Source organism: Argopecten irradians, chromosome 4, assembly GCF_041381155.1.
Source record: "Argopecten irradians isolate NY chromosome 4, Ai_NY, whole genome shotgun sequence".
Lineage (NCBI taxonomy): Eukaryota > Metazoa > Mollusca > Bivalvia > Pectinida > Pectinidae > Argopecten > Argopecten irradians.
This window is the reverse complement of record NC_091137.1, coordinates 44,526,789-44,585,210: the sequence shown is the minus strand read 5'-3', so window position 1 is coordinate 44,585,210 and position 58,422 is coordinate 44,526,789. Positions and strand designations below refer to the sequence as shown.

At 34.7% G+C, this 58,422-nt stretch overlaps 1 protein-coding gene across 4 annotated transcripts; it reads right to left on the bottom strand.

The window, feature by feature from the left end:
• Positions 1 to 12,314: 12,314 nt before the first annotated feature.
• LOC138321809 (LIM/homeobox protein LMX-1.2-like) lies at positions 12,315 to 46,975 on the bottom strand. Of its 4 annotated transcripts, none has more exons than XM_069265787.1 (7): positions 46,529 to 46,975; positions 28,589 to 28,778; positions 24,024 to 24,241; positions 17,898 to 18,043; positions 17,624 to 17,701; positions 14,880 to 15,024; positions 12,315 to 14,560 (listed from the first exon to the last, which is right to left on the bottom strand). In XM_069265787.1, the coding sequence occupies exons 2-7, from the start codon at positions 28,771 to 28,773 to the stop codon at positions 14,373 to 14,375; spliced, it is 960 nt and encodes a 319-aa protein (XP_069121888.1). In that variant the 5' UTR covers positions 28,774 to 28,778; positions 46,529 to 46,975; the 3' UTR covers positions 12,315 to 14,372. The 4 variants fall into 4 exon arrangements, with proteins under 4 accessions (XP_069121888.1, XP_069121887.1, XP_069121889.1 ...); XM_069265786.1 differs by lacking the exon at positions 46,529 to 46,975 and adding an exon at positions 41,851 to 41,893; XM_069265788.1 differs by lacking the exon at positions 46,529 to 46,975 and adding an exon at positions 29,245 to 29,441.
• Between the last annotated feature and the right edge of the window lie 11,447 nt (positions 46,976 to 58,422).

The following is a 58,422-nucleotide window of genomic DNA, read 5'->3' as shown; positions in this document are numbered from 1 at the left end:
GTGTTGTTAAGGTCATGGTGAAAAAGGTTTGTGTTGTTAAGGTCATGGTGTAAAAAGGTTGTGTTGTTAAGGGCATGGTGCAAAAAGGTTGTGTTGTTAAGGTCATTGTGTCAAAAAAGGTTGTGTTGTTAAGGTCATGGTGCAAAAAGGTTGTGTTTTAAGGCCATGGTGTAAAAAGGTTGTGTTGTTAAGGTCAAGGTGTAAAAAGGTTGTGTTGTTAAGTTCATGGTTCAAAAAGGTTGTGTTGTTAAGGTCAATGTGCAAAAAGGTTGTGTTGTTAAGGTCATGGTGTAAAAAGGTTGTGGTGTTAAGGCCATGGTGTAAAAAAGGTTGTGTTGTTAAGGCCATGGTGTAAAAAGGTTGTGTTGTTAAGGCCATGGTGTAAAAAGGTTGTGTTGTTAAGGCCATGGTGTAAAATGGTTGTGTTGTTGAGGCCATGGTGTAAAAAGGTTGTGTCGTTAAGGCCATGGTGTAAAAAGGTTGTGTTGTTGAAGGTCATGGTGCAAAAAGGTTGTGTTGTTAAGGTCATGGTGCAAAAAGGTTGTGTTCTAAGGTCATGGTGTAAAAAGGTTGTGGTGTTAAGGTCAAGGTGTAAAAAGGTTGTGTGTTAAGGTCATGTGTAAAAAGGTTGTGTTGTTAAGGTCCATGGTGTAAAAAAGGTTGTGTTGTTAAGGTTATGGTGCAAAAAAGGTTGTGTTGTTAAGGTCATGGTGTAAAAAGGTTGTGTTGTTAAGGTCATGGTGTAAAAAGGTTGTGTGTGTTAAGGTCAAGGTGTAAAATGGTTGTGGTGTTAGGCCATGGTGTAAAAAGGTGTGTCGTTAAGGCCATGTGTAAAAAGGTTGTGTCGTTAAGGCCATGGTGTAAAAAGGTTGTGTTGTTGACGTTGTGGTGCAAAAAAAGTTATGTTGTTATGGTTAATGGTCAAAAAGATTTTCTTGTAAAGGTCAGGTGCAAAAACGAATTGATTGGACCATTGTCAAAAAGGTTTTGTTGGTGAAAACGGCGCTCACCAGGAGAAATGGCCTCCGAGACGCATTCTTTTAGAAATGCGCATATGTATCATAAAAGTAAGTTACAATTTGCTATACCAGGGATATAATCCAACGTGTTTGCATTGGAGACTCTTTAAAGGTAGAGTTTGGTCGGAAAATATGGTAAAATAATTGTCGCTTGATAAGATTACAGGACCATTGCTTTCGCCTACAAATTTACTCTAACATTTTTTGCACATATCAAAAAATATTCGTTTTTATTGGTATCTCTGATAAATTAATAAAACACTAAAAATCGAACCATGTAAATTTTAAATCTTTCACCGCGAGCTATCGTCGTTGTGTTTGTTATGCTCTTAAGGTACGCTTTAGCTTTCAAGGACCACGGCATTCCCCGGACAACTCGATTTAAGCAGTAGTATTTTTTCCATTCCAATGACAAGAGAAATACCATAGAGGTTGTACAAAGTGTATCGGGTGAATGAGCCCAGAACCCTAACCGGAACACCTCGGTACTAATGATACAGCCAATGTGTCCTGTACTCTGTAATCAGGAGTTCTAAGTACAACCGATGGTAGGCTCGTCGTCGTGAAGAGACGGAAAACACATTTAGAGGTTTATCGGATGGTTTTAATTTCCCTCGATGCTTGTTTCGTGTGAGGTACTACAGCGGTTCCGAGGGGAGGGGTGCGGTACTTTGTACCCCGGGGGAGGGGCGAGTGTTGATGTGACAGACTGATAACGATGCACTGATTGGCGGAGATTCCGTATCTTCTTAATAAGGTTGTGGTCACGTATTGCGGTGACGCTGACACGCATGTCACGAAAAGTTGGACGAGATTTATTGTGAAATATTAATATTTTTATTAATTTCTATTACACAGTCACACTATTTTCAAATCGTCTCAATATGAATTTCCAAGTCGATGAACCCGAACAGCGTCTGATGTACAACCGCACCAGTAAAAAACGAAGTTTGCTATCTTAAAATATCAGGTGTTATGTCAGATTCGCAATCTTGACCTTGTTTTCGTGATATGAGATACATGATTCTTTATGTATCTTAGAGCCATGTTGAAAAACGTTTCTATTTTTCTTGTGTCATTTACAAAATTTTGGCCCATAAATTAGTGAGGTATATTAACCTTTTATTAAGCAATGATTAGATTGATGAAATCCAAATATCGAGTATATCCCTCATACAATAACAATCATAGCCGTTTATCTTTGCAGCTGCAGTTTCTATGGTAACCATCCTGAACATGCATAAATAATGCAAATGTTGAAAATTTTTGTCAATATTGGCTTTTTTATTTATTTTTTTGCTCAATTTTCATTTAGAAGTCATAGAGCGCATCTTTGAACAAACTTTATATTAATAATAAGTTGTACCATAGGAGCCTACATATTCACAATAAATTTCAGTTTATTCAAGATTGCGCTTTTTTTTTCTTTGACAAAAACAATCAGAACAAAATGGCCAAAATGACAATATTTTTAAATTCGCTTAATTTATGCTTATTTCGGATGGTTACCATGACTAAAGCGTCAGATATGAAAGTAAAATTAAATGTACCGAAATATATTTCTTATTTTCATTTGTTTATTTATTTTTTTTTTTTTGTGCGATTTTTTTTTCAAAAATGTGATTTTTCCCTGGGCTTCGAAATATATTCCGATTCATAACCTTACTCATCTGTAACTCCCTATTGATGTACAGACACGGCCCCTGAAATATAGATGAACGATCACCCAGGCCACCCAACCGGGGTTAATCCCGTACTCACGTAGCGTCAACTGACCCTCTTAGAAGATCGGCCTTGTCAGACCTACAATCAAACTTACTATTATCTCTCAGAAATAGCTGTTTGATCTTTTTCCATATCGCTGTAATTTAATAGCAATCAAGATTTATTTCTTTGTTGCATGTTGGCATTGCATATGTTAATATAGCATTAATTCCCGTATCTGATATTAACCTCGTCACGCTGCGCCGGTTCTCCTGTGTCTGAACCAGTACTAATGTCAAGAGTTGATAAAGGCGCATGCGCACTCCGAGTTGTTTACCACAGCATGTTGTGTATTGTTGTCATTATAAAGTGATAAAACAACAAATTCGTTCATGATATAAATTTTATATTGCAGTTTAATGATAAATTTTATAAACATTAAATGTTGTGATGAAAATGTCATCTATAGTTTCGTAGAAAGTGTGACATTTCTTCGCTTTGGCGAATTTGCAAAATATGATGATTACATGTGTATAAATACATAATGTAAATAATAACAATGCTATGATTCTAATTTCATAGTTATACAGACATATATATGTCTAATGCTGGGGGCTAATTAATTCTATATATTTGTTTTCTCATTTGAAAATACCCCAAAAATGCTATCTTTGATATTCAAGTGGTTACTATCACTGTCGTTATGTCCACCCCTTGACTATGTCATCTGCCCTGCAGGTAGGGCGTTAGAATTGTACCTGCTGCCCCTATTGCATGATCGTAAAAGGCGACTTAATTTAGGATCTTATCTTTTCTCTTGTTCCTAACTGACTTTATCTTTCCTAATGCCTCCCTTGGCACCGCCTCACTTTTGGCCTTGAGTTGAGCGTTCGCCCCTGTGAGGAAGGTTCTGGGTTCCGTCCCCTGGCCGAGACACACCAAAGTCTATAAAAGTGGTAGTTTCTGCTCCTGCTTAGCGCTCAGCATACAGGGAGTGGGACGACTGGTTCGCCCGTTGTCAGTATAATGTGACCGGGTGGGGTGTGTTGCTTGGTGTCTTCGGCGGCATGCTTCAGTGATATAGCACTATAAAAAGGGCAACAGTTCCACTATACAAGAAGACACAACATGAATATACCACAGTCTCCTAAAACACGCACCTCGCACAACATACACGCAACACATCGCATACATGGGAGGCCGTCCTTACATGACCATAGCTGTTAATAGGACGTTAATTAATCAAACAAACAAACAAACAAATGACTATGTCATAGCGAAAATGTAAGTATTTCTGGAGGGAAAAACTGACCAATTACAGGCTTGCAAAGACTTCATTTGAAGATTTCAGAGAGCGACGCCTAACTTCAAAGCAAAGCCGTCAACTACAGTGTTCCTTTATTGAATTCTTTTGTGTACACCAAAGGACCAAAATACCTATCACATATGCTGTCGCACAAAGCACCTTCAATTTTGCCATGCCATAGTCCAGGGGATGGCTATTACGGCAGTGATACATATTTCTCTTACACATCCATTGGTATTAGGCTTGTAAAAAGGAAGTCTTGGTGAACGTATACGTATTATCGCATCCTCGATACTCCAGTGGTGACTATCACTGTCATTATATCCATCTCTGGACTATGTCATAGTGAAACTTATATCTCTGTGTGCGTCAGCAGATAAGCAGGTAGTTTGGTCCTTTGATATACATCAAAAGAATCGATTAACGGTACATTGTAAGGCTTTTGAGTTGGGCGTCTGCCTCTGAAAATCAAAAGGAATTCTCTTCAGGCCTGTGATTCGTCAGTTTTGTTCTCCTGAATTGAATTCAGTTTCAATATGACAAATTTCAGGGATGAGTATTACGACAGTGATAGTAAGCCCTAGGATGATTTAAAGATGCTCCACCGCCGACAGAGCATAAATGACATTCATCCTTTGAACAATAATTGGTGTTCAATCGTATCCAATGTATATCTATATTTCTAATTAACACAAAAACTATATAAAAATAATTTATTTTGCCTTTGGTGTATGCGCAATCAGTATTTAGAAGCTCAAACTTCTCAATGGTGGTAATGGTGTCAAGTAAGTAACTTTGTAACTGAAGAAAATACTAAATCGTCTCTCTTTTTTTTTTTTTTTTTGTAGTGAAAAAGTACCATTTGTCAGCGGTGGAGCATCTTAAAAGATTCCCGTGAATGCAAAATTGTATCTTTGAATTGATGTATGTTAGGGGAAGTTACGATGTGTCCGTGTTGTGTCTCTTTGTGATAATTTACCTTTTTATAGTGTCATCTCATTGAAGCATACCGCTAAGATTACCCAACAGCATATCCATCCCACCACATTACACTGACAACGGATAAATCAGTCGTCCCACTCACGTTATGCTGAGCGCCAAACAGGAACAGAAATTAACATTTTTATAGAATGGTGTGTCTCGGCCAGGGGACAGAACCTAAAGCCTTCCTCACAGGGGCGAGCGCTCAACCGATGGCCAAAAGCGAGGCGGCGAGGGAGACGTTAGGAAGAAGTAATGCTATAGGGACATGTACACTTTTTACGCCCTACCTGCAGGGCGATAGTGCCATGCCACCAAAGACACCTAACAACATACCCCGCCTGGTCACAATGAACCGACAACGGGCGAACCAGTCGTCCCACTCCCTTTTTTGTCGAGCACTGAACATGAGCAGAAACTAAGTAAGCATTTGTATAGGCTATGGTGTATATTGGCTAGAACCTCCCTCACAAGAGGCGAATGCTCAACTCGACGATCAAAAGTGAAGCTGCATCAAGGAAGACGCTACAAAGAAAGTTAAAAAAAAATAAGAAAAGATAATATCTCAAGTTTAGTCGCCTCTTGCGATAATGTGATGGGGTTCGGTTAAGTTTAGTTTATTATATTTACGTCCCATTAAAAGCCAGTATCATGCTGTATATTTGTGTTGTCTTCTTGCCCTTTAGTGCAATATCACTGAAGCATGCTGTCGAAGACACAAGCAACACCATACCTGGTAACATTATACTGGGAACGGGAGAACCAGACGCCCAACTCCCTGTATGCTGAGCACTAAGCAGGGGTGAAAACTACCAATTTTATAGACTATTATGTGTCTCGGCCAGGGGACAGAACCCAGAGTCTCACTCGCAGGGAAAGGCCAAAAGTGAGGCGGTGTCAAGGGAGATATTGGGGAGAAGAAAGTAAGTATTGAAGAAGAGAAAAGAAAATATTCTAAATTTAGTCGCCTTTTACGATCATGCAATAGGGGCAGCAGACCAGTATATGCATGGCCTTCATGTAATGGGGACTGCAGTTGTTGGGTAATAGTTCGGTAGGTCGTTGGGTTTACAACGGAAATTCCAGCTTACAATTCATTCAGGACAAACAGCATACTGAAACCGAACCATGTTGTTTTGTCATCATAGTTGGTTTCCAGCCGCCGGAGAATGTTTGTCGGGGTACGGCACATACTGTAAGCTGTTTCCGTTTCGCCACCTGTATCAAACAAAACATAGCGCCTTTAGGAGTCAGTTCAAACGTATGTGCTGTCATTCTGGGTGTTATCTGCAGGTTACAATGATGTGTTTTACATCGCTGGGACAATACTCTTATCATTCAAATCCGCTCGTAATTTTACACGATCCAGTGATAAAATGGACGTTTGCTTTGGGACATACACAGTCATCATAAAAATACTTGCCGTATCTCTCTGGCTTGTTTCTTTATGCAATAAAGTCACACTGCTTTATCCCTTTGTAAACGTGTGTCGAAGCTCGCCGCGATTTTTAAAAGTCCGCCTGCCTATAAATTTTGTCTGTGTCGAGCGATCAAAGCGGGTTAAATCCTCGGGTATGTGTCGAGGGAGGGGGTATCGTCGTTTGTGATAGATAAGTACAGTTGTGGGAGGACTGTCTGCTCGCTATCACACATTTACTTCAACACCTCGCTGGTTACATTCTCGTCTCATCTCAATACCAAACTGTTGCCAACTCGTCCCCTCTTAATACCTCACTGTAACATATTCGTTCCATCCCATCATGGAATACCTTATAGTGACAAATTAGTCCCCATCAAGCATCTTACTATTACATACTCGACCCTCAAGTATTGAAACCGTCATATTTTCGTCCCATTCTTAATGTCATAAACTCATCCCTTTCAAACATCTTAATGCCACATTCTCATCCCCTCCTAACATCTTACTGTCACAAACTCGTCCCCTCCCAACTGCCACCACATACTCGTCCTCTCTCAACACCTTGCTGTCACATAATCGTCCCACCCCATCGGTACTAGTCCTTATTCGACTAAAAACTGCATTTTCCCACTTCTTAACATATTACTTCACAAACGCTTTACACTTCATACCTATCTCATCCGGACAAACATAAATTTTACCACATAACGCATATACGCTATCATCCTAAGTTACCTGTTCTATTCTGTTGCCTCCAGTTTTACTATGAGATAGTCCAGGGGTGTAGAGATCGTAAGGGATCGGAACCCCTGGAATATCGAGGATGATACGCTATTAACAACTCGCCATATCCCCAACACATATTTCGTAACAAAACGCGTCCCGTCCCCAACGATTTTCAGTAAATTATCATTGTATTATCACTCCCCTCCCAACAAATAGCAGGTATGCAAGCGTCCCTTTATATCAATGTTGTAGTATCTCGATTTGCTATCTGGCTACATACTCGTCATTTTTCTGAGGTATTAGACCATTCAGACGGACTTCGTCAAGGGGCCCCCTTATCAGTGCTATTGTTTACCGCTATACTGGACGCGTGAAGAAGCTCTTAACCTCGCTATCACAGGTCACGGTAATGCCGAGATTCCGGGGTAGATAGTAAAAATCTCATCGCAGATGTATCTCCTTCAATCGGACACTTGACTGTAACATGTCCATGAAGGTGTTAGCAACATTGTCACTTAAATATGCATAGATACAATTGTTATGTACGTTGATAACATCACATTGACTAACACTTAGATACGCCTATTGTTAAACCACAAAACATATACCTGGAATGGTTGTATTATTTAAAAGAACCATTCACGTTTGGTTGCATCATGGTTTGCCAATACACTGTAATTTGTCCTTGTCTTTGGCATTTAAGAAACGAATTTTGTAGCGATTTATTTATTCAGAAAGTTTTATTATTCTATATTATTAAATTATAAAACCCGTTTCACCCACCTGTGATTGTTATGAACCTCTATATGGTATTTTTGCTCTTCATGATGGGAGTGACACGGGTTTTGATACGAAATCTACTGTCCTTTAGGTTAGACGTACTAGTATATAAGAATAACGTTTGTTGATCATAAGAGGCTATTTTACGAACTTCTCTTTTCTTTCCTAAAAAAACTTTCTTGGTTTGTCTAAAATCACACTGCCTCATGTTTGGTGTGTAATTTAGCCTTCGCCCCCTCGCCGCAAATATACGAGATGTTCCAATTACTTTTAATAGTTTCATTATGTCCTGGGACGACTGGCTTCCTTGTTATTCGTTGTTACGTAAAAGGCGACTAAATTTATGATCTTATCATTTCTCTTCTTCCTAACTGACTTTATTCTTCCTTTCGTCTCCCTTGACACCACCTCACTTTTGGCCTTTGGTTGAGCGCTCGCCCATGACGTTAACTTAATCAAACAAGCAAACAAATCAATAAATATTCTTCAGAAAGTATAAAGTGTAAAGTAAAATTAATGAGATACATTGCTATTTAACCACAGTATCTCAATAAAGCAAGCATGGAAGAGAATGCCAAGCAATATTAAAAGGAGATCTGAATAAGTGCTGAAGTTAATTTCGCATAAATCGGTTTCTTTTCTTAAAACATACACGCCATTTTATCTGATGTACACTGGAAAACGTTTTCATTGGTTGTCAAGAACGGGTGGTGACGTCATCATTTGTACAGTATAATAATGTTACTCCGTGATGACGTAACAAAATGGCGGACTAGTCATTGTTTGATTTTTTGTATATCTTGCATTTTTAAAGCAATTTAAAATGATCGCTGAGTGAGATGATAAATGTACTGGTATATCAAATATTGAAGATTCATCCGACATTTTATAAAACCTGTCACGAAGTTTTCATATATTTGCTCGCCAATGTTAACACACATGAAAACATCTAGGACTTGTCATTTCAATTTAAAACTTATTCTTATAGTTGATATGGACGTGAATGTTATCTTATAAAAACATACATTTATAAGTGAAGTTTTGACGTGTCTGGAAAATCCTCCAAACACGTACTAGTGCTATGGTTATATACCGCTGCCGGAGACAGTACGGGGGTGTTCAGAAAATCCCCCAGTATTGTCCGGAACACCCTGGGAACGACAATAGCCACGTATCGTGTCGGGGGTGGAAACAATCTACTTGAGATCACATAAACCTTGCTATTGCCCGGATCACAATGTATGTGAATTCTTTTAAACAGTCGGATGATCTGATACGCGAGTTTATATAAAACTGCAGTACCTTGTCATTCCGACAAAGGTGCATGTGACGAATTGTCTGTCGAGAGACCGCTCTTTAGGACGAGATAGTCCCTTTGTGTACACATATATAAACAGGTATTTATGCATATCACTGAAATCGTTCGATAAAGGTCTCAAGGCTCCCGAATACAACTGTAAATATGTATCTGTTGTGAGGTGGATTGTTATCGACAGCTGAGTCGGAATGGTCTGCTTAGACCACACAAAAGGGACGGGGTATAGTAACAATTTAAAACCAACACAGGGGGGAGGGGGCTAGTGTCGCTAAATCACTGTATTTTATAGGTATTTCATCGACAATAGCGTCTAATGGAATAACCATCAAACAGATATACATGTAAAGTCTGTCAAATCGGTTTTCACTTTTGGTTGACAGGGTCAAATTTATTTATCTTATGATTCATTGATTCAAGAGCGGTACAGTATATTCTCGAAATGGAATCAAGTTTGAATGAGGCATGTCTTACTTGAAGAATACAATAGTGAAAATTTTTGTACCTTGACGAATATTATGGCTTTTTTACACAACTTAAAAGATTTACTATGAAAAGTACTTTTGGATTTGACTTCCGGGATATCTCGGTGCTCTAAACTGGAACCTCCGAGTTTCCTCTGACTGTAGCACCAGATTTTGATATTTTGACAAATAGGTATACCTATACATGAACCAGATATCTATCTGTATGTGCCCTGGTCGTGACTTTATCTGTGAGGATATCAAAATATATCACGTCATGATATCAGATGACACTAGAAATATATTTCTCAGAATATGCAAGCATAGTATCTCATTTTTAAGCATTTTCTCATCCAAACCAAAAGTGAAGACTGCTTTAGACTATGTAACCAAAATTGGCAGGATACCAGAGGTAACTCCAATTTGAAATAGTCTGTTTCACTTTCTGAGGTCATGGATTTAAGTCCATCGAGATTTGAGTTAACTAGGAATGTTTCCAAGAGTGTCGAAGTCTGTTGTAGGGGTTAGAGGAAACTCTGACTGTTTTGTCAGAATGTCCAAATATGGTAGCAGGATTATAGAAAACTTGGACTCTTTATTTACCTGGCTAGGTAGAAACTTAATTCTATTTCTCGATTCATAAAAATCCGAGCGGACTTAAAACTTAATTAAGGTAGTCTGTGTGCCTTAATGAAGTTAAATAGGTTCGATTGTCAGCATGATCAATTGAAGATCCGTGCCCAGAGGTACATATATAGTCACTACAAGGATTATGTCACAGAGTGCATTTGACATGTGATAATGCTAAGATAGATTAAACTTGCAGGTGTGACAATCACAGGTATACAGGGAACTTTGGTCCTCCAAACAGTGGTCATGTACGATCAAATCGATCATCTAAATGCAATTTTTTATATGATTATAGGTAAAACTAGCATGATACCATGGTAACTTTGTCCATGTTTATAGTCCTGAGTTACTTTTCAAATTTATTTTTATGAAGCTTCGCTAGGTATCCACCCGTTTGTTATCGACGAGTGGAATTAAATTTTGTTAATCGAGTTTTTAATGTATAAGATCTTAAATCATAACTTTGTGTTCATTTCATACGACATTTTATAAAATGAGTCTTAAGTTTTAGTTTTGCGAACCCTGGCGAGACGAGTTTCATAAAATCCCTTGAAATGAACACAATTTACAAGATACAGTTGATCAGCTAACTACAACAGTCTACATTTTGAAGAAGCTCAACGTCAAAATTTTAATGTTCCAAATGCGTTATTTCATATTTGTCCCATTGTGATAGCGATATCACTGCCTCCATTTAGGTAAGACTTCCTTTTGCATCACAACTCAAAAATGTTAAATTTATGTATTGTGCATTATTGTTGACTTATTCAATCATAAGAAAATAAAGAGACAAAGTTTCATAAGTCTTTAGATGACGACACGTTGATCCTACACCCCACCCCCTCCAAAAAACTCCTTACATAGAGAGTTTACTTACCTTTTTCAGACCTTGTAACTGTATTTGGAGGCGTTCATTAGGGATATTTCAAATAGATTACTTCCGGCCCGCACATAATCTCAGCAAGGTAAAGATCAAGTTAAAATGCACCATCATCTGTTAAGATTCGTGCATACTCCAGATTCCGGACCCACAAAGTTTTCAGAATGGTTTGCAGTAATATGGGCGTATCATAAGTTCGACAATTCGTTGTAAGCTACCCAACAATCGGTGACAAATCACTGCTGGAATCTGCCATATTACAATAAAATCACAACAGGTAACAAAGATATATAATCTCCTACGCGTTTGATATGAGTTTTGATTCTGATATTTATTACAAACGTTTATGTGAAAATGATTAATAAGTCATATAAGTAAATATAAATACATGAAAAAAGATTTGATATATCATCAAGTGCTCAGTGGAACGGTGGATAGAGCACCGGACCAGAAACTAAGGTGAGTTGAAAGTCGGTGGATCGAATCCTACTGGAGGCATACATTTTGTAAATAAAATTGAAATCTTAATATCTTATGTATGTTATATATTGTGATTTGAAATATGGTGTCGAGTGAAAAAAGGTGTATTGTAGAAAAGAGAAATGACATTTTAGAGAAAAATTATTTTTAAATATTCAATTATATAAATTCAATTTCTACCCCCAAAAAGCCAAGCTCCATTTTTTTTCTTATTGACCCCTTAAAATAAACCCCTTTAGACACTTGGGGGGTACCAACCCCCAGTAAATTTGATTGTGGGTGTAAAAGGAAGTCTGTCCATCCCTTTAAGTATATGTTCAGTCGAAACCTCATTTATCCGATCTCGTATGACTCAAATGCACTGTTTAATTCGAAGTATTTTGTCGTCACGTTGTAATCAAGTAAATGTAAATCGAAAACACATGTTCTCGGATAACTCGAAGTGCTACCATGGTCTGTCGACTTCGAGTTACCAAGGTTTGGCTGACTAAAGGAAATGTAAATCGAAAACACATGTTCTCGGATAACTCGAAGTGCTACCATGGTCTGTCGACTTCGAGTTACCAAGGTCTGGCTGACTAAAGGAAATCAACAACACGGACGAGAGCGAAACATGAGATACGTTTATTGCAATGTATTATAAATAAATACGATGTAATAATATGTACAGGCGTGTTAAACACGTGCGTGATAAATGGACCACAGACATCTGGGGACAAAACGCGATTAAATCCAAAAATTAAAAAAAAACATGTCGACCACCCCAAGTGATATTTGAGAATGTTCGATAAACATGATCTAACATACAAGCTCTGCTCCGTTCATGCATATGTAGTAATTTAATGCAGTTCCCGGAGTTACAGAAAGTTTTACTTTAAAATTAACTATACAATGATTTTCATAAAATCATCGACTTCCTTATTCTCTTTCATCATTAGTTTAGACTTGTTTGGAATCTGCAGCGACACGAATAATGAAAGTGGATTGTTGTTATTCAAGCAAATCATTGTTATGAATATTTCATGTTTGACTTATCACGGAAATAGTTTGTGCAAAAGCAGCATTTAATTTGGAATTTGAATTTCTAAAATGAAGTATAATAAAATTCTTTGATATTGACTTTCATACAGGTATTTTAATTTGTTTTTATATAAAAATAAGGAATGAATCAAGACTGATTTTTTTAGATGTACAAAATGATAATAGTAGTTTTAAAAAATCAAGATGTGACAATGAAAAAAATGAATTAAACTATACAAAAATGTTTGATTTCATAAACCCCGTGGACATAATACTGTATACACACCGCCCAGTAAACAATAAATAAATAAATAACTTTATACAAACAATTTTCTGAAATATTTCATATGTTACAAAATATTCGAGAAAAAACATGTAACTGATTCTCTGAAACGATTATTTGATTTAGTCATTTAGAAAGTGATTCCAAGCTATATCTACTTTGAATACAAGAGCGTACCAATGCAACCATCGATTGGATATATTTCTAAATGAGAAACGGACATCAGTTATCTATTTCTAGATATTACGCTATCACTAGGGAATTGAAATTGAATATCTCAATGGTTTTCTGATACACAGAATTTGATAAAGCAACGAAATGGTTTTCTTCCATTTTTCCACTGATACACAAATGACGCAGTGCATACATGCGATACACAATGATAATGTGGCATTCTTTTCAAGAAAATATGAGGAAATATATTTCAATGACATGGATAATTCTACGTCATAAGATCAAAGGTGCTACGCGTCCAAGTTCGTGCTGTGAAAAATAGTTTTAAGAAGAAAAGTAGACAAATAATATTCTGATCTTTTCAGCTAATTACTACCACAATGGTATTTAAATATTACAATTATTCACATTTTCTATCAAATCAGTGATATTCACACGTAAAATTAACATAGCCGCGAGGGAATATCTGAAGAGTCATTGATTTTAAATTTCCAATGAGTGATGAGGGTTGGGTGGCAAAGCGTCACCTATAGCGGCACAAAACGTCATTTCCTGGTTTCTAATGACACCACATTTCTCAGAACTTCATAGTGCACTGCCTACCTAGTCAAAATGTCACCTTATAAAATTATGAAATAACTGTAACATATACAGAAAAGTAAAGTCTTGTAAATATGATACGGCATATATCTGCTGCTAAATTATTATCATGTATTTTTAACACACCGACGAGCATGCGCACTTCCATCCTGTGTGAAGGATATGCCGCCACTCTGACGTGTGCGGTTAAGTACACATGACCCCTTTCGGTGACATCCAACGATCACGTCACCCTCTGACAGGACCTGTCATGACGTCATCGGTATATAAGCGGTCTCAACACTATTTCATAGTAAACGTTTTGAAGATATAGATTCTTGTCTCCAGTTTGGGCGGAATAATCATTCTTAAGGTACACTCGTTTCGTTTCTTTCAAATGTGGATTGCTTGACTATCCGACAGGGGATGTGCCCTAATTTTATCAGGTCCACACATAATCTGTCGAATTCAATTCACAATCGCTGTCCAGCGTACACCGGTGTATCTATAGATACGGGTTAGTTGTATTTAACAGTCTCATCCACAGAAACAACACGGCAACCCCTCAGAAACGGGCCGGTCTGTCGGTGAAATATATAATGATACATGCATCACTCTGCGCAGAAATATGAGGTCTGCATAGAATATAGTTTGTTGATATGATTGGTTACACATCCATTTTTCATGCCGTCCTGTGCACCGTCCTGGGATTTTTGTTCGGGTGATCCGGCCGAATCATCGGATGATGTTGGCATATCCATGAATATATTTGATCCGTCAACACCGGGAAACACATTCCCTACAAACAAAAATTATAAGATAATCATGAATTCTGATTATAACCACGTTTCAGTAAACAGTAAAATACTTGCATTACAAATACGTGATAAGTTGATAAAAAAAAATATTAGGAAAATGCAAATCGGTAACGAAATGCTTCGTATGCCAACAGTTATTAACTTCTTAAAGTGTAAATACATACAAGGAACTTATACCCCCTGAAAAGGAAAATCCCCCATGCCGTCTCTTTGAATACTTCTGTTCTCGGGGTAATACATCGGCATATTAACCCAATAAGAAGTCGTTAATTGTATATTATTGTTTGCTATTGCACATACCTTCTATATCGTTCGAAAATATTTTCCTGCTTTCATCACCCTCTTGGACAGGAAATCGATCTTGATCTATATCAGAGTTCTTTCCCTTCCTTTTCCGGTCTTTACCACAAGAATCGGGACTTTGTCGTCGTGACATTTTCTTCACCTGGCCAAAAAAGGTCAAAGGTTAAGCTGACAAGTAGGTAAATTATAAATAAAGATAATCCATGAGAGTTTTACACCCAAGTAATGTTATTATTTATATGCATGGATATTGTTTTCATTTCACTTTCCAAATAAATATTTTTTAACCTTCGTTTTCATAAATTGCAATGTCATACGCTTGTCAACTTATCAGAGTAATGGATTGTTATCTACAACGTCTCTTGTCACATGTGTAGAGAAACAAACATCATGTATTGATAGCTGTTGCCCTAACGACACCATTTCTGATCACGTGGTCAATGTCACAACACGATGAACAGAATTACGTGTCAAATGTCCGGATTTCTGTCTACTGTTTTAACAGCGAGTGTACCACAACACCTCAAACAACGACTCATGTACTTTAAACAGTCGTTATAAGCACGCCATCTCTTTGATGAATAATTCATGTTTCTTATCATTATAAGGACAAATTGAATATGAAATTATTCTTTTCTAACCCCCAAACCCGACAGATGAATATACACATGTACTTATGTTTTTGTGAAATGTTGTTGACGATTCTCTCAAAACAGGAAAATAATTCTATCCAAATACATAAAAGCAGGAATTTTGACAGAATGCTTTCAAAAAGTGTTTTATAGTATTGGAATACTTCCCCATGCAATCTATACATTACGTCAATAGATCACTCGTTGACGAAATCGTAATTAATCTTTGGCCACAAGTTTATTTTAATCTTGGCAGGTGTTATATAAACGTGGAATCAATTTCATCCCATTCATATTCATTACCGCCATTAAAAAGTAAAAAGAAAATCCAAAACGGAAAAAGAAAGCAGTTTTAAATGTAATGACAGAGTTTTAACGTTCCTTGAGAACAATAGGAATTGGTTGACCAGGCGGCGCCACGCGCGTTTCAAGTGACTATCTCAAGGTCTTTGCCGTAATTGTGGTGTAGATTACAGCCATGCCTTGACCAGACGGGGAACACGAGACACCGTGTCTATTGTTCCACGGGTGGAACTCACCACATAATAAGGTTTTGGTGAGACACAGTTTTTCCCATAAATGTCCATACCCCATACAAACTATACAAAATTGTGTATATATATTACGTGAGCGAGTATGTAATTACCGTGTTTAATTATTTCGGGGTAGGGGTAGTGAAAAGAACCATTGTGATTTTTTCTCCTGTAAATACTCCTATCTCAACGTAGTATTCAACTACCACCTAATTTTACTTCTCATGACTACCAAGCCAAAATATTGTTCGATTTACATAGTCACATCATATCCGTTACTACAATTTTTTTTACTTTCCTTCAATGCAATATCGTGCAGTGCCTTGCCCAGTTTATTCAATTCCGAACACGAACACTCTTGAAAGCGATATTAGTATTAAATCATCGTTTTCGTTGCTGTCATTTACCGTCCAGCTGTTGCGCTATTATCTGTAACATCTAAATGTCATTATTTAAAAAGTCATTGTCCTTTCGTATTGTTTCCTCGTCGCTAGTCTGTCATCTACAATATGTTCATTTTTAGGGGCCATTGTCCATATCTCACAACATCCTCAATATCCAGGGATTACTACCACTGTAGTCATATCCACCCAATACCATGTCATAACAAATCCAAAGTCTCTCTGTACACTTTATAGTTCTGAAGTAGGGCGTCGCTCTTTTCAAATAAAGTCTCTTCAGGTCTGCGATTGATAATTTGTTTTATCTCTCTCCTGAAAAGCCTTCAGGATTGCTTTGACATATTCCAGAGGTGGATATAACAACATTGATAATAACCCCTGAAGTATCGAGGATGATATCCATGTCCATAACAACTCTTTTGTCCGATGAGATCTCCATTGGCCTGTTCCTATCCTTACTAGCCTTAACTGTCAACCTTAACTATCTCGCCTTAACTACGGCATCTTCCCAATTGAAAATACTATCGTTGTCAATTCTACACAGAATCCCACTCCATTGGCATATTCTATTTTTTAGCCTTTGTTGGAACCCTTCTTAAGGGAAATGTTTGACTTTTGTTTCGGTCCAATCTTCAAATGAACACTATATTGGTCTCGATCTTATTATATATGACCATTTCTTTCGCCATATTCTTAAATATTTCATATTCACGCCTCACGAAGATTAATCACCGGTTGCCTTCACCATAGTTTCTTTTCGTGTGGCAAAATCGCACTTCGAGAGTTTTCATTTCCGGCCATGCCTGTCATTACTGATAAAAAGCGACATGCTTTTTTGCATGTCTGTTAAATTAATCCAAAATGTCGTAGACTTTGTGATTTGCAGTCATCCGATGTGTTATTCATAATGATGGCGACGGACGTCTTTGCTAAGACTTTCATTTGTCGCTCCAGACCATTCTATTGGTGGTCTCTGCTATTTTTCCACTTGGACTCCCATCTACAAAACAGCCCCTATTGATTTTTGTCATATCTCCCCTTGGTCATTCACCTACCAAAATAGCCCCTACCAATTAGGTTCTGTTATCTGTTATTTGTCCTCCTTGTCCGCGTCTACCAACCATCCAGCATTCTTTAATCGAGTTCCAGCATTCTTTACTCGAGGTTGCACTTACCTTGGCACGCTGATTCTGAAACCACACTTGGACAACCCGGACGGTAAGACCTGCCTCAGCAGCCAATTGTTCTCGTATCTACAGGTAAAATATCGACAAATCAGCTATGTGATCTACATTGTATTGGAATGGAAAAAAAGACAATAAACAGCAAAAGGAGAAAGTTACATTTGCCTGCTCATATTCCAAATTCCTAATGAATTTGTAGGAACTGTCCTTCCACAACATTGAGGATTTATATTAAACGTGGCCTTGAACTTGATATAATACTGACCTTTCTACAGGGTTTGGGGTTAATCTCAAACGCGGCCTTGAACTTGCGACGTTGGCTCGTTGTTAGTATCGTCCTCGGCCGTTTTGTGTGTCTCTCGTTGTCGGTGTCCATATCCTCGTAACTATCACTGTCATCGTCCATCGCATCTGAAATAAAAGGAAAATGACAAAATGATACAAAATTACACAAAAGTTTGAAGAAAGAATGTAGATGATAATTCATTTTCTTCTCTTTATTGAAATTTTGGAGACATGATTTCTTTGTCCTCTTTTATACGTTGTTGTTGCTTATCATGTTGCTTTTGTTCGTACTCCAACCATGTTAAGTTGATGTTGTTTATCATAGATGACGTTCGTGCCCCAAATAAGTGTTGTTTATCATGTTTGAACGTTGCTGTAAGTCATCATAGTTGTTGATCGTACTATTATTTTTATTATCTTTTTGTCCTCTTAAAATTATTTATGATCGCATATATGTTATCATAATAAGGGTTTTGTGAGATTTCCTTGCAGAATTATAAATCAAATGATGTCATCCGTTAGTGTCTGTGTTCACACCATAATCCTACTGCATGCAAAGCTTATATAGTTTAGATATATATATCACAAATTTTGATATTTGACATCAATATTTGTGTCCTCATACGACTACAACACATACAGTTGTGTTTATATCTTGTTCTCGTGTCAGTAATGAATGATGATAATGACCAAAGATATTGAAACAAATTTGTTGAGAAAAAAAATGAAAATAAACCGAACTTATGAATGGGAGTTAGTGTTTAAAGTATTGGAAGGTATATCCTCTTTACTACAGTGTTTAAATGAGCACGTCATCAGTCGGAGAGTGAGAACTTGCAGCGTGTTCCATCTTTGTTCAAGAATCGAGTTTATATTCATTTTCCATTCTTTATGCAAGGAAATCGTTCATTTCATTGATTTCCTTTGTGCATAGTTGTCGGATTAGAATCTATGTAAAAACAGAGCGTGAGATCTATAGGATATGTCATGTTTTAAACATTTTAACCATACAAAACCTTTATCGATATCGGACCCATTCACGTAAAACATCTAGACAGGTATGAGGCATGTACGCATGCAGGTGGAAACCCTATATACTTGTTATATAAACGCATAAGTGAAAGTAAATAGTACAATCGAACAGCCGAACGACAGTTTGTTGGTTCTCCGTTCACGATTCGGTGCAATCGTATGTACTTTTTAAACGCATGTTTAAAAGGTCTGAAATGTGGTATTTATATAATAATTTGCATTATTTTCACATGTTCTTGTCATTTTTGACTGAGTGCAATATTTGGTGTCATGTAGATAAGAAGGGTGCGGGAAATTTTTTGTATTTATATTTCATTTCTTGGGGTATTTTGTGGAGGTAAGAATGGGCAGAAAAATACTGATGAGAGTGACAAACAACGAATGCCTGGTCATACATCATTCTACATTACTCCAATATCACCGGTTAAATTTCTCTAGTGCAGTATTTTTGAAAGTCAACAAAGATCCACAGTGTTGCTTTGTTTAAATACTTGATACGGATGACGATCTGTCCCTTTTACTGAAGTGTAAGGAGAAATATTAGATTACGGCTTTGTTTAAATGTCCTCGAATATACACCGATATCTGGCCACGACCAGGTAGAGTTACAGGATAGCTATTTGTCACTGCTGTAACAATACCCTATACCTGTATCGCGGCACCTGTCTGGGACCAGGTGAATCTCTCGCACGTAAGTTAAGGCGCCCCGCCAAACACAGGTAAAACTATAGGCATCACCAGACTATTATATGCTTCATTGAAGCAACACCTTCCATCCCTGGTGAACATACAAATGCCTGGTGCCGTCTTGGGTATAATATAACGACATGTTTTCAGCATTCCACTAATTTGTCCTAATATTTAAAATTGACAAAAACTAGTCTTTTGATATTTGCTTATAAGCTTATTGTGTTTGTTAGTTTATTAAAACAAATGTTGTTTAATTAAGATAAGGAGAGGCACGTTGTATCAACAGTTGTTTCAAGTTATTAATTAATTTGTACCCATGAGATCAGTTGAAGAGTCAATAAGCCTAGTTGTAGTTGTGAAATTAAATTATCATGATTATAAAATTAATTAAATACGTTTAACAATGGTCTATACTTAAATCATACGTAGATGTTCTTGACGGAGTTTAGACTTATAAGATATTGTATATGATGTATCGATATTCTAATTAAGAACAACAGTTTTCTCTATGGTATTGTCACACTCAATCATTATTTTTAAAGTTAACCATTGTCTTGTAGTGGAATGTTTAGAAAAAATACCTACATTTATTTGTAAAAAAGCTAGGTAGCAAATTAAGATATGACTAAGAAGATATTGTCAAAAACCTAAACCTCACAAAATGACATCTTCGAACCATGAGATGCAAGGGAATCGCAAAATTGATTTCAACATTTTAGAAATTGTACGATATACAGAATAAGTGAATTTTTGTAGATTCGGTCGCCAGCATCACTGACAAGGCATTAAGGTCAAACCGACTATGTATAAATAGTCGCTAATGACTTGTGTCTTTTTCTACAAGCCTGAAACCCCATTATAAGCAAAAATGCATTTTCACAGCCGCAAAGGTAATTTAAACTGTTTTGTGGTTTGTTTTGTGATTCATGTGGTCAAACTAATGATGCGTGATATATTAAACGTGGTAATGTTGTGGTAAACTACTACTAAATCCAAGTACTTGTTTTATCGTTGTTTTAATAACAATATGTTGTGTCTCTAATGAAAGATTATTTCATGGTGAAAACAACTCCTGGCCAGAAGTGAGACTGGAGGATTTGAGCAAAGTTTGAATTACCGCCATCATCTTTCATTTTAACAAAATATAGATAAATTGACGTAACTGGGTGACTTGAATGGTAGAAAAAACATAATTAACAGCTTTTCCTTTTGTTTTGTAGTTTTGAGTTGTTTTGTAGTATGTCAAGTGGATATCGCGAACGATGGACAAAGGATGATGAATCTCTCCTACGTGAAATTACATAAAAAAACTGTTGGAATCGTTAACAGATAAGTAATTAATACTGATAAATGAACACAAACGGCACCTAAGTAAGTTATAGGAATAGAAAGATGTTTGATTCAGAAATGGTTTTGATATAATCCAATTGTAAAATCAAGTAATGCTATTGATTTGTTTTATACTAACAGTTAAGCTCATTTAAGGAAGCCCCCCCCCCCCGCCCTCCCTTATGTATGCGATGAGTTATGTATCATATGTTAAGAGAGATTCTGGTATGTTTGTGCTATATCTCCTTGTAATATGAAAATACATTTTATAGTGTTATCTCACTGAATCATACAGGTAGAGACAACGAACAGCACACCTCGAGTTGGTGGTAATTAGAAGTTAAAATACAGAGAAAGAGTAATCTCAACTGTTTCACTAATAGATGTAATAGTTCATAATGCAAAGTCATTTTACAAAACCAAACTGTGAAATTCGTATTATTTTCATACTTGTTCATTTTAAGCTTCATCATATTGCTAAAGAACTTAACATATGATAACAGTGATATTTTTTCTCACGGCTATCATCAAACAGTTGAAATTGGAAGCCCAATGCTAACAATATTATATCCATTTTTTGAGAAAAAAAATGAAAATATATATTATACAAATGTATAACTTTAAAGGAAAAAAAACCAATGTCACAGTGATCGTAGTAGTAAAATAAACTGCCCTCCCATAATCACCCTTTAGCGTTCACCTGGGGTGATATAAAATCACAGTTGTATTGAATAGCATAGGCAGGTGAAAACATAGAAAATAACACTAGGATATTATATTTAATGTGTTCATCGATATATATGTCTATTAAAGCTGAAACATTGGAGGCTAGACCACCCAGACAAGTTCTACACACGCAATCAAAGTAGTAAGCGAATGAAAGCGGGACTCTGTCACAAGCTCTTAATGCCCCGCTGTATCAGCTCGTAAGTAGTCTTGTAAAGATGCTGAACAGGTGAAAATGAAACCTTTAAGTTCATTTCGACAGGTGTAACAAAACCAGAAAGTTCAATTTTCCGATCGATAAATCATTTAGTATTTTCACAAAATATCCGAATCGATGACCAATGCACTCGCTGTGACAGTGTCACAGAGAACTGGTCGCCATAGACATATGACATGTGAGATCTGTGGATAACGGCCCGCCTACCTGTACGGGGCCAAGATCAAGGCTATGAATGGTTTTGTACCTGTATAACTATAGGTAACATGTAATGGTATAGCTGTGTTGGAAACATTCACATGCAAGGTAAAGTAGCGGTATGTCTATGCGGTATCGAGAAGGTTTACTCGTTGAAAGTTGGTGGGGATTACATCTTATTAACTGTTGAGAAAAGACCTCCACTGTATGCATTGTGTTGCGGGTGTGAATGGCTACATAATTATGTTTCAGGAAGCTGTGTTGCATTTAAAGCTTGAATTGAACAATTGCAAGGTTCTGAGCGTTGGTTGATGTTTTTTTTTTCACGAGAACTACATTCTTCTCTGAGCACCAAAACCCTGGTGCATTATAAGATGATATGAGGCGTAATGCATAAAACAAACATAACTACCAACCATGCGTTAGTGTCTGTTAGTTAAGACAAGGATAAAACTTTTAACCTAGTTAAAATAATTGAGGAATTCTTTTCATGCAATATATTACTGACATTAAAAAATCACAAATAAAACACGCACTTTTCTTGAGGTTGTTCACGAGACTAAATGTATCTGGGGAAAGTGTAATTTTTGGATTAAATTTTGTCGACATTTTTGTTGTCGATGAGATTAGAAGACGGGTTGGGATCATCTGAATAAATGATTATATGCGAATATAGTCGGGTTACAGAAATCACTTTCTTCTGTTACAATTTTGGGTAATGGCGATGTTTTCAACAATAACAAGTCGTAATCTGACTATGTGGTAAATGCTGACATTTTCTTATAACAAACTCATGATTTTATCCATTTAAATGAAAACTATATACAAATGCATCTTCTTTCCATTAATTTTTTTCAGCCTGTCAAACCTATAACATTTCACAATAAAACGCTTACACATATTTTACTTAAATGGTCATTTCTGTAGGCTGGATTCCACAACTGTGCTATTGTAATAAATCCGATGTGCCTATTCACATTATACGCTCCATGTTACGGCTTTAATGGTAGTTGACCCTCTGACCTTCCCTACATTATCCACTCAGAAGAGCCATTCTGGACATGCAGTCCCCTCATTAGCATATAATTTGTATACTAAATGCGGTAATACTTGGCACATTCCGAGGATTTATGTTAAGCCATCCGTCCCAGTCAAATGCGGATGTATCTTTACCATACAAATGACCGTGTTAGGACCAAGAGCCGATATCATCAGCGTAAATCGAGCAGGACCAGATTCGACTTCACGCAGTAGAAAATACTGTGTGGTCTACGTCACCGCATGCGCCCTAGGGCTAAGAAATCATTTGTTTTCCAACAATTTATGAAATACAGACTCGTTTGGCCAGATTTATGTTTGCCGCACACGCTGACATAAATTTTAATTTCACACGTAGAGGTTCACGTAGAGGTTCCTATTCTGGATTTAACATTTACATCACTGTGACAATTAAATAAGTTTTGATGGTAGAGTTAGGGATTAAGCTGAACGTCCTGTTAACAGCGTGGGCCAGAACAGGATGGTCTCCCGTGACGTGAAGTACGCGTGTGTTTTGGGAGACTGATGTATGTTCGGGTTGTGTGTCTCTTTGTAACAGTAGAAATTTTTGCCTATATTATAGTGATATATCAATGAAGCATACCGTCAATGACATTAAACAGAAAACCTTTTCCGAACACATTAAACTGCCAACGGAGAAACCAGTCGTCCAATTCCCATTATGATGTATCTATTGCTTCCGAACATAGCGATATCGAGAACTTTCCAGAATTTAAATTTTGAAGCACAACAGTACCCTCCAGTAGTCTTTGATAACTTTCTTTCATATACCATCATTATCCGAGCGTTTTTCATATTTTGTTCTTATCTAGAAAAACAAAATAAATAAATAAAAAAGAGGAAGAAGTCACTCACCTTTAGGACTGTAAGACAATACGCTAAACTCTTTGTCGAAGTCAAACCGGCAGAAGAGTTGGCCATCCTTGATGACGAACTGGTCCCCCCGTTGTAGGATCTGTTGACATTCTATACAGCGGAAACAGTGTAGGTGGTACACACTACCGAGGGCCTTCATCACCAGCTCCTCAGACGAAATGTTGTAACCACATCCATTACACCTTCCACGGAACAATCTGTGGAGAGAGAAAAACAAAATACGGTTCGGGTGATGTACAACAAACAAATGTAATTATTTCACGGGGAATTAGTTTGAAGAAAAACAAAGAAACAGGGTTAGCATAATATACAACAAAGCAAATCGAAATTTTAAGGTATTTCACGGAGAATCGGATTGAAAAGCAATTTTTGAAACAAATTTTTCATAATGTTCAACAAAGAGAATTTTCTTGATTTTTATACATTTTGTACTGTAATCATTTTTGTGTGCTATTAAGTTTTCGTAATTTTCACAGGGAATCAGAAATCACGTAGAGCCATATGTCTAAAATTTCAAATCCAATTGCCGTGAAAATGTCATGAAAAACGCGAAATAAAGTCATCGCAAAAATCAGTAGGTTTACAGTATATACTGCAAACTCCACACATCACGAGATCGTTTATCAAAATTCATCTCTTAAAACAAGAAGGAAATAAATTCCCGGCGAAGTTCCGTCACATGTCTTTGATATGTGAATCACCTAAGTAGCGAGAATCAGCTACAACTCTCGTTATAATATCACGTGAAGGTCGTTTTATGTGTAATTCGTTACAAGAAAAGGACATTTATAGTGTCAAGCTTTCACAGAACTAACTCGATCAGACGTTTGGTGGAAATAAATGTAAACTGGCGTTGAATTAACTTTGTTAATGATTAAAAGAAATTGAATGTTTTAAGTTATGGACATAATCCAAGGTGTGGATTTTGGTACTACTATTCCAATTCATTCTCACAAATTGCCTGGTCACCATTTGTGGAGCCTCTCAGCCGTCGTCCTCGCTACAACGATTTACGGACAATACCGATCCTAGCCGAGATATCAGGCGCTAAAACAAAAGGTTGACGATCATGTCTAATCGTCTCATCGATAAATTCCTGTCGATCGGCCGATAATCCGCCTGATCTAGTGCCAATGATCCGGTAAAACGGTAAAGGTATGCTCTCATGACCAATGTTCTGTTGATAAAGACTGTATCAGAGTTTCTGGTAACGAAGTGCAAATGTAGGAAACTGACAATATGTGTCTTGTTAGGTTTCAATTATGCTGTATGTCAAGATATTCATTCTAAATCTATGTGTATTTAAATTGCTTGAATATCTTAATTGTATAGGTAGTGCTTCGTCTTTGAATGAAATATCTTGTGTTAATGCCATGCCGACCTTGACAATTACAAGGTTTCGATACTGAGAAAGGGTATATAGAGGTGATTATCTTAATTGTTAGTTAAGATTATGATGAATGTTGATGTTTCAAATTATTTCTCTCTCAAAAATGTCAAATATCCTCTATTTGATGTAAACAATACCCAGTATCTTGTCATTTAGATACGTAAGGTTTTTATTGTTGTTGGGAAGCTTAAGAAGAAAATAACTGGAGGCCTTTGATAACTTACCATTATTTATTGATTTGATATGTTTTAACGAAAATAAACTTCCAAAGTGAAAAGTGGAATTTGAGATGTCAGATCTGAGATTTGAAAAATACCAGATTTCTATTGGCTATCAGAGATGTTGGAACTGACATATGGTTTGACGGAGGAACAAGGACCTGTAAGATGGTGGGAGTGAACTGTTTGTCGTGTGTAAACGGTTATTGTATACGTATGGATACCTACACATCCCACTGGCAGAACAGCCTATGTAGAACCTGCCATACCAGCCTCGCTTCTGTGACAGCTTGTTTGTATTCACCGCCAAGCACATTCCTCCATGCTGTTTTGTGAAAGCCGCCATATTGACAGGGGCGGGCTAGCCCAGTGGCGGTATTCACATAGGAATCGAATGTCAACACTAGCAAGCACAGTTGAACAAAGCTCGGGGCAAAAATAAATTATTGTCAAAAAATTAAACACAATGCGAATTTGTGTCAATAAAGAATAGACCATTATAAGAGAGGAGGAGTACGTCTTTGTGCTATTGCGCACGCTCATAGTTAAACAAATAAGGCCGTTAAATAAAGGTGCCTGTATACAAGTACATAGATGTAGTTCTGTATAGCAATGATAGTGAAAGGAGATAGAATATTCTTCTTTTCTTTTGTCTGTTACCGGAGATGGGACCACAGGTTGACTGTATTGACATCGACGTAGATATATAATGTGATCAACAACTTCACATGCGACCTTCCTGTGAAAAGCAGGAAACCTCCTTCTGTTTTTAAAGCATGTCAGACAAATAATAGGATGTTGACTGTGGAGTTTTAACTCCTCCTTCTCCCAGTGGGGTGGGAGTTGAGTGTTGATACACTTAACAGAAGGTCAACTCAGGCAGACTATCTGTACTCTAAAGTTCAACACTTACGTTGTGCAACAATAAGTACATTAAACTCTTGTATATAGCACAGGAATAAAACCGTTGAATTTATTATGCAATAAATGTTTAAGTTCAACAGGTTTTATAATGGTGTGCGTATGGGGCGAGCTCTAGTTGTAGTGTTATGACGGGGACAGTCAAGAGACAGTTTAAATGTGACACTGCCGGTAGTATATGGTTCTCGAATTCAAGTCTTAACTATACAATCATGCCTAACTGTTTAAGTAACAAAGAAGCCATGGACGGTTGTTACAGTTATATATTTTCAACCCAAAGATTAAGGGTCAAGACGAGATGCCAAATTAGCTCTGTAAATTCACAAACTTCTTTCTTTCTAATATTAGATTATTATTTTAGACGGTTTAGTTTAACGTCCTATTAATAGCCAAAGTCATGTAAGGACGTGCCAGGTTTGTTGGTGGAGGAAAGCCGGAGAACCCGGGGAAAAACATCGACCAGCATTCAGTACCTGAAAACTTCCCCACATGGGATTCGAACTCGCAATGTGGTAATATGTCGAGACATCTTAATCACTCAGCAACCGTGGTCCTTTATTTTCTGTGAATTTGCTAGTTTTTGCATTTTCAACCCATTATATACGTTTTGCCAGTATCAAAGTTACATAATTAAAACTAGAAACCACATAATATCTTAATTTCCCCAATTTATTGTAGAAGTCCACTAACTGTAATCGGATTTTCATTGTTATATATTCTAAGAACATTACGTAGTAAAACTTAAATATAGATATAAAATGCATAAAGAGTCTTACAAATTTTAATTTCCTTTTTGGAGAATACTTTTATTATCGTGATTGAGTTGACACGTTTCATATGGAAGGTTACGCATTGTTTTTTGCCTCCTGTTTGTGTAATTACATTAAATCGCTTTTGTATTCGCCGCATAAAACCATGTATTTATGTTCTGAATTGAACATTAAAACTTCTAAAATGTGTTTTCTGAAAAAATTGCTATAATATCTTGTACCACACACGACTATGCGTTTAATATGTAACAAATTGGTGACCATTTTTATGTACAATTTCACTTTATCGGAGCTTAAGATCTTGAATGGGTACAAAAGTTGTTAGTTATCTCAAAGGAACATCTTTCACATTAATAGCAAGCCGACACCCCGAGTACAAAAGTCAGATGTTAGGTGGTGGGTTGGCAATGGCTCCATTGCAGAAGAACTGTCTTATTTAATGTTCAAAATGGTGAAAAGATACAGAGATCTTTTATGTGAATCAGGTCATAGGAAGGGTGCTGGGATGGAAGGAGAAGACAAAATGACAAGATACCAGAATGTAACGAAGAATTAGTTCTCGTTCAATGTGAAAGTGATATTTATCCATTACTCAACATTTAAGATAGTAGGTTATGCGATAAACCGACTAACAGTAACCTAAATGTAACAAAGAATTAGTTCCTCATTTTAATGTAAAATATGTTCATGTAATTTTTTTAGAATAGTGAGTTATGTAATATATGTTGATATAATATATTAATAGACAAAGGTTTGTTTGAAGAAATCACTAATTAATGAATTTTGATTACTGTAAGCCATTACATTTTCTTATATCAGTCTTATTTCGTATTTTTTCAGTATTTTTCTACTCTGAATCGTGATTTTAACAATTTGAAGGAGATAACTTTGAGTAATATAAACTCGATCACTCAATACACAAAATTCAAAAATACATGAAAATGGATTTTGGTTTACCGTAGTTCATAAATTAACATCATGGATGTGAACCAGTCATCAAATGTCTGAGAGAAATATTTGAAACATCGTTATTGTATGACATAATGAGACATGGATAGAGTTAAAGGAGAGCAAAAATAAATATGAAATGAATAAAAGAAAATATTACCAGGTTTTGTTGGAGCGTTTTGTATTATTTCTGATTTTTCATCTTTAATGTACGTTTGGTTGTGTTATTTTATTTCATTACATCGTGCACGCATCTGTCGTGTGGGAATATTCAATGTCATTAAACTTTTGACTTACTTGTCGTAATCATGTTTGCAGTACAGTTGTTGATCCTTGACGAAGCATGACCCGGAAAGAGGAAGTCGACATATAGCACAAAGCAGGCACGTCTCATGCCAGAAATGGTCCTGCACCTTCAATAGAAATCGGTCTTCGATTGGGTGCTGGCAACCGGTGCATTGTTCCATTTCCAACGTAGGCATTGCTCCTGTAAACAAAAATACTCCGTTTATGTCTGTTTTGGTAAGTAGTCGGAAGATAAAGTATCATATCTAAACGTGGTATGAATAAAATGCTGAAACTAATGCTGGAGTTTTAACCGATGCCTACTGAAAAAGACAAAGTCACTCAGGACACTCTATTCTGCCATCAATGTATAAACTTTTCTCAACTTATAACAAATACAGTCCTCTGATGGATCAGAATATTACTTTAAAGGATATTAATTCATTAGTTCACAGTTTGAAATCTTTGAAATAATTCTTTTTACGAGATCCACATCACAAAAACGATATGTTCAGAATAAGAACGAAACACATGGAAAATGACAGATTTCAAAACCTGACGAGTCGGTAGAATAATACAAACGGCGTATAAAATGAATCGGTACAATCACCGAGCAAGATATAGATATTGACATAGCTAACTATCAAACTATCATAAACTTGATTTACTAGACGTTCTCTGTCCTTACTAGTCCAGTACACACAGTATGGAAATGAACTTGTAGCTTAAAACTTAAAAGTTTCGTCTCTGATATATTCCAGGCTTAGGTGTATTCCATTTGTACATTAAAACAGCTTGTTAGGGTAGAAGAAACTGACTCCACCAGAATGCTCTTCTGACTGTCTGCCGTCTTGTACCGTAGGTGGCAGGGTGAAACTATTCGTAACGTATAACAAAAAGTCTATTCCAAATATGGCAAATTTTAAGTACCGTTATATATAATAAGCTGTGTTACTGTGACCTGGTGTCTGACCGGGGAATTTACCAGCCATTCTGCCCCTGGGACGCAATGCAAAACAAAAAAAATGTGACAAGAAGCAGAGAATAATATGCTTTGTCGTAGTTTTACCAACTCTAACAGAGTGAATACCATAAAAGTACTCCAGCGATATACTACACCTCGCATTAAGACTTTCAAACCGTGATACTAAACAAACTATAATACCTACAATTAAAGAAAGCGAGTCTGTCGCCAAAAACCATTGTTGTGACAACAAAGAACATTCCCCGACAATTGAGAAACCACGACGCTTGGACAAAACTCGTTATTAGTCGGACAATTTTGTTCAAGCGGTCGCTCTCATTATAAGGGCTCTTGTTTTGTTTTTCAAAGTTTCGCACATTTAAGACACCTTATCTTTGGAAATCCTTTATCAGTGAATCTGCCGAGATTTGGGGCAATCAACGCCGTTTTTGTTATTGTTGAACAGTTTAGTGGCACGCTCAGGCTGTTCCAGATAAAAACAAACAAACTGAGAGGTAAAGAATTGCCAAGTCGTTATATGTAATTAACATGTCAACAATTATTTGACGCTAATTATCTTCCAAACACGTTCACGTGTGTAGTGTTCAAGAATAAATCCAAGCAAAGCAAAATGAACAGTTATAAAAGTACAAAATTCCGTTGCATCAGTATTAAAGTAGAACATTTCATTAGTCAAGATACATTTGAAAAATCAACGATTGCCAAATTTTGTTAACAATTTTATCTGAATATCCATTTGAGTTCAGGCCTAACTCAAAACAATCTTATGCTATTCTCGTAAATCTTTTCTTGTTCTTAAAACATAAGATAATATTAACTACGTATGGTAGGCAATTTTATAAAGGCGGGTAGAAGAACTTATCTGAAATCAATTTGCACACAGTTCTGCATTTATGTCCTAATTGATTGTGGTTTCACTCATTTCATTCTCTATTACTCTTTATTATTTTTTTTCATTTCATAATCCATAACACCATTTATTTTTGTTCCTGTGTATTTATATCAAATCTATCGTATTATACATATGTACATAGACTTTCAGGCAGGACTACGTGCTAGTCTACATATTTCACTTTTTAAAGATATTTTGCATATGTAATAGGTACAATATTCACGAGCGACCATGTACATATAATGCATTATTACTCATATTGATTGACACTCGACTGAAGAAATGGTAGAATTGAATTCGTAAATATTTACCACTGGCCCTTTTTCTACAGGAGCGCGTGCAGCCGTCAATCATGCTCCGTTTAGCGATAAATCGACTGCTCGTTGATGGCTTCACAATACATGTCAGATGGTTTGTTTTAACACTGGAAATGTGCGTGCTCCCGGCTATTACATAGCTTCGACTATTACACACATTAATGGATCTATCGAAGTGACATGGATATACCAGGCACCCGTACCTGTGCTGAACAGAGTAGCTCATGGTCAGGGGCTATTGTTTATATAAATATACTAGCCAGTCGTCAATACATAAAACATTAACGTTCATCAATAAATCACAAACCTGCCATTCAGTTTGCTTTTTGAAATGCATTTTAGATTTAACTTTCTAAATTCAATGAGCGGAAAAATTCAAGCGGAAATCTAATACGATGTATATTTCAATGAAACCGTTAACGGATAGCGATTTCTGCAACTATGTCATACATACAGCGTCATTAACGAGGATTTCAAGTGGTTATTCAAACAACTGCACCCTGATGTAACTATTCAACATATACCCGGCATTATTAATAAAAGATGTCCTAGACATTTAAAAAAAAGATTCACTTTCAATTGTGAGTTTTGTTTCTGTCTGAAAACTCTGGGATTTGTCTAAATACTATCAACATGATAATACCAATGGCATTTCCAATAAAGTCTACTAACACACATATGGCTTTATTATGCAACATTGTCATCGATATTGTCTTTTTATTGATATCGGGAAAAAATATTTTGTCATAAAACAACCGAATAAACGAATAAACAATGGGTCAATGCAATACACCAATCAGAAGTAGGCATAAGAAGCCATTGATGAATTATTTTGCAGTTTTCCCCTATGACAGCGTCGCATGGCTTTGTCATGTCATGCCATATACCCGAGCATTCTGGTGACAACTTTATCCAACTGTGTTCCTTTGCCCCGATGTTAGACCCTGTCTATGACAGCTCGGGTACTAACCGATGACGGGGCAATCAACCGTAACCAGCCGTGAGTTTGACAGCTCGTCTCTTGCATGCTGACAGCCTCTTTGTGTCGTTGTACACAGCGTTATCGCTGACAGAGAAAGCAAGACCGCGTCTCTACGATCAGCAAGTCTTCCAGAACCCGGCCCTTTAATGTTCAACAGACTTTAAACACCCGATCAACGATTCACTTACTGCACACAAAAATAGGAAGGGGGGAAATGGAATGTAGGCGGGGGTTGAGATCCAACAATGGAGTGAGAGTTTACGTTTGGAAACCTTCCTTTGATCAAACACCGTGAATTTTGATGGTTTTAATCTTAGGTCATTAGAACTCTTGGTTTATTGACAGTTTTTCAAGCGTTTACAAAACGACCCCGAGAACATACGTTTATGGTCGTAAAAGCCCAAGAAGAAGTACTGTATCTTCTGTTCACCAACTACCGTTTAATTCTCGCTAAACACTCACACCTGCATTGCGCACGCGTGAAAATTCACACGAACCCGCTCAACCGTGTCATTGCGCTTTGGTGTGAAATGGAGTCCATTTTATATCACGATTTAATAACTCCACAGCTTCCGAACTAATGGTGAGACAAATAAAGGGATGGTCTGCGCTAAACTAGCCCCTCACAAAAGTGCTCGTGGCGCTCCGTATTAAATACAAAACCGCTGTAGGTTTTATTGGAATCTGCCATTTGAACTTACTTTGCTTTCAACAATAAACTGACCGCGTGGACTAGAAAAAGTCGCGTGCACACTTGACTTTTAAATATTTATTTTTTTGCTAATGCAGTTTGTCATTCATATGCCTGTAGTATAACCCTTTATAAATGTAGTAAAATATGAAAGATAAACTTTTGTATTGGTCAAATGGCTCACAAGTGGTGCATAAAATGATAAATGCATATCCATAGTCTGTATTCCCTTTATCTAAAACGTTTGTCCATGTACAAAGGCACATTACGTCTAAATGGATAAAATGAGAAAGAGGACTAAAATAGAAAAAAAACATATATAGTACAATATATAGTAATGCACAGTAGCACACAGATATTACTTTGCTATCAGCATAGTTCGTCATACGCATATTAATCTCAAATAATAGAAACGTCTATTGTAGCCTATTCCGTTCAAATTCATTTGATGATGTCTATATCATACAATACTTTTGTATTCCATTTTTTTAAATCTTCATAAGGTTACTGTCAATAAACTTTCTTTTGTGGATACTTTATTTCGCGATTTCCATTTGAAAGCATATGCGCGGATATAAGGTTTCGCGGTTTTAATATTAGATACAATGTCTTTCAAATAATTGTGGATGTCAATTCCCGGAGATAAACTTTCGCGAATTAATTTTGATCGATGAAATTACGAAAATAAATCGCACGTTAAAGAAAGTTGGTTTACGGTATAATATACGAAGTAAATGTCTATGAGTATTCATAAATTTAAATTTGTATAAAAGTTTAATATAGTCAACATTTCATACCTCATATTCACACTTATCATGAAAGGTATACTTTATATACTATGATGTGCAATAACGACTCAATAAATTTATGCTTTTCCATTTGATATTCGACAGAGAAATATTGCATGTCCTGTTTTAGAGATGCTTCCTATAACTTATCGTAGGTCTAAAAGTCCACATCAATGTCAAAAATATCTCAAAAAAGTAAAACATATAACAGAATGAATAATAAGCGAGGAAACAATTGTGAATTTAAATGGTAAGTTGACGATTTTAGAATTGTGTTTTGAACATAATATCCATTGTATGTAAAATTATACGATGTGCTAATAAGATGAAAGCCACAAGGTTGACGAGCGGAAATGATGACTATGATAGATTCGTGACGGGAGTGTCAGCATTGCTGCACACTACGCTAATGGAGTGCATACGACTGCCTATTAATCTAGGCAAAGACTCCTGCTCTTATGGCATTCAGGGTTTGTAAAACAATTGACGAATGTAATGATTACGCATGTTTATGCTTTATTATCTCTTACTCAACATTTTTATGTGCGAAAAATTAATACGTTAATGCATACTTAAAATGGCACGTACGTTTCTTCTATTGCAAGACGTTCGCAGACCCAAATGTGTAAAATTACTTCCTTACTAACATGTTAAAATAAAAACCCAATATTTCTGTTAAAAGTTGCAATGTCCTCTTAGTGATTTAAAATCAGCGGGCTGATTTTTTTAAAGAATGTAATAAACTTACAGTTTTTTGTTCTGTCTACAATCCATGAATATTCACAAATAATCCTCTTCGGATGTCATTTTTATGGTATGATGCGGTCCGATACTGCTTTACTGAATTACGGAAAAACACTTTTTCCTAACCCGCTGTAGTTTATCGTGAAATACCGCTAAGTATTAATGATATGTACAAGGCCCTGACATAATTATTTGTAATAGCCTCGTTAGAGCAATTAATACTACATATTAACTCTAAAAATAAATTTCAGCTTATGGCACAACTCGGTCCGACTTACATATACGGAGATGTGCCGTCTACGATATGGTGTCATTCTATTTTTAATGGGTTAAAGAAATACAAGCACCTTCGCCTGTGGTATTGTTATCAGATATATTCATACCAAATACAGGAAGGGGGAAACTGAATTAGTGTCACATCGTCATATTTTATTCATAGATTAATAAAATAATCAGACTGATATGAAAAATGACACTTTTCCTGTAATGGTGCAAAACGGAACGGGGGAAACGCAGAGGTAAGATATATAATGATACCGGATCTTAGAGTGCATAACACTTACAAAAACACCTTCTTTCATACAATGCAATCGTGCACATGCTGTCCGCCGCATAGCATGCTTATCAACATTTTGCAACCGCAGTCATAATTATGCTGATTGGATTCAAACTACACAGAAAACGCCTTGTTCAAGTTTCGCATGGCTACATCAAAGAAAAAGTCATTTTACTTGTTTTATTTTAAAATTCCGAAAAAAATAACCCAACAATTATGTGATAGAATCTACGAAAACTAACAAAAAAATTTCGACATGATTTCTATTTCCGATATCATCAACCCGTAGGTTTAAGCTGATTGTTTTTCATTCTTCTTTTCCGATTGAAAATCTTGATCTGGGTTGACAATCAGGGTCATCTAAAAGCCCCGAGAACATAGCGCATTACACACCGAAGGGAGGTCCAGTAAGGGGTGTTCATTTAGATAATATGGAAAGTTCATAATTAGACATATTCTATTTAATTTGCTAAGTTCATCAGAAAGAAGAAAGAAAAACAGATATTTGATATTATTTGATATTATCTGATGAGTGACAATTTGCCGCAATCTTTTGACCCCCAAAATGATAACATTAACAATGATAAGGGGTTCAGTCGGGGTTATAATTGGAAATTTGTCGACAAATTGTGTTTAAGATATACTTTAACTTCGATAGTACGTATGCTTAGATTGTTCATTATAAAAAAAGAAGAAATGACAAATACTTTTTATCGTTTGAGCGAAGGACTGTCTCGATCTCTAATCTATATGTGTGTTGGCCTCGATGTCAAATCGACAGGTTTTGATTTTATCTTACCGTCTAGCCGGAAGTGAAATGGTTGTGGGTGTAGTAAAGTATGGAAATATACATATGGAGATGTCCGACCTAGCTTGCCACATTCTCATGTTTTAATCATAACATGTAGCATTAGGACAAGCGGCCAAACTTGATGTTACCAGAGTCCTATTGTTGACTCTCGTATGATTAACGATTTCCGTCCAAATTGTCTTTCTTAAACAAATGTTCATGGAGTTAGTTTGTGTATAATTAGTCAAATAAAAGGTTTAGAATTAACTATAGTTGTGGTGTGTTATGTATAAATACAAACCTGAATATGATTGAGATACATATTATGACGTCAGGATGATGTTTATATGACTGACTTATATATTTCGCAACGTCAACATTATCTAAGTTTAACAAGTCAAACTGACGTTAATTTTACAGTATTATGAATAAGCAAAATGGAATTAACCTACTGACAGAATGTGGTTCCCAAAACCAGGAATACAGGATTCACAAACGACTTAAATACATTGTTATATGACTGATTCACAAATGTTATCACCAGAAAGGTATGGTTTTGTTAGAATGGAAATGACAACGCTGAGTTGACATGCGTGCACTTACAAGTCTTGAGACGATGAATAAATAATTAAAGAGTCCGTCCGCCGACAATTAATGAAATGAAGAACTAAAATGAAACACTAGGACAACAAAAAGACAATACAGTAAAATGGATGAAGACAGCCGGCATCTTACGACAGAATGGACGTAAATAACAGACAAAATGGCGATAATGATTAAGGATATCGTCGGACAAAATGACAGAATATATTACGAGGAAACCCCAGTGACAGTTTGTGTGACGGATTACGATGACCTTCACCTTAGAATCATGAATGAAATGTAAACTACACACTCCGCCCGGGTCATCCATCAAGACTTAAAATGTAGTTGTCTGTTGTAGGAACACACGTGTAGGAGAAACAGAGGTAATAATGATGTCAGAACGGCTCCTAATGAATTGATAGATGTATACATAAAAAGTCGGTGTAGTGAAAAACGTGTTCTGTCAAAATTTTGATACGCCATAATTAACACCTGTTTAACGATAGTATCAAACTAAGGTGACGTTTTAGCACTCAGATGTTAAAACCAAGGCGACAGATTCAGACAAAAAAGTGAAATGGCGCCTAACCGGTCACCGCTGAGTGTACGTATTACAAAGCGTAATTCTATGTAGGACTGAAATTTGGTGAACCGACAAGCTATACAATATCATTATCACCAACCGATAACATCGTTAGAAACGACGTTTTGTTCTCACGTGCATCAAACAGGTTGATGCATTTGGCAGAGTCAAGGTGACTGAAGAGCACATGCACGTGCTTCCACTAATTGTCCTATCATTTAGTCCTAATTAACCCATTGGATAACATCTCTTCTACTTTGCATATTTCGGCAACAGTTTGTACCTTACATGTGTTGCACATTCTATCTCTGACCTTGGTTTTGAAAAAAAAAATCTTTAGAAGAATATTTTGTTAAGTATTATTTCAATATATCTACCTAGCGATTAATAAAACAATGTTAATAACACAAGTATTGGACCGTGACAATAAACTCTGCGTATAGAAAATGGTTGATAGCGGCAAATAGGTAGTCGCACCACTTGCATTATTTTATGAACAAAACATTGAAACACATAGATGTCCTGCTTCTAGATGGTGTCGTCGGGGAAACAGAAGACGGAGCTCCTCTGAAACACCTGGTCTCATTTTAATCAATGTTTTCGTTTACACTCTGTTTACAATTTTTTTTTAACAATTAAATTTAGTAAAGTGACTGTGTTCTCATAGCAAAATTTGTGAAAAAAGTATTAAGAGACACGTAACACCTTTCATCTTAAAGAATTAGAAAAAAGAGAGAAAAGAATGGTTATAAAATGTTCATATAATTTTATGTAGTACTGCTATCTAATAGATTCCGACCATTCTCATTTTCAATATTTGCTGCCCTGTCCTCTATAATTCTAGACAGGCTAAGTAATATTTTCCTGACATATTGATAGTGATCGGCGAATTGTAATTTTATACAACGTATGAAAAAGTCATAAAATTTGACAATAGGGTTTTCATTTTATCTTTTATTTACAAGTCCTTATGACCTCTTACAACTATCATCCTTTACTGGATAACGTGGATACAATACCGTAGTATTATTTCCTTGAGAATATATCATCTATGTATTATGAAAATAGTATACAGATCCTTTCAACATTCACCGAGACATGTGGATTAGCGAATTTGAAATTCAAATTCTTGTTAAAATTATGCTAAACACAGGTACACGTTTCACATAAAGGGGCGCCGTAGACATAATCCTTCAAGCGTTTGCATTGTGTGTATGCTTCAATCTCTCAAGATATCAATCGAGAGAGAATCGTCTGTCAATGCGATGTAGCAGAGGGCAGGTGCAGTGAAAGAGATTGTGATCTTTGGCTGATGCAGCTTTGCCAGTCAGGTAAAACTCTGAAGCACAAACTGGCAGTCAGTAAAGATCACGCCTTAGTATAACTTGGACGGTAAATCACTGAACATTTTGTTTATCATATCATAACTCTAATTCACTGAAGCGATGATATAATTCATGTGCTACGCAGCGATTATCAGTCTGTTTTTAAGTTTGTATAAAGCATCAAAACAACATAAGAAACAGTGAAATGAAATGAATTTTAAGAAGGCACCATGTGGCGCTGAATCTTCCCCAAAGACCGCAAGTGATGGTCAATCCAAAGTGTTAGCCAGAGGAAACAAAGCGTCGCAAACTCAGTAGGAGAAAAACGAATGATTTTCTGATGAATTTGAAATGTTTCGATCGTTTACAGGTGCATACAGACACATACAGATAGTACATGCACTTGTACCTTCTTCATACGAATTATTTAGAAAACTATATGTAGGTAAAAAATGTCGCCGTTTCTCAATGCAATTGCTACTCGCATAATCGAATTTCAAGGGCAATCAAACGTTTCAAAAGGCATTTGAACATGTTCCGACATTATAATACAATATTACACAATAGAGGAAAGACATGTTTCATTCATTTCAAATACCCCCATGTAATTCAAATGTTGGTGTAAGAAATATCAAACTAGCAATTCACTATTTTCACAAATATGCGTTATATGATATTTCATTTTAACAGATAATAAGGGATCATTATGCGTTACTATTTCAGCGTATAGGGATGAACAAAAAACAAAGGACAATTGTATTGATCCATTGTTATCCTCCACAGCTGACCGATACTATTGTTTGAACAACTGTATACTTATCTTAGAGCTAGAGAAGACAGTCCTAAGGTCCCACGTGTAAGTTTTTTCATTAGATTTATTTATATATTCGTATTTTGATTTGTGTTGATCCCTTTCTACTGACATATGGACAATTTGCGACACAGACTGTGACCCTATTCTATCACTCCGCCTAACAATTGATGTATGAATTGTTCGAACAAACATGACGTGTTTTATAGTATCTCATAACGAATAATGCATATATTATATAACAAATATGGGACCTGACTTCAGGAGAAAAATCGTTTGACATCAAATAAACGGATTAGAGCCGGAAACATTTTGAACACATGTTCTAACTAGTTTGACATACGTAGAAAAATATATCATTTTCATTTTATTGAGTGAATCCATATGGAGGATTAATCAAGATGGAATAAAAAAAATTGCGTAAAGCGAAACACAATTGTGTTTTATTGGTAGAACAATAATCGTGTAAAATGTAACATTGTCGATTTACTGTAAACATTATATTTATTTGATTCATTCTGACAAAAAAGAAAAACAAATATACACTTTATCACTATTAGTAAGAATACAATTTGACATGAGATTAGCTGATATTAAATATACATATCTTAAGGATGAATAGGAAATAATATCTACAGCATCAAAATGGGAGAATAACCGGTTTCTATATTTGTATGTAATCTACATGTCTATTGACTGAAATCGTACTGCCATAGTTTTTCAGTGAATATTTGAAATTATGTAATTTATCAATTAAACAAAAGAATAAATATAAACAATGATACGTATAACGAACTATATTCAAGAGATTGTAACAGAAGAGGATAGAATGTAGCGACCAGAACGTGCTTCGAACCAGGGACCATCAAACACCAGCCAGATGCTTTACTGCTTCCTGGTCACCGATAATGGACCTAGCCTAGGCACGCTACGTGCTTCCCTGCTTCTTAAAAGACTTCGCCATCGAAGACATACAGGACAATTATACCACCGCTGTGGGTGTTTCGTTGGGCGACAAGTTTATAGCATTTTTTTCTAATTTGAAAAAAACAAGCTTATATTGAAGTTTAATGTATGATGATATCAAATCTGACGGATATGTTGATTGTTGACTATTAAAGCAACAACAGAACATTTAACTCCCTTCCTGCTAGTGTAATTCTTCTCCATAAATCAACATTTAACGACAAAGTGCAATCAATTACCTCAGCTTTTAATTACTTTTCTTTGTCATTATTAATTTTAGTAACAGGTTGTATTCAATAAAATTAAATTTAATTGTAAGTATAGGCTGTTACTCTAATTAAAATCTATTTTTAAACTATTAAGATATTGTTGGATGTAGCGGTTGAGTACCTAGGGCGTTTCGGCGTGAAATTGACATCCTATTGTTTAAAGGTTCATTATGATATAATAACATGCTTAAAACCTTATCTTGACCAGGAACTAATGTCTAGGCGAATTGTGTGGGGTCAGTTTTAAATGCTCAAATCATAGAATGACAATAAGATTTTAAACCTATAAATATGCAGAATCCCCTTCCACGAACATCTCTTTACTAAAGGGTTTTTTTATTCAAAAGTTCCGATAAGAAAGCATTCTAAAAGTGTAGGAAAGTTCTCTTAAACTTAGGATTGTTTCTTATCTTTTGTTATATTTTTTCTATTGATAAGTTGGAATAGTGTAAGTGAAACTGGAATTACAACATGCACACATATATATAATTACCCTTTAAAGGAAATTTCTGTTAACCATAATAAAATATGTAAATATCTTCATAAAAATAAAATAAATAAGATGAAAATCAGCTAGATAAACAATGTATGTTGTATGTTGTTTAGAGTGGGTTTTTTAATCATATAAATGCCTGCACATGATAAAGTAGTAAAAACGGCCTCCAACCAATAGAATTACAATGCTATATATATATCTTTGGCTTCTTACATCATAGATTTAAAGTTTTATCTATCTATATATATCCAATGGATTTGTGATGATTTAGATAACAAAGGCAGTATATTTACAGTATGAAATGCATTGCCGCTTGATTAGTACAGTAATCGCTTCAAAATAACGAAAACAGTTAAACAGGTTGTAAGATAGGTATTACATCTGCACAGAAATAGAAATAAACAATAAATATTTATTATCAATGTAGATATCTACTGATATTAACATACGAAGTCTATTTTAGACTAATAAGTACTAATATTGAAGACTTTTAAGTCCAGACTTATATTGAGCGTCGTAATTAACTGAACATGGTTCGGTGGGTTTTCTCCGAGAAATCCTACTACCCCTTACCACTGAAATATTACACGTCCTTATAGAATCACATACCCAGTAGAAATTGAATGCAATTTAAAATTTCGAAACTAACCTATTGTGAATGTTTTATAAACCTTATGTTATTGTAGTCACAAAAAGGGTTGATATAAGGTTGCATTTTTAATCCAGTTCTACTTACATAAGTCATTATACTGTCAAGTAGCATGTCATTTTATTTGAATAATGTAGTGTTCAAATTAAAATGTTTCAACGACAATCTAACGGCACCGTTACATGACTATCCATTGTTTAATCATTAATCGATTTACAGGAAACTTATTTTTTTCTTTCAGAGAAAATACCTCGATTAAGCCTTTACTTACAATGAAATTGTTAATGCGTTTCATGTCGAATATAAATATTAAATAACTTTTTCAGTTTCTAATGGTTTGAAATTAGTGGTGATTCTGTTTGTATGAATTAGTGAAATCTAGAACATTACATATATTATTTTTAATCTGGTAAATAAATTATATATTAGTATACTACATATTTATTTCTTCATCTGTATCAGATGTTGGTTACATAACTTAAAAAACAAAATCCGTAGTGGAATTCGTAATCAATTAATGACATTTGAGACCAATTAATGAAATTTGTGACCAATTATTGACATTAGTGACCAATTAATGAAGTTTGTGATCAATTTTGTAAATGTAAATTTCAAAATAATAGTAAATAATGTATGAATCCATTCAATTAAAGCGCACAGTCAATATTCTAATTACGCAATGAAAATAAATATTTCATGCCGATTAATGGCCATAATTGATTTTTGTGGCGGTGAAAAGCCCTGCCCTGAAACAACTTATACCTATTAATGCCATATTTTTCTCTCTGTTTGTACTTTACATCTTAAAGATACACTCATATGAAACGAATATTAAGATTACTTACGGTCCCGAATAGGTGTGGTTTTGATCATTGTATAGCGATTTGAACTGGATTTGAACGTCCTGTGTATCCAATGAGTATCCAACAGAAGTAACAGATTTCATTATATGCGTACGCGTGTCAGCGGAACCAATCAACCGGTTCCATTTGAGAGCAAGCGCGTTACACAAACACAAAACCGTACCATTCAAAATCCATCCGAAATTCCATCAGTAATATATCGTAACGTTATGTATGATATATAGAAAGCAAGGCATTTAAGTTCTACTGGAAAAGTTACCTATAATTTGTATGCCTCACTTTTTAACAACACCTTCAGTTTCCAGTTCAATATTATGCCTGTTGTGTTTTCGCAAGTTGTATGATATATATATACATGTGTGTGTGTGTATTGATTCAAATATCATGGAAATACATTTCATGGATCTGTTCGTTACACACAAAAGAACTATACCTTGGTGTATTTGGTTAATATGAACTCAAATCAAAGTAAAAAAAATGAAAAGTGTTTTATTTTTATGTTTTGATGTTTATCAACTTAATGCCAGCCGAAGAAATAAAATTACAGACAAATTCATTTATTGCAATTTTTCAAATGGAAGCATTTTTAGCTAGACGCGATTGATATGCAGATAATATGATGATGTTTTACATCTATTTAAATATTTGGAGAGTTTCTTATCAAATAAGCACATTTTAAATCAAATGTTCACAACAAAATTGTGTAACGATTTTCAAGTCTTATCAATAATATATATATGATCTACCATTGAACTAGAAAACGTCCACATATCTTTGACAAGTGATTATCGCGACAAAATGTATACAAGTATACAAACGTCAAATATTTTCGTCACAAGAATGTCAAACAGATAGCTGACGACGATTGCTTTATCATTTACGTGTTGCATCGAGCAATAATTTTGCTTCACAGAAATAACCCCAGAAAAAATCCTTGTTTTACGTTAGGAAATAATAAACCACAAGAGATGTCCGTGTACTGCTTGTGTCGTATATACTGTGGCAATTATTCCTAATATATATTATCTATCAGCCATCCCTCTACCCTCCTAGATATTACAGACACAATCGTCGCAATGATGAAAAGCATCATACGTATTCATAAAAAATAACGTGTCAAAGATTTTACAAATAAATAAAACGCTTTCCTTGTATTCATTTTTCGCTTTTTGTTCTTTGAGAGTTGTTTACTATGTATATATATGCATTTTTTTCTTTTGTTTTCTTTGTATTTATCGATTCAAACATATCAAACAATATGTATGCCAAATTTTTATACAGTATTTCAGTCGATTGTTAATTTTGTTGTTATAATATCGTTATATAAACCATGCTTTCCAACTCGGAGAAAATGTTTAGATACAAGTACTAGTTACGTTTTCGTGATTTCAAGACAGTTTTTGATATGTTTACAGTCGACAAATAATGATGTAAATCTGATAATTTTAAACCATTTGACAATATCAACACAGACAATAACGCTTCAGTTTTATAGGCAATTAATTCAAATTAAACATTTCCTGTTTAATGCCATATTTCTGGTGACTGAATAATTTCGTATGTTGTAGTATCTCGAATTAACTTTTGGGGGACGCTATGATTTTTAAAATTTTCATTTATATTTTAGAAATACTGATTAAGGCTCTGTCCTTGACGCTAACCCCTTAATTATTTAACATAATGTCAAAAAGACCATAAAAAGCCTGATAAACAAGGAAGTAACGACTCTCTTCGCACGTAATTGTCATTTACACGTGTCGTCAGGTATGTCAAGCCCAACGCGTAATGCCCCCGATATGTAGCGATGATGACGGATTCAAAATGACCCCTGTGTAGACAAGATTTAGCCTAGGATAGCATTTTTATGTTTAGGTTAAATTAAAATTTTAAGTATATTCAATTCATCATACTTTCATTCATACAAAATACAAATAGATACTGCTAGGATTTTAGATTAAATCTGAATTTTTAGTCAATTCAGTTCATCATATTTTCCTACATACGGAATACAAATAGATACTTCTTGGGTTAAACGACATGTTGTTAGTTTCGTATCAAGTTCTGATCTAATTTTCTTCTGACCACTGGTTGACCAGCTTATTATGAGTTTCCAGAATTAGAAAAAATGTCTATTATATTGGTAAAAATGTCAGATGGCAATTTAGATTCAACATTTCAATTGCGGGAATGAACAGATCTAAGCATTAGAAATGCAATGACTTTTACTAAAGGTTACGTTCAAATAGTTTCTCTAGAAGTTTCTATGAAGGACCCAGCTATTTTTTTCGTTGAAGGCAGACTTTGATTCAGTAGATTTAAGAGCATATTTCAAAAAACTTAAAAATTAATTAGTCTCCTATGGACCAGCACGTGCCTCATAATGCCTTCATCACGCCTACATCAAACCTACATACAATGACCTTTAATGGTCAAGTGGTCACTTACTGTCGTTATATTGAGCTCGAGAGCCTGTGTTTCAATACTATGAGATGAGAATGTTATGAATATTGGCATAGTTGTCATTTATGGAAGTTGCTATTTCTTTAGTTTTGTAGAAAGTTTCGTTTTTTAAGTGGTTGCCATGGTAGAACCCCGAATACAATAATACTTATTACATTATTGTTATCAATGTTCGAAGTCCGGTTAACCACGAATATTCCTATTCACGAAAGGATTTGAAAGCACCAAATCTCGAAAAAAGTACACGCGAATATTTCTTAATATGCGGTTTTTGGTCGTCCAATGTCCTAACGATGTATTGCTCTTTTTGTAAAAATGCTCATATCAGATATTGTCATGAAAGTAAATTACGTCGCAGATCAATTGTTTCAACACGAGTAATAATATGTATAAGGTATACATTTGCAATACATGTCAAGTTCAAAATAATTATATCATCGTATGAAATGTCGAATAAGAAGACATATGCCGTCCACATAGCGAACTATGTTAGTCTACCAAATTGGAAAGTCCTCAAAATTTGCAACGTCAAACAATGGAGCAACAACATTTGTGGTATTAAATATTGCTTTTGATACATATATTTAATAAGGAATTTATACCTATGTCAGGTAAAGTATATATATTTAAACAGATATTCAAGTATTAAAGTGTTTTTAGTTTGATTTATAAAGCTGACAAAGCAATAGCATCTCCTCTTACGCATTGTAATGTAAATCGTACTAAATTCAGGTCTCAATATATCAATACTAATAATAGTTTATGAACATTCCTTTTATAGCTATTCTGTTTTTACCATATTGAGATTGTATTGTACTTTTACATTTTAAATGCAACCATCTTTAACTTCAACTTTTAAATGTAACGAATGAAATTCAACAGCAGTAAGCTAATATATAGTTATTAAAATGATAACATCATGAAATAATTCATACACTTCTATCAAAACTAAATTTTACCATAATGCATTTAGAATAATACATATTACTATTCTGAATTCATGACACAAAAATTATTAAAATATTTGTTATTTGAACATTAAAATTTATGCAATAAAGCATTAATGGAAAACGTCACACAGAAAATATCCACAAACACAGAACTATTCCTGTTTTGTAGTGAGTGAGATGGGAAATTGTTTATGGCCGCTATCAGATATCGATATAAATGTATAATTTATATAATCATTATTATCTTCGAGGCTGGCGTTTAGCAATCGCTTAATGGACTTGTTATGCTCGGATGTGATAACATTGACATATGGATATTTGTTGTTTTTACAGATCTTACTCAAATACATATATTGTCTACATTTTAACACATATTTACATGTTTATCTGCTTTTCATAAATAGTATGATAATAACAGTGTACATCAACTATTTAATAATCAGTTTTACTGTAATTTATCTGTAAGTCGTGTCATTAATACATTTACACTAAGTTCGGATCTTATCCCAATTTTCTGTGAAATATTAAATTAAATAAACCTAATTTGGTTAATGTATACAATACTAGTAAGTAATAAATACAATAAAAATTAAGTAAATAAGAAAAAAGGAGAAAGAAACGAGGGCGCAACGTAAAATAAAAGAAAAAAATATTACTTTGATAAAAAGTAGTAATAATGATATATTTTTTAAATGTTGGAATGGAACTAATAAGATAAAATATTGATATGTTCAAAGAAATTTTTCGATTGTTATCTATACTAAAGTCAGCTATTATAGTTTTGAATTAATAGATAAATATATATGCAAATTCTTATTTTTTTTCAATTACACACCTTTCATACATTTAAAGAATACAGTTATTATCATATCGTTATATCATTTTAAAATGATATTATTAGATGTAATCACATGATGTGCAGCCTACTGTAATGGTAAAAATTAATATAGCATTATGTGAGTGATATTTACCTTAAAGGTTCCCTGAGGAGTATTAACGCTATTTTACTTGTCTCTATGTAAGTATAATCTTTCATTTTTAATTTAATAACTATCACCTTGTGATGGGAAGGTAGCCCCTACACCCTCGACACAAGGTACCTCAGATCGCTGTGATGTTCGTCCCTTTAACACTCATACTTCAAGCTCTGAACATAGTACTCAGGTAATGTTTACACCAATACAAAATAAAATGATAAAAATTATTATAGAAATATTTATATAATTTATATAAAATATGATATAACTTACCTTTGTGTGGTATTTTTCTGGTCCTAGGTATCCTGTATATAAATCCTGTATGTATGTACGATCACCTGTATGTCAAGCCGTCATTATTACACCTGTACGACAAGAGTGTGTGTCAGTGTGTACAGACTAACTCGCCACGCTGAAATGCATGTTTTAAATAGGTATACGACGTCGTAGTGAGTCCTGGTCCAAGCTAGTGTGTCTCTACTGGTCCGTGTACCAACCACATATGTCCTATCCACCGCCTGGTCCCCAAACAACCCCAAACCGACCCGTCAGTCAACGATCAGTCTCCACACTGAGGCATTTAAAGCCACGACAGACAATTTTATCGGGATTCAATTCGATCGTTTCTGCTTCTGATATACGAATTTAAATTCCAAGCAGCTCCAGAAGTTTTTCACGGAGGGATTATATTTCAATATATTGTTTATATCAACAGCACTAAATAGTCGACTGCACATAGGCCTACCGCTGTATTGACAACTAGTCGGTCGTGAAGAAGAAAAGAAAGAAAAAATCTATCATTGCACCTTGTTGTAATGGAGTGCCCTGATCCGCAGAGACCTTTGCATTCGAATACAATTGATCAGATATAATAATGTACTGCAGGCTTGGTCTCCAAAACTGTCGCTTAAAATAAAAGTTTGAGAAGGTATTGTGGCATGGTGAATATGAATGAATGGGAAAAGTTAAGGAGGATTTCTAGCATTTTACATATGACATGCACCCAGCAGAATAAAAATGTGGACAGTGCAGCTTTATCACATATATATTCTAATTCTTTAATATTGTAATTTTCCTTCTTTCAGCATTTTACTTAAAAAAACTTGCATTTGGGCTTATTCTAAAATATTTCTGGTATTTCAATAGATATGTGAATGATATATTGGCGAATGTTTTCCTTTGTAGAGACCGTATATTGAGAGTAAGATGACTAAACTGAAAAGTTAGATTCTAGTATCGCCTGTTCAACGGCAGTTTGGGGCAGAACGCAACCGTCTAAGGAAAGTCTATATCATGTTAATTAGCTTAATTAAAGGACTGACGTCTTAAAATAGACTTAAAGATAAAGATATCGGTATAGTGTTTACAATCGCCGGTGCTACACATGAACCAGTATACATGTACCAGTAGGAGAGAAAGGAACTCTAAGACAATGGACAGGTCTTTTTCTCTGATTGGTCAGAGAGTAAAGCTAACATCATTATAATTTTCTACTGAATATCTTGAACAATACACAGAACAAGCCTAGCATGGTTGTTATTATTGAAATATCTTGGTCCAAAGTAAATTATCTGCTATTGGGCTTGGAGTATTTTACTAAACTAGAGAATGTGTAAGCTTATTTACAAAACGGTTTATTATTGATTTAATTATTTGCTTCTTTTATGGGGTATAATATTGTGAATCACGCAACTGTTTTGATTAAACACATGATACATAAAGATTCACAGAATTATTGATTAATTTTGAGATATGAAAATATGAAATATGATGAATGACCATTAGGGAACACAGAAAGTGATCTTTTATCAAAGGTTGCTTATAAGGCAGGTTTTTCTGTATACATTTCCGGATGTAATATCAATATTTACGCTAAGAACCACTGTAAGAAGAGTACATATTATGTTAATTAATGAAACTTTTTTTCCTGTCTCGTTTTAAATGATATGCATAACTAATAAATCAGCATGAAGATAACAACAAAACATGTTATATCTATTACATAACAGGCTAGGACAACACGAATGCTATTCTAAAATCTAAATATTTGTATGATTTCCAAGGTAACGGAAAAATATCATCTAGAAATTAACATACACTCTTCAAACATATAAAATTTTAAACAAAATCTTTTTTGAAGTAAGTTAAGTTTTCCATATTTTCCTTATTTACATTAATCTGAAAAGTCGTAAAACATATACAATCTGACTTATGTATAGTTTCAATAGTTAAATGGGTATTCCTTTATATAAATACGGTAACATACTTAATCTGATCCACTCGCCACACGCTACGTGCTAAATAAATTTGTTAATTTTAAAGAGGGAAATAAGATTAGGACGGCTTTACAATTGTGTAAAGTACAACCTTGTTGGGTCGCTGATCAGTCTAGACGACAAAGTGTATAACGTACAACAGTTCATGTCCGCTAACTATGACAGACAAACCGATATCCCATTCTTATTTTGGAAAGTAAATTAAACATACATTTGTACAGCAAAGAATCGAAGAGTTGACGCTGTGTTATATATGTAAGAGCGAACAGTGAGAGAAAAAGTGAACGAAACCGACAAATCAATAGAATAAGTGCAATATATACTTTACATAGGAACCCTCGATATGAGAGCGTTCATGTCTAGTACATTTCATTGTTTAGTATGCAAATAACTATTCTGCTTTCTAACAGCAATATTGGGGTTTAACGTGAGTGTGCGGAGATAACACAGAAATAAATACACGGTATTTTAATGCCCTTAGATTTAGTCAAGGTATGAACATATATTCAATGAACTGTATAGAAGTTTTCGGGTACTATCTAAATATCTTTTACATAAACAGCCCATGTGCATATTTGCACTGTAAATCATTGTAAGTAAGTATGATAGCGGTACTGGTTTGGTTAGCCCAACAGTGACTAATACACGTACTTCAACTGATCAACATTCCAGATAATGCCTTGTGAATTAGGAAAGCAGCCGTATCTGGATTTAAAAAATAAAAATAAATCGTACCAAAAATTCCATTCGGTTCTTTTCTTGGGTAGATATTTCGTTTTTGTCCTATGTTAATGTGATGGTGATGGTATTAACAACACGTTTCAGTGACATTCAATTACGTAATGACAATAATACATGCGGCTTAACCGTGGCGTACTTTGTTGATGACGAAGATCAATTTTTGGCGCATAACGATTAGCAATGAAACTATTTTAAAACTCCATTTCCTTTCATTATGAGAGAAAACAAACCAAATCGAGATATTGCAATATAACATAGGAGTATATCAACTCGTGTTAAAGAGTTTGGCTGGTGAGCACTCGACAAGCCTCGCGCTAAACAGAAAAAAAAAAGAAAAAAAAAACAACATCTGGTAGAGATTTTATTATCTAATTGACAGACACATGTAAGGTAAATATTGATAACAATTTCTACGGTAACCACACTGATTCAATATTATCAAATATTTCATTTGCAATTGCATGCCCCTCGTAGACAAATTAGATTCTGATTCAATAGATGATGTTTTATGGCGATTTTTGTTTTTTCTCGTGTTTATCCTTGACAAGAACCTGCTCTTAGAGCATTGCATGTATCATGCAATCTCTCGTTTGAATAATCAGTTGTAGACAGCATCTTTATCTTCTTAAATTAAATCCAGATAAACTCTTATACTTAGAAGACCCTGTCTAACTCAAGTGTCTATTTAAACTCATCAAACTAAACTATGTTAATTACATATCAGTTAACTCGAAACTAGGTTACCTCGAAGATTTACCACAGCTCCACCTTCTTCGAAATAATGAGGTTTGATTTTACATATATTCAAAGGCATTTTCGTACTTATAGTTCACTGATAATACCATGTGGGATTTCCTTCCAAATCACGGACACTATAGCACTGTTTCCGTAATATGAATTACATATTAAAATTTAGATAAGGTCATCAAATATAAGCCATAACTAACATGAGCGAAAATGGTCATTATGTCTATTTCATGGCTCCAGGGTCATGAAGTAATCGTTAGACTTAACCAATCAAATGCGACGTAAAATTTTGAAACGCTATTTTTGATTGGGTTAGTCTAAAATTAAGACTATTTTACACTTAAGACTGTTTCGTGATCATGAAGCCAGATATTTGTATTAGTATTTTAATTTAGCCAATCAAATGTGACGTAACATTTTGTAATGTCATTTTTGATTCGATGGGTTTAGAATCAAGACTATTTTACACTTCAGACTGTATCGTAATCTTGAAGCCAGATATTGGTATTACCATGGTTACCTGACGCTTACGACCTATAGGGAATTTCAGAATTTCATCAAAAGGATTTAGGTAAACAATCCAATATTGTTTCATTGTAAGAATCAGGATTTTTTTTATAGAATATGAAAACCTAAGGAAGTGAAGGACACGGAAAATTTGTAAGCAGACTAAACACTTTTAACACATGTTTTTTTTTTTTTTTTATTTCCTCATTTACAAAAAATGATTTTCTGTCGACAAGATTAAAGAAATAAAGAAATTTTTTACTTAAATCTCATTCAAAATGATATAAATATGACATTTTGAATCTTTCATAAATCTAATAACAGTGAAACAATAATATGATTAATATTTAATGAAGATCTAGATTTATTGACATTGTTGTGATCTATTTCAGAAATATACTATCCATACTTTATTTGAACTTATTGATATCCCGGACAGTTCTTTATATTAATTATATCAAGACCTGAATTCAATCAAGATTTTTTTTATTGGGGGGGGGGGGGGGGGGGGGTAACAAACAATAAACAATTGAATTGTACCTATTAAAATAGTTTTTAATATGCAATGTTTTGCCGTTGGTAACAAAGCCTGTGCAAAAAAAAAAGTGAGAAACATCTAACTTGTGTTCATTGATCGGGTTTTACATTCTATTAACAATCGAAGTCATTTAAGAACAGCCGTGCATCGGATATGTCTTTGTTTGTTTTATATGTTTGTTTTGGGCGGCTGTGCTATATTCGTGTTGTCTCCTTGCAAAAGTGGACCTTTTTTTTTTTTACTGTGCTGCCTCACTGCAATATACTGATGAAGACATCGAACAACACACCCTACTTGGTCCCATAATACTGACAACTAGGGAACCAGTCCTCCCACTGCTACTTATCTTTTCTTTCGTGTTAAAGGCATTACGTAGTTTACTCGTGAGTGTAAATAGTAATCATCTTTACTTATCTCCAAAAACTAACGTCAGCATGATAATTCAATACCGATACCTGCATTAACAGTTGGATAAGTATAAAGAGATCACGGTAGTGCTATCCTTAATCTCTATTTACTTGTTGCAAAATTAGCCATGACATGTACATTTCATTTTTGTTCTTTTTATCCGGTTCTCTAGGTAGTTTAATATTCTTTTGATGGATATTTCTTCCTTTTAGTAAATTATGTAAATTGCAGGAATGATCTAAGTCTACATACATTATTTACAATGTTATATGTTAAGAAAAAAAATACAATATCAAGCGAAGCTATTGATTGGGTTTATCACCAATAACTTCCATATCTTTAAAAGAACATGTTTGTACAAACCATATGAGATTTATATTTTTCGATAGAGTAACAATGATAAAGAATAAAAGGTAAACACGCAATCATGTCGACATGTCGAAAATTTCGACATGTTCAGATTTGATATCTGTATTGCAATACATAACCGTAAAAGTCTCGTAATATGCATTGTTAAATGTTTATTTCAAAGTTCAATTCTATTTTGGAAGTTATAAAAGAGAGAAAAATCGTCGTTCTGATGCTTAAAAACTTAACACGACAATCAATAACTTTATTAACATCCATGTTTTACCTAAGAAGTAGTTTTTTAAAAGTTGTAAATAAACTTATTACTAATAGATTGTACTATTCAATGAATATGTTTTACCTAAGAAGTAGTTTTTTAAAAGTTGTAAATAAACTTATTATTAATAGATTGTAATATTCAATGAATAATTAACAATGTCTGTGCTTGTTTACGTTAAATCATTTGTATTGATTACTTCATAAAGAGTAGGACAGCTGTTATATGTTTTGTCAAAAACAAGTTATTCTTCGTCTTTATCTCGTGTTTGTGTTACATAATCGATACATGTTTTGTTGAACTCAAATAACAATTGTAATATGTTCAATTACACTTACCTCGAATAATCTGATTTATCGAAGTATTAACACCTTTACCCCTCGATTCACCTCGAGTTACCGAGGTTTTGTTACACATATGCAGTGTAACGACAACTACGTTTAACATACAACAAATAAATGTTAATAACATAATGCAATGTACTCTTTTAAAGATGAAAAGTAAATACAATATGTACACTCTTCCAGTAAAAATGAAAGAAAAATATTATTTTTCCCAACAACCGTCATGTCTAAGAGCGGAAAGATTTTAGTTCATTTAAAACTTATTTAAAAATGTTTTGAACCTGACACGACTGAAATACACATTTGACCAGATTTCAAAACGACATTTGAAATCTGCAAAATGATAGGCTTATGATATTAACCAGTTTTGTCTTGGTTAAAAAATCGTACGAAGACTACATTTTTTTCTGACGCTTCGTGTAATATACTAGTAGGTATGTAGGTCACGGTATCAAATTGCTTTATACAGAAACAAAAATATTAAGTATCGGCATGCATTGATTGGTGGCGGTAATTACCTAACTATGACACACACCTGTGAAAAAGCTGTTATAAAATCGTCTTTATTATTTTATTATGCAACCAACTGTCACAGGGATGACATTTTAATGAGTCCTCGCCCATTAACATGTTTGCATTTTTTCAATCCATGAAAAAATTAAGACATGGTGGCTTTTAAATTCGTCAAAATGATGTTTCATGTTTCAAATTTGAAACATAATTTGAAACAATATATCTGTGAAATTAAGTGATATATGTTTCTATGATTTAAAATAGCAAAATCTTAAAAATAAAAATAAAAAAATAAACTTGTGCTCAGATAGAGAATTTTCACTAACGAATAGATACTATTATTACAATCAATATTGAATATTTTTGTCAAGTAGAAAATAGTCACATTTAAATACGATAAAATATATTTCAATTTGACAAAATTTTATATATGAAAATCTAATAATGCATGTTTACTTTTTCATTATAATAAAACAACAAAACAAACGCATTCCCCCTTGACTTAAAATATTTTTATCATTCAATAAACGAAACAAATAATGTCGCAATTTTTGAACTTCACCAAGAAGATTGAATTATAATTGATAAATTTCAAAAAGTTTCAAATATCATTGAAATATAACTACATATTACAAATCAAATTAAGTTCATGTTTTCTCTTGGGCTATAGCTGAGGAATACTACGGGGAAGTTTTATGACTGGTGTTTTCTTATTTGGAAACAATATATTTCACTTTATGCTATTAAAGGCCAAATAACTTTCCGAAACGGATTTTAATTAATACAATGGGAATGTGAAACGGAATCAATAATTTTGTAGAGACGTCAAATTCAAATATAATCGACAGTTCACGATCCAGAAAATAGCACCACACTGCTTAGCACAGAACTACAGAGGACTCAGTCTATTGAAATAATGTGGCTGAAAATGACATTATGCATTACTATCAAAGTTCGAATTTAAATATTTCGCAAGAAGTCACATTGTTTGGTGATGAGAGTGCGTTATATCAAAACGTTATGTCATGTCAAATGTCTTTATTATGTTCAATATTGTTGAATATACAAGATTAATAAGGCAATAAAAACAACGAAAACGAAAATAATGGTTAAAGCACAAAACGTCCTCCATCAACTTTGAATAATTAGACGGATACAAAAACACAAAAATAATCTCAATGTCCTCAATATGAGAAATTAATCTTGATAGTTTAATTAAGAGTGGTTTAATAATGTGAAATTTCCCCTTTCATATATTAAAATAATACAAGTTATGTTCTTCTAATTCAGTACTCCTGAATTTCATTAATTTACATACATAAACATTTCGAAGCTTAAAATTGTTGAGCTATATACGATCAAACAGTGAAAGGCTATTAACTTGTCTATAAAAGGCAAGAGTGATGAATAAATATACCATATAATACAATGATGAAAGAAAGCACAACAATTAAAACCAAGCAGATGTTTATTCATTATTCTTTAAGAATATCAAAATATTTCCACTTTTTGTCGCTGAGAATGTTACTCAAAACATGTTATGTATATTCCTGGTTGAAAGCGGGTACGGATCTGAAACGTTCCTTACCTATTCTTTCACACCCAGTGTTAGTTTGAACTATATTTCACATAAATTGAGTTGAAAAGTTGTTCAGTTGCCAACTTACTTCATAAACATTTTCACTTCTGTATTTTTCCGAATTTCATGGGCCACAAACTTATGTGAAATTACCCGTGACTACAGAAGACGATTTGTGTGATAAGTGTTGCGTGACATAGAAGTACCATTATAGCAATCGTTACATACCTGTTTGAAAACTGCAGATAGTTTTTGTCAAGATTGTGAATACAGATAAGATAGGAATATATGATAATAAAAGATAAAAGGAACCATTTGCATTTTCGCCAATTATTGTAATGGTGACCCTTGCCCCGTTCCCCTCGGATCTCTCTGTGTACAGTCAGGTGTTCGCAAAGCTATCGAATTGGGTTCAAATGCAGACATAAATTATTCCTTTGGAAAGGGAACATAAATCTATTTTATAGAGTTGATGCAGATCCCGTAATATAAACGGTGATTCTATACAAATACGTCAGCTGAATACTAGATGCTCAACTATCTGTTACCTTTAGTGGTCGCCGTCCGGAAAAGGGTTGTTTCTCAGGGAGTGTAGAAATATAAAAGTGGTTAAAAGTATTTCAAATAAATATGTACACGGAAAGAAATCTATTTATCAGTCAATAATTAGTTCAAGTAAATTTGTTTTCTGCATGGTCACCTACTAAACCTTCAACATCCATTTACATTTCGCAACATTTCGGGCATATTGGTGGATATTGATATTATGGTAGAAGAGGTAACGATCAGGTTAATATGTCATTTTATAGGACACTAACCTCCCACCTCTTGCAAGAAATGTAGATCGATGGTTTGTCTCCAGAACTATGAACAGGAACAGGCGACAACAAGGTTAAAATGACTTTCTATGGGACCTCTGATGCGTAAGATTACAAGGGCGATAGACAAAATCTCGTTATAGATCGATGGTTTTTTCAGACACTTTGGTTTTTCATCGCCAATATGATAATTGGAAATATTTTTTATGAATACGCAATTGCTGTTTTTATGGATTATTTCATAATATGCTTGGTTCTTTTACTTGGTTTATTTATAAATCCTTCGGTCAAATTATGCTTGGTCCCAATATTTGAAGCAAAAATACAGACTATGATGATACCGATGTTGATAATGAGGTATTTATTTCTATGCTAAGAATATGGCAAGAAATCATATAAATCTACAATTGGTATATACATTTCCGAATACAAACAACATAAATTTACATAGAATGTGCCTTTAAGTCCCTTTGATAAGCAGTCGTAAACATGTGTTTGCGGAGCTGTCAAAGATGTGCCCGATACAGTACGCCTGTTGATGCAGTCATTCAATCAGGATATATCTCAGCTTATGCACAATATGGTAAGATGTATGTTATGTGATATCATCCAAAAAATTAATATCGTAAGTCTTGTAACAATTGTCTTATCCAAAGAATAATTCATTGAATACATTTATTGCACGTCTAATGCAGGTTTAAGCATATCCATTTGTGTTATTTATATCGTATAGAGTTTCAAATTAAAATGTGGCGTAATATGGCGAAAATTTTGACATGCGATTTTTTCTTTTTTTTCGTTGTAATTGATTGAAATCCATAAATTTTGGTGAATTAAGCTGTAGAAATCATTCAAATGATTTCAGATGTCTTTTAAACGTTAGTTACAACACAGAAATTATGCACTGTAAAATTGTTGTTTTTATGCCTTAAGTATGTTTAGACGTAAACATATCTGCAGAAATCACTAGGGTTACTAATTACACTGAGAAAATGTGCAATGAAATTGGAGACCATACTTTGGCTTCGTGGTTTGACCGTATATACTCTTTTCACTTCAATATAGATGTACATATAACGATTTTTGTCATTACTGCCAAACATCATTTTCAGCTCTTATTTATGCATATAAAATTAAAACCTATGCATTAAAAGTACTGGAATTCCCAAACTGTTGGTAACTTTTGGTGATGAATAACATATTAGAAGCTCATCTTAATTCGTGAGTATAAAAATACGACACATATAACTTTAATTAATGTACATTTCTCTAAATTTGTTGAAATCAACATGTCGTTTATAAGTAAATCCAGTTGAACACTTTTCATACAGAAATGTGTTTTGCAGTGAACACCATCTGAAGACAAACTGTGTGTCGAAACGATACCGACTTTAAAGTCAACTGAAAACTAATTATTGCTAAAGGTGCCATGTCCATCCATATTCCTGGCTGGTCATACTGTCAGACGGGTGCGGAACCCCGCAGACTGTAACCTGCCAGCGAGAAAACAAGTAAACACACGATAAAACCTCGAATGAGGTTTTCCACAAGTCCTTTGACTAAACCAGCGATGCCAGATATGTGATCATACACACAAACCATATGTTTATTGATACGAGGAAACTGAAAATTAGGTCTCAGTAGCCCTTTGTTATTACTGGTGGTAGTTTTCGCTCATGGTTGCTGACAAACGAAATGTTTTGTCGTAGCCACGTGTGATATTTCATCCGGGACGTCGTGTGGAAGGCGTTAGAGATGGTATCTTGGGCTAGACCGGGTATCTTGTGAGGGGCGGGTATTCACAGCCAATCAGCCGTGTCATACTGATATCTGTCGCAATCCTTTCATCAGTTGATCCGACAAAAACGGCTCGACGTAGATAACACAGGTAGGCTGATGAAAAGGAGGAAAATGTAGATGTTTAAGTCATCTTTGCTGTTTTAGAAACAAGTCTCATAATCAAATTCACTATATGTGATTCTACTGAGAACGACATTTTATGTGTTATATGTAATGTGTAGGTTTAATGAAATCGAATTATTTCATATGTAAAATATATAATGATTGACATGTCTGTCTTTATGTTATAATATACGCTTTAAAACCAAACTCACCAATGGAAAAGCAACGACATGCTTTGTGATATAGTTTTACTTTTCCTCAGAAACTGCATGATCGAATATGTATGCATGTTTTGTTTCTCCATTATACAGTCACACCAAAGGAACATAGCAATATTAGGATTTAGCGATAGGTGTGCTTAAGAATTTATCATTTAAAGTCCACGTACATGCGGTTAAAATAACTTTTAATAATTATATTGGATCGGTATGAATAATTTATTTGTTTGAGATTTGTATATGTGTATACATTATCGATGGTTTTTTAAACGGTTATTTTGGGTTCATGATCTGTCTTGAAATAAATGATCCTAAGAAAGCTTTTATCCGTGTTGTTTTAAACGTTATAGGTGCACAAAAATTAAAAAAGGAAGTAAAAGAGAATGAAAGACAACAACAACTACAATAAAAAAACCTCAAGATGCATTATGTAAGTACTAATACGAATAAAATTGTAAATTCACTTACGGAATAAATATAGCATTGATTTCAAGGTCAAATGCATATATATATCAACATGACTCCTTCAAAACGTGCTTATATAACAAAACCAGACGTTTCAGAAGAGAAAGCGTCAACTGCGACTTTGCAATACCTGTCGATCAGATCTAGGTCACATCAAGGGCCGACTACAATTTCAAATCAAATTCTGGTTGCAAAAATGAAACGTTAAGCATTGGAAATCCTTAATAAGATCAGGTCGACCGTAATACTTTATCTTAATTCTCCTCAAATTATTCATCCTATCTATTTTGTAGTCTGGCTAACCTGACATTGTTGCCCGATATAGAAAATGTTGATGAAGTAGACTGAAGATATTGAAGTTATTATTATTTGTAAATAGTAATAATATTGAGCTGATTATATCAAATAAACTGTCTTTCCTTCCACAAGTACATTCACAAACCTAAAAACTGCACCTCATGTGGAACCTAAATGCATGGAGAATAG

What these genes read in the sequence shown, in the direction of transcription:
- LOC138321809 (XM_069265786.1), bottom strand. Translation starts at nt 41,878, where the DNA reads ATGATCAAAACCACACCTATTCGGGACC. An exon ending in ATTGTCTTACAGTCCTAAAG is followed by an intron (nt 18,044 to 24,023) that starts GTGAGTGACTTC and finishes CTTTTATTTCAG; the next exon opens with ATGCGATGGACGATGACAGT. An exon ending in ATTTTCGAACGATATAGAAG is followed by an intron (nt 14,561 to 14,879) that starts GTATGTGCAATA and finishes TTTTGTTTGTAG; the next exon opens with GGAATGTGTTTCCCGGTGTT.